Source organism: Oryctolagus cuniculus, chromosome 7 (assembly GCF_964237555.1).
Source record: "Oryctolagus cuniculus chromosome 7, mOryCun1.1, whole genome shotgun sequence".
NCBI lineage: Eukaryota > Metazoa > Chordata > Mammalia > Lagomorpha > Leporidae > Oryctolagus > Oryctolagus cuniculus.
The window spans coordinates 140,373,598-140,444,699 of NC_091438.1; the positions used below are offsets into that span (position 1 = coordinate 140,373,598).

The following is a 71,102-nucleotide window of genomic DNA, read 5'->3' on the forward strand; positions in this document are numbered from 1 at the left end:
GTGAGGACCACAGCCTCGTCAGTACTCAGGGAAGCATCCACCCAGCGTGCCGACCCCAGCTGCAGGTCTGCCGGAGAGGGCGAGGCGGCCTCGCTTCCCCAATCCCTTCACAGCGTATTTACAAAGCCTCCTTCCCTTCATCTCCTGCACTGAGTTCCTGCTGTTACCGATGTTAAGAGAAAGCCCAGAGACCCCAACAGTGGACCCAAGATCAAACAGGCCTGGGAGGAGCTCGGAGACCCCACGGGAGGGCAGGCAGGCAGAGCAACAGCCTTCAGGGCTGCAAGCACTGGCTCTTAGCCAGGCCGCACACCCAGCCTCGCAGGGCCCCAGCCTGCCAGTCCCACCTCCACACTCCCACCCCAGTCCCTGGAGAGCACATCGCCCTGGCAACAGCCAGAGAAAGGCCCAGCTTAAATATTTATGGCTCAAAACAGTCCAGAGGCTCCGGGAAGGCTGATGTCATCCCTTCTCAGCTTGCAGGGGAGGTGAGTGACAAGCAGGGCAGCTGAGTGGGTGGGCCAAGCCCATTAGGTCAGGGCTCTCAGAGGAAGAACGCTAGGGCCCTAAGTGGTAATGGGAGGAGGGCGGAGGCTACGTGTGACAGGTGGCAGCACTGGGTAAGACCCAAGCCTGGAAAAAAAGGGAGGAAACTTGAGTGTGGTGCTCCCAGTGCTGCGTCCAGAGTGCCAGGCACTTCAAGCACGCTCCCACTTAGCTGGTAGGGACTTCTTTTATGGAGCAAACAGGCCCTAAAAAATACCTAAGCAAGGAGCTGGGATTTGAATCCAGATCTGTTTGGCTTGAGCACTGTGGGTTTTCCTGTAAATTCTGTGGCTCCTGAGTGGATGTCCGGCACCCCCGCTCACCTGTGGCTCACTGCTGGGCCTCCATGCTACAGCCAGGATGCCCTCTGGGTCCCCAGCTCCCCCTGCAAACCCCTTCCTGTCCTGTGGACTGCAGCAGGGCCTCAAACGCCATATGGAGGGACTCTGGCCACCAAGTAAGGCCTAGGAGACCAAGTCGCCGAGGCAAGGGCCGCCTCAGTGGCCAGCCCCAGACGGAGCACTCAAGGCAAGCAGGGTGTGCTTGGGACGTGAACAGTTTTTTTTTTTTTTTTTTTTAAGTATTTATTTATTTGAAAGGCAGAGTGAGAGAAGCAGAGAGAGGTGTTCCATCCGCTACTGGCACCCATATGGAATGCCAGCACTGCAGGCGGCAGCTTTACCCGCTACACCACAGCGCCAGCCCCCGTCTTGTGCAATCTTTAACACTCTAAAGTTCCATGCTTCAGAAACTCTTGTGCATGGGGCCGGGGCTGTGGTGTAGCACGCTAAGCTGCCGCCTGCAGTGCTGGCATCCCACATGGGCGGGTGCCAGTTCGAGTCCCGGCTGCTCCACTTTCCATCCGTTCTCCCTACTGATGGCCTGGGAAGGCAGAAGATGCCAGGACCTTGGGCCCCTGCACCGGCTTGGGAGACCCAGAGAAAGATCCTGGCTTCGGATCAGCCCAGCTCTAGCCGTTGGGGCCGTTTGGGGAGTGAACCAGCGGATGGAAGACTTCTCTCTCTGCCTCTGCTTCTCTGTAACTCTGCCTTTTGAATAAGTCTTTAAAAAACAAAAACGAATTTCCTGCATAAACCCGGATGCCCTGTCAGCCTAGACAAGACATTTGCACCAACGTAAGTCTTCACTGTTTCACAGCACGGACTGAGTCCAGCTTCACCTTACCCTACCCTTGGGCAAGTTATTTCTCCTCGAGCCTCAGTTCTCAGCAATGGACTGGAGAATTACACAAAACCAAGCAGAGGAATGCCTGACCCGGTGCCTGGTTCACACCAATCAATCACGAAATTACTACCACTATTTCTAGTCACCAAGCACAAAGACAAGACCCCAAGGCATGCTGGGGGGTTAAACAGCTTGCACATTTTAAATCAAGTGATTCAGGCCCCTTTTCATTATGCCTGGGCTCCTGCTACGAGTGAATGCAAGCTCATTAGAACGCCCCGGGCACGGTTCAGATGCAGACAGGCTGTCTCCCGGCACTCAGCGCTCCCTTTGTTAGGATAAACCACCAGAAAGCACTGCAGCGGGGCCCGGTGGTGGAGGCCCCTGGGCTCCCACGAAGCTCAGGGCGCATCAGACACAGGGAAGCCGGCACGCCCGTCAAAGGCTGGTTTTCCAATCCTGGCACCACGTTCGATGCAGAGCTGGCCCAGGACAGCTGGAGGGAAAGCCGGGGCTGCATGGGGGCTCTGGCTCTTTCCCTAAGCTGATGGAAGCTACCAGAGTGGGATCGTGCATCACGTGACCGCATCTTTATTGAGCTGCTCAGGGGCAGAGACTTGTCGGGAAGAAATATAGTACAGATGGGAGGCAGGAAAAAAGCCCTACTCTTCAAGAGATTTTTGGACAAGGTAAGTAGTCAATGGCAAAGAGCAAAACAGGCTCAGAGACTAAGTTAACTTGCCCAGGGTAAATGCACTGTCTTACTATGGCTTTCCTTGGCCTCTCAGAAGGGGCTCCTAGGCTGACACGCACAACATAGGTGTGTCGGGGGAATACGAAGTGGTGACTGGGTGTCCCTACCAGTTCTGCAAGAGGCCAAGTAAGAGGGACCAGGCAGGCTGGGCACAGCAGCACCCCAGGAGAGCCCAGTTTATTTTGTTCTAGGCGCCCCTCGACTCTGCAAAGCCTGGAATAGGTGAAACTCACAGCATCCCAGTCCCCCGCCACCCGAGGATTCCACTCCGGGCCCACAGGCTCTCTGAGTGAATCAGATCAGAGGGGGTAGTACAAGGCTGCTGAGCCGCTCTCCTGGGCTTCTCTGGGCTCAGCACAGGCCCTCAGGCCAGCCTCCACAGCAGCCAGCCCTCCGGGGCTTCCGGTCCTCGAGGCTGCAAAGACACAAAGGAGAGTGAAGGTGAAGCTGCTTCTCCTCTGGCCAGGCTGCCTCCCTCCCTCTCTCCCCACCCTGCAGCACCGCCCTGCTCGCTTCATCCACTACCAGGGGTCTCTGGGTACACAGGTGGGCAGAAAACAGGCCCACAGCCTTGAGCTCTCTTCTGAAAAGGGAGCCTCACACCCCTCCCTCCCATTCTTGGCAGAGCCTGAGTGACCCAGGGAACAATCAACTAAACCCTTGGGGCCTCCACCACCCCAAGTGGAAAATGTCCTCTGACGTGTGGAAAAGATCGACATGGAGCCGTTTTAAAGCCTTTGGAAGAGGCACGGTGTTGTGGCTCAGTGGACTTATCTGCCACGTGGGACGCCTGCATCCCCTATCGGAGTGCGGGATGGAGTCTCAGCTCCTCCACTTCCAATCTGGCTTCCTGTAAATGCACCTGAGGGAGGGAGGGATGCCCCAAGGGCATGGGATGGGGTTCCAGCCTCCTGCTGTCTGCCTGGCCCAGCCCTGGCTGTTGCAGGCTTTTGGGGAGTGGTAGATGGTGACAAAGGCTCTCTGTGGGTCAATCGGACAGGCCGAGGTGGGGCTAACAAACCTGCTGGTCTCCTCTAAGCCAGGCATCTTCTCTCATTGTTCCTGTTGGCAACTTGCTTCTGTTCAGGGTCCACCCCTTTTGGTCTCATGAGTTTATCGGCCTCAAATACTCAGGGTCACCCAGAGAAGAGACACACCGGGCAGGGACCTGATCTCAGGTCAGACCTTGCAGCGGTGCCTTTCCCTCTTTTAAAATGGCACTACCACCCCACCCTCCCCAGCTTTCCCAGTCAGTAACCTGGAACCTTCATACAGCTGCTTCTCCTGCAGCTCATCACGAAATCAGGCTTATCCTACTTTCCATGTATTTTTAAAAATACACAGAAAAAAAAAAAAACTCAAGTTTTTTTTTTTTTTCCTCAAGATTTATTTATTTATTTGAAAGGCAGTTACACAGAGGGAAGGATCTTCTATCCGCTGGTTCACTCCCCAGATGGCCAAGGCTGGGACGGTCTGAAACCAGGAGCCAGGAGCTTTCTCTGGGTCTCCTGCATGGGTGTAGGGATCCAAGCACTTTGGCCATCCTCCACTTTTCTCATTACCTGGGTGCTGGATCAGAAGTAGAGCTGCCAGGACTTGAACCAGTGCCCATATATTCATAAGGGACTCTGGCATTGCGCTTTGCAGGCAGCGGCCATATCCACTGTGCCAGCCCCTCCTACTAGCCCTTGAACCCACTTATTTCTCTACATTATCACTACTAACCTATTTAGGGCTTTTCTCTTGCCTGGATGATCAAGGTTTTCTAACAGGTATCCATAACCATTCCTTACCCATTCATCAGCCAAGTTTTAAAATCAGAAATTCCATGTTGTTCTGTCATCCTTCAACTAACGGTCTTCAGGAATGTCCTCAGCTTAAGATCCAGATTCTGACCTCATTCGGAAGCTTCCTCAGTCCACCCTCGGCCCAGACGGTGTTCTATGTCCTCTCCCCAGCCCTCTGCCTAGCCAGGTGCCATTTTTTTCAGAGTTGTTACAGTGAGGGGGAGAGACAGAGAGAGAGAAATGGAGAGAGGGACAGAGAGAGAGAAAAATATTTTCCATCTGCTGGTTCACTCCTCAAATGGCCACAATAGCCGGGGCTTAGCCAGGCTGAAGCTGGGAGCTTCTTCCAGGTCTCCAATGTGGATGCAGGGGCCCAAGCACTTTGGGCCACCCTCCACTGCTTTCCTAGGCATATCAGCAGGGAGCTGGATCGGAAGTGGAATAGCCAGGACTCAAACCAGAGCCCACACAGGATGCCAGTGCTACAGGCCGGGGCTCTAACCCACTCCAACACTGTACCTGCCCCAAGACCTTAGTGTACTTTTTATTTTTTAATTTGACAGAGTTATAGACAGTGAGAGAGACAGAGAGAAAGGTCTTGCTTCCGTTGGTTCACTCCCCAAATGGCCACAATGATTGGAGCTGTACCAACCTGAAGCCAGGAGCCAGGTGCTTCTTCCTGGGCTCCCATGCGGGTGCAGGGCCATTCCCTACTACCCTCCCAGGCACAGCAGAGAGCTGGAGTGGAAGAGGAGCAACCGGGATTAGAACCCAGTGCCCATATGGGATGCCAGTGCCGCAGGCAGAGGATTAACCAAGTGAGTCACAGCGCCGGCCCCGAGTGCACTCCCTCTTTAACAGAACTTTTCAACTGAGTAATCTCCAGCGTTTATGATACTATCAGTTTGTCTATCTCCCCAAATGTTCTGTAAGGTCCAAGACAACCATTTTGTTTACTTGCTGCTCAATCTCCAGTGTCTATGAACATAGCAGGTGTTATAATTTATAATAGTAAATGTATAAAAGAGGAGACTGAATGGGATTATTCGTACTGGTTTCTGGAGAGCTTATGAAGAATCCCTTTGGAGCTCAAGGTATTTCTCTTGCAAAGGCAGATGCAAGGGTCTGCACTGTGGTCAGTGGGTTAGGCTGCCGCTTGTGCCATCAGCATACCACATCATAGCGCCAGTCTGAGTCCCTGCTGCTCCACTTCTGATCCAGCTCCCTGCTAACATCCTAGGAAAGCATTTGAAAATGGTAAGAGTGCTTGGGTCCTTGCTACCCACCTGGGAGACCCATACTGAATTTCTGCCTCCTGGCTTCAGCCTGGCCCATCACTGGCTGTTGTGGGCATCTGGGGAGTGAACCACCAATTGGGAAATATTTTATTCTCTCTTTCAAATCTTTAAAAAAGGGGGGGGGGGCAGATGTAGAACTTGTTTCCCACATTCCTGTGACGGGGGCACTCACCTTGTAACTAAGGCTGCCGAGCAGGAAGACACCAGGGCAGAATGAAGCCTGTGTCTGACACCCTGGACCCTGAGGCGGGCACCAAGGCAGGCTCTGGTCAGGTCAGGTATGCGAATGAATGCAGTACTGAGGTCTGAACCAGCCCCAGTCTCGAGCCCTGTCTTATGCAGCTGGTTAGTTCGGGGCTGACAGTCTGGCTGTGCCTCCCAGCTTGCTTAGAAACATCTCTGATGAGTGGACTTTTTTGAGTCCTATGACCTCCTCAAATTTGCTCTGGACGTGACAAGGCCTCCTGGAAGGAGGCTCCCTAGGCCAGGGTGGGAGGAAGCACCACAGCTCGGGTAGCTGTGTGAAAGTACCTATTGCCCCCTCCCTAAGAAGCAGCCGGAGGCCGAGCACAGGTGGGAATGAGTACACGCCCTGCCCAGAGGCTCAGCGGGTGCCCGTCCCTTCCAGCTATCTGTCTCCCTCACTGTGCAAGAGAGCTGCAGTTGGCAGAACACTCAGCAGGAACGCATGCTCGGCCCAGGGGTTAGGAAATTGATTGCAGATGTCAGTGAACCTCTCTCCACTTCCGTCATGAAGGGTTTAGCTTGTTCTTGAGCACAGCCGCTGCGGGGGCCCAGGGCAGCAGCAGTCAGGCCACAGTAGGACTGGGACGCAGTACCCCCCATAGGCCTTTGCTATTAAGGGGCTGAGAAGGGACAGACCTGTTTCTAGGCCAGGAAACAAAGGAATGGGTAGACAGTGCAATGTACTTCCTCCCTGCCCCCCAACAGCTGCTGCGTCAGACAGCTGTTTCCAGCCTGACTGTTCAACTTGATTAAATATTCATCAGATACTTGCTAGCTTGAAACATGCAATGACTATTAATCTGAAGAGCAGGAGGTACAAGTGGGTCTAGAGAGAAAGGAAAGGCTCATAAGGATCTAAGTCTTTTAACTCAGGAATCTGGAAGCCAAGCCAGGGTACCTGTCCTACCCGTCCAAAACAGAATTACCAGTGCAGAGGGTGGCACAGGCTGAATGGAGGCACCTGCCACCACGCCCCAGGACCAGTCAAGCCAGGCTCAGAAAGACTGCAAGGCCATTTACTGCTCAGACACTGCTGACCATGGCAAGAGGCAAGGGGCTGGGCTGGTGCTGCAAACCAACAGATAAGAGGCAGGGTAAGACCCCGCAGCCCATTACAGGGTGCAGCCAAGCAGCAGCAGACTTGGGCCTAAACTCCAGCAGTCAGACCCTGTGGTCCTCCTAACCTGTGCCTAAGGACTGGTCTCTCAGCACCTCACAGGGTGTGCGTGAATGACACAGGATGCTGTACTTGCTACTCCCGCAGTGAGCACAGGATTAGCAGTGTGAACTGGAGGGGCAGAGACTTTATCCATTCAGGACTTAAACAGCATGGTGAAACAGCCTCGCTTAGCAACCCCTCAGGAGCTAAGTTTCCATCACTGGAGACTCAGACTTTGGTCTCCATTCACAGGTGGGTAAAAGGGACAGGGCACAAGACTTCCTTTACTGAACGCAAATTCCTAGCATTTCACCCTCAAACAGCCCAATGTTTGACAGGAGAGACAAAAAGGTAAGGACTGGGGGGCTTCAGGAAAGAAGACGACTAGAGAAGTCCTTCATCCTCCCATGAAGACGGGGTGCCGCCTCACAGCACGCTCTCCTCTCGGCTTCCCTTCTTGTCCTCTCCTGCTAGCACAATGGCAACCATGGGTGTGGTTCAGGCCCCTCACATGCTACGGCCTTCATCAGCTCCCTGAACTCTGGGATAAGTCAACTCCTCGCCTAGTACTTAGCCTTTTCTTTCTTCCTTCCTTCATCCCTCCTTTCTTCTTTTCTTTTTCTCTTTTTTTTCTTTCTTCTCTTTCTCTTCCCCTCCCTTTTCTTTGAAAGTCAGTTACATAGAGAGGAGAGGCAGAGAGACAGAGAGGTCTTCCATCCGATGGTTCACTCCCCAGATTGCAATGACCGAAGCTGTGCCGATCCGAAGCCAGAAGCCAGGAGCTTCTTCCTGGTCTCCCACGCGGGCGCAGGGGCCCAAGGACTTGGCCATCTTCTGCTGCTTTCCCAGGCCATAGCAGAGAGCTGGATCAGAAGTGGAGCAGCCACATCTCGAACGGGCGCCCATATGGGGATGCCAGCGCTTCAGGCCAGGGCGTTAACCCATTGTGCTGCAGTGCCAGCCCCAAGTACTTAGCTTTTCGAAACCAGCACTAACCTACTTGTCCAGCCTCTATTTATACCTGATATTTACTGAGAGCTCACTGCACGCCATGGTGCATGTTTTACAGGCAACAGCTCAATCTTCACAGCGATGCCATGAGGTAAATGACATCTCCATTTCATAGATGAAGAAATTGAGAGTGAGAGAGGATAACTCACCTAAGATTTGAAAGTATCCTGTTTAAAGACATAAACAAAGTGTTATGTTAAGCTATTTGTCTGCCCAGCAGTTCTTGGGGCAGGTATGGTACCGCAGGTCACAGCCCATATCAGAGTGCTGGTTCAAGTCCTGTTGGGTGCTCCGGTTTTCGATCCAGTTTCCTGCTAATGCTTCCTTCAAGTGCTTGGGCCCCTGCCACCCACCTGAGACCTGGACTGTGTTTTGGCTGTGGGCTGGCCCAGCACCTGCCGTTGTAGGCATTTGAGAAGTGAACTAGCAGCTGGAAGATCTTTCTCTCTGTTGCTCTGCCTTTCAAGTAAATGAAAAATAAACCAACATTAACAACTGTCACCCCCTTCTCTGGCACTCTTGTAGCCTTTCTCAGACAGCTCCTCCAGGTTTGCTGGTATTTGGCTCAGATCACCACTACCCCATTTACGACTCACCCTCTCCCATCAGACTGAGTTTCCTGAGGGCAGAGGCTATACTGACACAGCTCTGTGACCTAGCACGGCCAGCGTAACAGCTTAAGTGGCCTTTGCAGGTTCACTATAATAAAAGCAGTGCAACAGTGGAAGGCAAGCAGCCTTCCATGACTGCACAGCCCCGCTCCCCCCAATGGTTTTGGCAGACAGGTTCAACTCCTGAATTCCAGTGTATAGCTGACACTGACACAGACTGAAATAGGAGAGCCTGAGCTTGGATTCCTAGCTCTGCTACTTAACAGCTATATGACCGTGGATAAGTTACTTCCATTATGTGTAAAAATGGGATAACTACATCTACTTCACACCGGTTGAGAAAACAGCACATGGCACTGAGTGAATGTCCAATAAATGTTACAATGGACAAAATGCAGTAGTAATAAAACCACATGGTTTTTAGGGTACCTCTTACAAGTGATGTGAAAAAGAACTGCTCTATTTAATTGCCAGTATTATGCTCTCTTTATAGTACTTAATGATATATCTTATAATAAATGGCCTCTTGGAGCTGATGACATATGGCATCATCCTATAGAAGCAGCATGCTGTCTGCACAGAGAAGACTCTAGTGTTCAACAATGCTGACAACGCACCCCTACCCCACTCCGGCTTGCCTCTCCTAGGATCAGCCGCCTCACTTATCAAAACAGGAGCACATAGTAGGCACCCAAATTGAGTTCTGTATTCCCTTAGCCAGGCAAATTGCCTATTACCCCATCTCATGTTCCCCTTCTTAAAAATGCTGTCAGTACCACAGAATTGGGTAGACTGAGAAGTAACATTAGGGAAGAAATTAAAACATCTACTTACAGTTAGCACTGTCAGCCAACAGCAGACACTGTAGGCTCACACAAAACATAACATACCAAGGTTAAAGGACAAGAGGCCATACTTAAAAACCCTGAGCCAGGGGCAGGCGCTGTGGCCTAGCGGGTAAAGCCACTGCCTGCAGTGCCAGCATCCGATATGGGCACCCATTCGAGTCCCAGCTGCTCCACTTCTGATCTAGCTCTTTGCTACGGCCTGGGAAAGCAGCAGAAGATGGCCCAAGTCCTTGGGCCCCTGCACCTGCGTGGGAGACCAGGAAGAAGCTCCTGGCTCCAAACAGGCTGAGCCAAGCTACCAGCAGACCCTCTACCCCTCTTTGCTCACTGGGTTCAGGAACACTGTGCACAGCTGTGGGCAAGAAGCCTTCTGGGTACCAAATCATGGTGTTGCTGTTCCTGAAACAAAAAAACCACCAGTTTCATCCTTGGTGGTGAGAAAACCCAAGCAGCTCTTGATGCATCTCTAACTTCATTTTCAGCCCGGGAACAAGTTGGCAGAGAACAGGAAAACGCTAAGGCTATCTGAGTAACTGCTGCATCTCTGGGTGAGTGTTCCCTTAGTAGTAACTGTCATTGACCAGAGTCACTCCCAGTCTTCACGGACACTGTGTGGAGAGGAAAGCGGGGACAGATGGACATACGGGCGATGATGATGGCTGGGCACAATGGAGCTCAGTCTGAGTTTCTGGAGAACTCCCTACGGTCAGGTGTAGCAGCCAGGGCCACCTCATGTGCATGCTTTGCCGTTGCCCCACCTGGAATCAAATCTCAGTTCCATCACTTAAAGCTCTGTGAAGCCAATAATCCGATCAGCTATATTTAGCACTGAGCAGCTCTGATATGCCTCGGGTGGCACTCACCACTAAGGAAAACCTACTTCAAAAGGCAGGTCCATATGAATCAACAGGTTTCTCACAGGGGTCAAGATCACACATTGGAGAAAGAAAAGTCTGACAAATGGTGCTGGACAAACAAATATTCACATGCAAAGAATGATCTGAGGGACCAGCATTGTGGCATAGTGGGTAAATCTGCCACCTCTAACACCGGCATCCCACAGTGGCACTGGTCTGTGTCTTGGCTGCTTTACTTTCAATCCAGCTCCCTGTTAATGGCCTGGGCAGAACAGTGGAAGATGGCCCAAGTGTCTGGGCTCCTGCCATCCACCTGGGAAACTTGGGAAACCTGGATAAGTTCCCGGCTCAGCTCTGGTATGGCCTAGCCTTGGCCATTGATGCCATCTGGGGAGTGAACCCATAGATGGAAGATCTATCTCTGACTCTTCTCCCTCTCTGTAACTCTGCCTTTCAAATAAGTAAATAAATAATTTTTCTTTTAAATAATGATCTGAATCCCTACCTCACGGATTCATAAATGTAATAAAAACTTGAGGCAGAGGTTGTGGCTCAGGGGTTAAGCTACCATCTGTGGTGCAGGCATCCTGTATGAGCAAGGGTTTGAGTCCTGACTGCTTTGCTTTTGATCTAGCTTCTTGTTAATATGCTTGGGAAAGCAGAAGATGGGCTGAGTACTTGGGCCCCTGCCACCTATGTGGAAGATCGAAATGGAGTTCCTGACTTCCGGCTTTGGCCTGGCCCACCACTGGCCATTGCAGCCACTTGAAGAGTGAACCAGCAGACAGAAGATGTCTCTCTATAAATCTGCCTTTCAAATAAATTTAAAAAAATAAATAAGGAAAAAAGTCTAAAACACTGTCCAATGGAGTGGACACTGTGGTACAGCAGGTTAAGCCACCCAGAACAGTTGCATTCCATATCAGAGTGCCAGTCTGAGTCCCAGCTACTCAATTTCCAAGCCAGCTTCCTGCTACTGCACACTCAGGAGGCAACAGATGATACCTCAAGTGTCTGGGCCATGTCAGAGACCATGTGGGAGACCCAGATGGAATTCTGGATTCCTGGCTTTGGTCTGGGCCAGTCCTGGCTGTTGTAGGTATTTGGGGAGTGAACCTGTGAGAAGATGGCTCTCTCTTTGTAAATCTGCCTTTCAAGTAGGTGAAAATAAATCAATATTAAAAAAAAAAAAAACCCTCTCGGAAGAGATTGGGGATGTAAATCTTCCTGACCTTGAATGAGACAAATGGTTTCTTGCATACACCATCAAAAGTACAAGAAACAAAAGAAACAACAGATAATTGGACCTCATCAAAATGAAAAACTTCTGTGCTTCAAAGTAAAATGACACTAAGTTGAATGGCAGAAAATATTTGCAAATCATATATCTGATCCAGAACCTATAATAAAAAGACAAAAAATTCAATTTGGGGGCTGGCACTGTGGCACAGGTTAATCCTCCCCCTGTGGTGGCGGCATCCCATATGGGCACCAGTTCCAGTCCCAGCTGCTCCTCTTCCAATCCAGCTCTCTGCTATGGCCTGAGAAAGCAGTGAAAGATGGCCAAGTCCTTGGGAGACCCAGAAAAAGCTCCTGGCTCCTGACTTCAGATCGGCTCAGTTCCAGCTGTTGCGGCCACCTGGGGAGTGAACCAGCAGATGAAGACCTTTCTCTTGGTCTCTCCCTCTCTCTATGACTGCCTCCCAAATAAATAAAATCTTTAAAAAAAAAAAAAAAAAAAGAAAGACAAAATTCAAAAGTGGTTAAGCATTTAAATAGCAATTTCTCCAAAGAAGATATGTAACTGTCCAACAAGCACACCAAAAAATGTTAAACAAGTCACTAGAGAAATGCAGATCAAACCCACACGGAGAAGAGACAGGGAGGCTTGTGTCTGACTAGTGGCTGATACCTGAGACCTCCTACTTCAGAGTGCCCAGGTTCAACAACAGGCTCTGCTCCCGACTCCAGCTCTCTGCTAATGCAGACCCTGGGAGGCAGCAGTGATGGCTCAAGTGATTGGGTTCCTGCCATCTGCCTGGGAGACCTGGATTGAGTTCCTGGCTCCTGGCTTTGGCTGGGGGTCATGGTAGGCATTTGGAGAGTGAACCAATAGATGGGAGTTCCAGCTCTCCAACTCTCAAATAAAAATATAAAAACTAGGAACTTGGCCAGCGCCGCGGCTCACTAGGCTAATCCTCTTCCTTGCGGCGCCAGCACACCGGGTTCTAGTCCCGGTCGGGGCACTGGATTCTGTCCTGGCTGCCCCTCTTCCAGGCCAGCTCTCTGCTGTGGCCAGGGAGTGCAGTGGAGGATGGCCCAAGTACTTGGGACCTGCACCCCATGGGAGACCAGGAGAAGCACCTGGCTCCTGCCTTCAGATCAGCGCAGTACGCTGGCTGCGGCGGCCATTGGAGGGTGAACCAATGGCAAAGGAGGACCTTTCTCTCTGTCTCTCTCTCTCACTGTCCACTCTGCCTGTCAAAAAACAAACAAACAAAAACCTAGGAACTTCACCTATACTAGGAAAGCTAGTAATAAAATAGAAAATAAGAAGTGTTGGTGAGGATACGGGAAAACTGTAACCCACACAGGCTGCTGGTGGGAATGCTACAGCCTCTGTGGATAACTGTCTGGCAGTTCCTCAAAAAGTTAAACACAGAGTTACCATATGATCCAGCACTGCCTTTCCTAGGCATGTAACCAAGAAATTGGAAACACATGTCCACACAAAATCTCATGTACAAATGTACTATTCATAACAACCAAAAAGCAGGAATGACCCAAATGTCCTTCAACAGATGAATGGATAAATAAAATGTGGTGTATGCATACAAAGAAGTAGCATTTGGCAGTGAAAGGAGCAAAGGGCTGGTGCTACACCACGGAGAACCCTTGAAAGCACTGTACTAAGCGAAAGAGCCATTCACAGAAGACTGTATTATGTATGACTCCATTGATATGAAATGCCCAGAACAAGCAAGTCTTCAGAAAGAAAGTGAATCAATGGCTGTCTAGCATTGGTGGGAATGAATGTCTGGGGAGGGACACAAAAATGGCACAGTTTGTTTTTGGAGTGATAAAGATGTTCTAAAATTGATTGCAGTTAGTGTTGACTGTACAACTTTATATATGAAAAAACATTGTGGGGCTGGCACCGTGGCACACTAGGTTAATCCTCTGCCTGCTGTGCCAGCATCCCATATGGGCGCTGGTTCTAGTCCCGGCTGCTCCTCTTCCAATCCAGCTCTCTGCTACGGCCCGGGAAAGCAGTGGAAGATGGCCCAGGTGCTTTGGCCCCTGCACCTGCATGGGAGACCAGGAAGAAGCACCTGGCTCCTGGCTTCGGATTGCAGCTCCGTCGTTGTGGCCATTTGGGGAAGGAAGACCTCTCTCTCTGTTGCTCCCTCTCATTGTCTTTAATTCTGTCAAATAAATAAATTAAAAAAAAATTATACATTTTAAATGGGTGACTAGTACAGTATATGAATTATATCTCAATGAAGTTGCTCCTAAAAATAAAATCCTCAAACTCCAGATTTGCCAAGACAGTTCAAGTCTGTTCAAAGAAACAGGATCTTAAAAACCCTACTCTGCCCTTCCCTTTGTGTTAACTGAAGGTGTCAGAGTCTGCTGCAACAGCAGGCTAAGGGCCACACTTGGCTTGAAGTAGGTATGTTTTATTGAAACAGTGTTTTTAAATAAGTAAGCATACACTGAAACAATTACATATAAGACTCAAACTTCTGGGGCTGGTGCTGCAGCATAGGAAGTTAAGCTATTCTACGTGTCCAGGCCAAAGTCAGGAGCCTAGAGCTCTATCCAGGTTTCCCAATGGGTGGCAGAGGCCCAAGTACTTGGGCTATCTTCTGATGCCTTTCTAGATGTTAGGAAGCTGGCTGGAAGCAGAGTAGCTGGGGCTTGAACCGGCACTCTGACACATGAAGTGGCCACTGCAAGCAGTGGTTTAACCCACTGCTCCACAAAGCTGGCCCCACGGGCTGATTCTGAAAGCAGCACATTACGAGTACCTGCTTGCAAAAGGATGAACTCTGAGAATATCATGCGAAGTGGAAAATGTCAATAATGAAAAGCACAATACATCGCTTACTTAGATGAAATGTCCAGAAGAGGCGAATCCATAGAAACAAAAAGGTAAGCGACTGCCAGGGGCTGCAAGTGGGAGAGCGACTACTAACAGGCACAGGCGTTCTCTCCGAGGTAGCAAAAATGTTGTGGAAGGGTTAAAAGTTTTCTGTTGTCTAAGGTGACAAAGGCCAAGGACAGGTACACAGTCTTGCCTGGCTCTAAAGCTTACAGAACTGTAATAAAAGCTTGCAGGTTGTGAGACCACTTCCAGCAGGCCTGGAGTCTGCCTTTCCAAACATACATCACAGTTCAAATTAAAGACAAACACACACACACAGTTTTCCTGGTGTGGGCTATTTAGCCTAGCAGCCCACATCCAAGTGCCTGTGTTCAATATGCAGCTTCCTGCTGCTGTGATCCCCAGGGCGAAAAAGTGAGTCAAGTGGTTAGCTTTCTACCACCCACACAAAAGACATGGATAGGGTTCTGGGCTCTTGGCTTTGGCCCCTACTGGTGGCCATTTGGTGGGTGAATCAGTGGCGGATGACAGCTTTCTCTCTCATATAATAAAGCAATACAATTAAAAAAAATTAAAAATTAAAAAAAAATACAATTAAAAAAATTTCCCCAAACTTTAATCCATTTCTGCTCTTAAGGCTACCCTGGGGAGGAGGAAACTGAAGACCCAGGCCAGAAGACACAAAGTCGCAGATATGCAGAATAAACAAGCCTAGTTATGTGATGTACCTGTTAAGTTACACTGTGAATGGTGCTCACATTCAATGAGTAACATCCCAACTTCCTTCTGAGGAATCCATTTTTTCTTACTGAATATTGGTAAAATAAGAGCATGTGATTCAAGCTAATCCAGTCTGATATTTCTCCCCCTAGAATTTGAATTTTAAAAATCATGTGAAAAGGGTTAGTGGGGAGAGGAGAAAGGGATGGAGGGAGGGAGAAAGATCTTACATTGGGTACACTCTCCAAATATCTGCAACAGCTGGCACCTGCTAGGTCAAAAAAGGGACCTAGGATCACAATCCGGGTCTCCCACAAGGGTGGCAGGGACCAAGTACTCAAGACATCACCTTCTGCCTCCCAGGGTATGCACTGGTAGAAAACTGGAATCAGATGCCGAGCTGGGACTACAACCTAGGCACTATGATATGGGATGCAGATGTCCCAAGTGGCATTTTAACCACTAAGCCAAACACCAGCAACTAAATATATGAATCTTAAGGGAGAAAGAAACCAAATACAGGTAGGGCTTACTTGTTCTAGCGACAGAGCCCAAGCAGTCAGTCCCCACTCCAAGACCATTACCATGGTCCACTCCTGCTGCCCCAGTTCTCCGCAGCCACTGTAGCTTTCTAGCCTTCACACTGAACCCATGAGCTCCGAACATCATCTTTCTAATGAATTCCTTTCTAATTACACCAGTCACTTTGTTGCCTGGAACTAATGAACTCCAAATGAAATACTGCCTCATCAGTTACTGACAGAATAAACACAGTGAGAGTCAACAGATGTTAAGCTGACACTATCTGATCTTATCAACCACTAGAAGTAAATTTAATATGCACTGTAAACCAGCATACAAGTCTGGTGATGTTCTAAACTGTGTACAAATGTCTGCAGGAAAAGATCAGCCCATGGACCACCCTCCAGTCCATGCCCCGGAGGGATGTTCATAGTCGTGAGAAAAGGCCTACCATCCTTGAAAGCTACCTTAACGTACCTGACAGCGGTCTTCATTACCCAGTCTACTCTGGGAAGTGCCTCAGGAGTTTTCAATCACCTGAAAATGGAGAAATGAAAGATCAGTCTTCTGAAGAGGAAGTTGTAAAGACATACAAAATAAAAGATAAAGAGATCCTGCATGCAGCTTACACATTACAGGAGAGAAACATGCAACTTTTGAGAAATTTTAAGTTAACATTTCATTGTGAATATCAATATGGGGACCTATAGGGGTTCATCTCCTTGTACATTTTAAAATAACTGAGCAGAAAGCTTTACTTTGGGGTGCAGCAGGAGGTCTAATCTACAGTCATTGAAATTTTACAACGTGTCATTTAAGATGTCAGACTCTGTGCCCAGGTTACATTACAGTTCACTTGTGATGGGCAGGATTATTAAGAGTTATGGCTAATTTATGCGGCAGCATATGTTTTTTCTTTTTACAGCTATTTTTATTAAACAAGTTTTGCAAAGTTTTAACATTAAAATTAACAGCTAAAGAATTGTTTATGCAAGTTGCTGTCACAGTTTATATAAAAGAGAAATATGTGCTATTAAAATCAGACATTTAGGTTACCTTTGGTTTTTTGCGATGCATGTTAGCTTTACACATCCTGATTCTCTTGCGATAATTTTCCTTTAAAAAGGGGGGTATAGAGTGATCTCTTTTCATCAAAACAAGACATAATGCCCTGAAAGCTGACTTCAAACCATGGTTGAAAATTCAGTTATTTACTTATCACATTCTACAAATACATTTTTTTGTTGGTGTGTTTTAAAAAGAAAAAAAATGTCCATCATGCACTGCTGCAGGCAGCTTGGCACTTCATACAAGAGGATTTTTCACCCCCGAGCAGTTTAGGTGGCTCTCTCAGGGAAGGCATGAGAACCCTGAAGATTAACATAGAGGAGTGGAAACGGGACCAACCAATTCCATCATTTCCTGTCTTGGTCTCACTGGAGCAAGGTCAGAGCCAGCCTAGCATGCCAGGTCCTGTCCAGCCCAGCCGAGCTACTAACAGCATTTCTGGGATTGGAAGGGAAACCCTTTTAAGGGCACCCATGGTTTGCTGAATTGTCAAATCTAAAAGCAGGTACTATCCCTTTTCAAGCTCACAGATTATTTGGTGTCACTCTTTAAGGCCACATAGGGGCTCTACAGAAGGTGCAAACTAGGGTGGCTGGCCCTTTAAATACTGAGACCTATATACGGAAACCAACCCAGGTTTTGGCTCAGTTGGGCTTTTCTTTCCAGAAATTAGAACTTTTGATAGGGCTGCATGAAACTGCTTTCAACAACTTCCAGGGGGTGAAAAAGCTTTGGTTATTTTTAAACTAAAACTTAACAACTCAATAAACTTTTTTTTGGTAAACTTAAAATAAAACCCCCCCCCACCACTTTTAAGAATGTCTCCAACTTTTAACAAGCCCATTAACTTTAGAGTTAATTTAAGTTTATTTGAAAGAGAAAACTATTTTATTGTCCACCCAAAAAAAATGACAATTCATCACATTTACTTTGATTAAAAAAGGACTAAACTTTATTGACAAACTGCTGCAGACATTTTGACAGAAGTTTAAGCTACCTATTTAGGCAGACTTACACATGTAGCATTTAATCTTCCAAGAACAAAATGGGAGGACGGTACAAATCCAATTAGGACTTTAACTTATGTACAAAGTGGATTTTGATTCCTTTTTCATTCAGCTGCAGTGTCCCTTTTTAAATCATGCTAGTGTTGAGACATACTTGATTAGCTACCTTGGGAACAGTCCAATATTGACAATCGTCAACTCAGGAAAACCACTGGTTTTTGGCCCCAGTGTCCAAGTGAGCTTTTCATGGAGTGCACAATCTCAGATGGACAAAACACTTTGTCTAAAATTTTTAAATACTGCAGTTTTAGTAACTGGTACTATGACTGTGGCTAAAAGCTCTGCATCACATTCAACCCAGGTGGCCAGCCCCTCTCCCCATCCACCTCTTCAGAACCTACTCCCGCTAAGTATCTCTCAACACTGTATGTCTGGGGCTAGATTTCAAAACCCACATAATGAAAAAGTCAATTTTACAGACCTAATTTTTTGTTGTTGTTTTTAATCAATTAACATTAAAAATTGCCATCAACTATTTAATTCATGAGGATCTTTCATATTAAAATTTAACTTTAAGGTTCAACCGCCATGTGCTTTTAAAGGAAACGTTTTTAGAGACGTCTGAGCTCACTTTTACATGGTGGCACCTACTGCCATTAACATTTGTGATTTTAAGACTTAAACAGCCCTGAATTTTGAAATGTAGCCTAGTTTGGGATTCTGCAACTACAACTTTACGGGATGCCTCAAATCAAAACTAAGAGAAAGTTAACAAGCCTTTACTTCAGAACCTTTAAGCAAGCAAAGTCACTTTTGAAACTAACAGGTTTGTGGTTTTTTTTTACTCAACTTCTTTTTTATTATAAAAGGTACACTTCTGTTTATATTTAAACAACAAAGAAAAAAAGCATCTGCACACTTAAAAAATTAATTCGATATTCCTAAATCTATTTTAACTCATTTTAAAATACTACATACAGAAGCCAGAATGCAGAGTTAAGAATGGAGTAAGGTGGGGAGAAGAAGGGGATCACGAAGAAAAACACTTAGACAATTACTTGTCTGTTGTGGGTAAAGCAACAGGAATCCTGGGAGATACAAGAAATCAGTAACAACTTTGCTCATAACTGCTATTTTCCCCTCCTGTTTGTTTTTAATAACGTCCATATGGATGTTCTCTGTATGCGCCCTTCACTGGCCTAGCTGGAGGGGCCTTCAGTGATGGCCTGGTCCCATTCCAGTCGTCTTGGCCTGTGAGGAAAGCAAAGAGAATTCATTAAACCATGTGCCAAAAGCATTTGGGGCTGAGCAGGGGTCAGTGAGCTGGTGAAGAGCACCCCAAACACTGCCTTTCTTCTGGCATCGTGGGACCTCCCTGGAGGCCCTTTCTCTCCTCTCTGGCCAGCCCTACTGAGTAGCTTGTCGTAAAGATAGAACCGGCTGGCACTGACTTGAGAACGCCCAGCAATGAGGCTGTCCACAGGCAACACGACTGACACTGCAGTTCCCCAAGCTAAATCAAAGTGACAAAACTTCTAAAAGTCTTTCAGATAGGGAGCAGGTAGTAAGGCAGGCTTTCCTGTAGAGAAGCTCCTTGGGCTCTCTGGGAGAAGCAAACAAGGGCCACATTTAACAAGGTCTTCCACCAGCAGAGCTGGGACTCACTGCTCCAGTGGAGAGAAATGCAATCACACGTTGCCTTCACAGAACTGTTCAGGAGAATTCTTTAAGCATCTTTCCTATGTCAATGGTCCAGAGAAGCCAGAAGGCATGGTTTACGCTCTCAAATGGTTTCCCTTTGCAACAGGGAGCAGCCTGAGTTGATCACGTACATTTGTAACTGACCCTTTAGGAAAATGAGTTATGTCGTCGCTCCTTCTTCCCACTGGTTCCTACACCTCCCCATGCACTCCCTTCCTGAGGTACTCCTCTTAGCTGTCTGCAATCACAAACACATGCTTCCATCACTCTAGGTCTTAAACTAAAACCTTAAGTCATTCAGAACCCTGTTTAGACTCTCAGTACAACATGTATGTCCAGCACTGTCCAGTGGCTTCTGGGTAACATGACAGCTATTTTCCTAATTCTGCTTGAAAGGACAGAGATCAGAATACATTAACCACGACAACATCATATAAGGAGCAGCCTGCCTCTTTCAGTTCAGTCCTTTCTTCAGCAAAACAGAAACGCAGTTTAGTCAAATACATACAGAGGTCTCATTGTACTGCCTCGCTGACGGAGGGAAACATGCTTGACAGGGGCACATAGGCACAGAAGTGCAGTGTTGCTGATGGCAGCCGTCCAGTACCACTGAGCTAGAACTGGAAACAACTGTTTCCTTGGGCAAGCAGCTGACTGGTTATTTCTTACCATGCTGAGGAGTTGCGTGCAGCCTGTCTGTGGGAGGGCCTAAGCAGTTCCTTTTTTTATAGCTGGGGGTAAGGGAAGACTGTAAACCAGTGTCTTCAGATGAACTGCTGACGCCTGAGGCTCTTGCCAAGAACTCTCTGGAAGTCCCTCAGGTATGTTGAAAATACCTCACATCTGAAAGATTGCTCTCTCTGCATCCAGTGCCACATGGCACTCCCTCCAGGGCCCACTAACATGGAGCCATAATTGGCTCTTGAGGACTCGCTTGAGCAGTTTCCAACTAAACCTCAGGAAGGCAGTTGGGTCCTGCTGCCATTCCAGCCTCTGTACCTCCCTTAGGATCAAGGCTGAGCACTGAAATGTCTTCAAAGCCAGCAAGTATCTCGGTGCTGGCACTGCCCTAAATGGGCAGCAGCCCCTACCCCTCTGATGAGATCTGAACAGGTATTATTCTCACCCCCTACCCTGCTCTGACTGGCTGCCTTCCATCCAGGTCCCTCTGTCATTTCTTCTACAATGAGATTCTTTCTGAAGCAATTTAACTTTTAAAAAATGTGGTGAAGCAAAGGACTATAGTTGGGTAAGATTTAAGTTCTTGGTATATACCAATGTGGCCTAGGTACCAGCAGCAAACGTGCAGAAATATAATCCAGGACTACTTGTCCCCTGAAAAAGCCCATAATGAGCTTAAAAGTCTGCTGCTCCAACCAGGCCAGGCTGGACCTGAGCCCTAACTTAAGACATACACTTAACCTGCCAAGGACCCCTCCCATCTCTTCAAGTGTGTCTGCTTGACTCCAAATAATCCAATCACTGGCATTCTAACAGGCACTTACTTGTAAGTTCTGCCCCACCACAGATGTACATACCATAAGCTTCATAAGAATCTTGAACCTCCCCATGTCCATAGTCATAATATTCTGAGTCCCTGAAAACCAAAGACAGAGTGTTACGAATCTCAGAGTAACTACATTTCTTTGTCGTTTTTCTGTGTACAACATAGGAACATCTTCATTCTGCCCAAACCCTATACCTCAAATATTTCTAAACACCGTGTATACCACGTACCTATTTACCACACTGCTCACTACAAGAGAATAAACAGCTATTCTGTCCCTGTACAATTTAATGTGGCTGTGATATTTCAAAATCACAAATACAATTATTTAAAAGTACTCCCCCCTTTTGTTTCCATGTAGCCACAGCTCAGGAATTTTTCATCTGCTTTTCCTAGACTCCAAATTATAACTTAAAATTCAGAGTTAGCCAAATTTGTAGATCCAAGTCTATGCCTGAGAGTCAAAAGCAGAGGATATCCCTTAAAAGGTGAGCCACGTTGCTCCTTAGGTTTGTGCAGCCAAATCTCTCAGGATGTCCAACTCTATCCATCCCTAGGATCCCAAAGAAGAGCCCTAGTGCCCGACTCACCCTTGGCTCTGACTGTAATAGCCTTCATAGCCTTCATAGCTCTGTTCTGCATATGTGTCATCATATCCCTAGAACACATAAAATGAATAGAAAGTCAGGATATCCCACAGATGTAAAACAGCTTTCTAGATTAACAGAACATGGACACTTCCTCCAGAATACCTACTGTAGAATAATCAAGAGAAAGGGTTACTAAAACAATAAATAAAATCTGAACAAATTGGCTACAGGATAGGCGTGGGCAGGAAATAAAATACAAAACTGAGCGGCAGCAGCAGCAGTGGCAGCCACAGCAGATCCCTTAGTAAAACAGTACACAACACAGCACAGCTTATATCTATCCAGTTTAACCCACAGACAGTAAATCACGCCAAAGCTGGAAAAATGTGCTCACATTCATCACTCACTCCAAGAGAAGAGGGGAAGATTCCAAATCTTACAGCCAGTCCCTAGCCTACATAAAGGGCCAAGAATTTGTCATTCAATCTTCCCTGGCAACCTTCTAGGTATTAGGAAATAGTACTTTGCTCAAAATATTCTTACATATTCTTCATATGTTTCTGGTGCAGGGGGTGGAGGCAAAGGTATCCTCTGGATGCCTGCTGTCCGTGCTCTTGGTGTTGGAGCACCCCTCACAGTAGGTGGGGGTGGCACTCCTCGAGTCACAGTGGCACCTCTGGTGATGGCTCCTCTCACTGGTGTACCACGCACCAGAGCCCCCCGAGGTGGTCCAACTCCACGGCCCCTAGAAAAACAGAGTTCACTTTAAATTATAAATAGGCCAATCATGTTCAGGTTAATCTGTAAACTATATAGCTAGAGAGATTTTTATAAAATTTATTTATTTGAAAGAGAGAGAGAAAGAGAGATTTTTCTATCTGCTGTTTCAGTCCCCAAATGGCTGCAACAGCCAGGTCTGGGCCAGCCTGAAGGGAGCACCCAGGGACTCCAGCCTGGTCGCCCATATGGGTGGAAAACCCATGTACTTGGACCATCCCGTCTTCTGCTGCCTCACCAGGTGCATTACCAGGACGCTGGAACTTGAACTGGCACTCTTATGGGATTCCAGCCCCTAGACAGATTTTATGATGCCTAAGTAGACCACCACTAAAGCATATATAGGCATGTGAAGTGGGAAAGGGACCTATACTGGAAGACTCTTCAGGTCCCACAGAAGACCAATCCATCAGTACACTGCCTCGGGCAGATCTAGAAGGCTGAGTACTTCATAAAGGTTAATCACAAAAGGTAAAACCCCAAAGGCAGGCCATTTAAAAAATGCTAAGACGGGGCCGGAATTGTGGCACAGTGGGCAAATCTGCAGCCTGCAATGCTGGCATCCTGTGTGATCATTGGTTCAAGTCCTGGCTACTCCAGCTCTGATCTAGTTACCTGTTAATGGCCTGGGAAAAGCAGTGGAAGATGGTCCAAGTGCTTGGGCTCCTGCCACCCATGTCGGGGACCTGGAAGAAGCTCCTGGCTTTGGCCTGGCCTAGCATCAGCCACTGTGGCCACTGGGGAGTGAACAAATGGATGAAAGATTTCTCTCTCTTTAAAATAAAAATAAACCAATCTTTAAAAGAAAAAAACAAAGTAAGACTGTCCAAAATTAACACTTAAAATTTTAGCAGGACTGTAGCACCTGACTATGGTTAAAGTGCCAAAGATCTACAATTCCATTCTTAATGCAACACAGGAATCCCAAGACCCTTCTAAAGCTAGAAATAAGAACAATGCTCTTACAATTATGTTACTACTAGTGGTCATTTATATCCTATTTCTGGCTATTTCCATTATTTTTACCTTGGAACAGGTGGAGGGGGAGGTGCAGCTCCCCGGCCCCTCACTGGCACCCCTCGTCCACGAGAGGGCTCAGGTACTCCATTCAAGTAGGACAGCTCTAGAAATTGCTCCTGGCAGATATCATCCATCATATCCTGGGAATGAAAGATAACAAAGGGTACTGTACAACACTGTCACTTTTTACCGTGAAGTCATCTGGCCCACGTGAGTCTTGGATGCTAGGAACAGCTTGGAAAGGCCAGATAAAGGCTCAGATCACTGACTCTCTGAAGCTGAAGAGCACCCTGCCTGTCACTTCTTTGAAGAAAGCCTTGGTGTTAGACCCGCCATTATTCAGGTGGGGCTCTTCAGGACGTGGTCCCTACCATCCGCTCTCCTCTCAAGCCACACTCAACATTTTGTAGGTCAGAACCTGGCACCCACTCTCATACATCCATCCTTGGCAAATAATTTCCTTTCCCTGGAATAATAAAAGCCACTACCATTAATGGAGCTCTATGAACAAGGCACTACATAATAAGCTTTATATAGATTTTTCAGTTTAATTTTCAAAATGACCCTGAAGTAAGCAAGCAGATCTCTATTTTTACAGTTGGGAAAATAGATTCAAGGAGTATACATCAACCGGACCAAGGGAATGGAGCTTAAAGTGGCAGATTCCAAATGTGAATTCGGTATTAGCTTTCTCCAAAATTTAGACTTTGAATCAACAGACTATACCCCCCCCTTTTTTTTAATATCTACCTGAGGGACTCTTAACTCTTACAAGAGTTCCTAAAATAGTAAAACAGTACTACTATTGACAAACTTTCTCTTGATACCAACTCCATATCTGCTCTTTCCTAAAACACCACATAATTCTTTCTACCTAATAAGCACTTACCACATCATTTTATACCATGTTTATCTTCTCTTACTAGACTGTGAGCTCTTCCAGGAGCCACTTTTGTAACGTCGGAGGCAGCACAGTATTAGGCATCTACCAGATATTTAACAAGTGTTTGGGACAAACAGGAACCTGAGGCTCAGAAAAATGAAAAGATAACTTGTTTCAGACAGAGCTCCCAGCCCAGTGCTCCTCCTAAGGTACACAAAGCCTCATGGCAGAATTAATGGCTCTAAAACGAAAGTGGATATTCCGGCAGGGATGCAAATACAGGCACACTGTTTTTCCTTTACTAGAGGAAGAACAGTCAAATGCCAGACCTTTCCTATTAAGAGCTATTCTGTCTTAATACGTCATGCATTTCTAAGTATCTTAGGTGATTATGGCTTTAGAAGAGTCCAGTCATTAGAAAGATGCTTCCCTCAACTTTTCACTTACTCCTGCTCACTTACTCCTCATTATTGCTTGAAACTCCCATTGGAGAACAAAATAACCAATGCTAGCCCATCGTTCAGATTTCATACTGGAATCCTTGGAGTTCAGCATTATGGGTAAATACCGCTCTACCAATTCTCCTCTCCTCTGACACATTTAGTTCCAACTCCTTCATTTTACAGTCAAGAAAACCAAGGCCTGTACCTCATTTCCTGCTAGTTTTAGTATGAAAAACATGACATTTATTCAACTGTAGCTGAATATTATTCCAAGTCTTTACTAAGTTCCAGATTAATCTTTGATATTAAAATGTGTAACAATCGTATGGTGGTAACTCTAACAACCACTAGGCCTTGCTAAAAGGCAAACATAGTAGCACTTCCCACTTAGAAGTGATAACAAGCAAGACAGATGCCTAGCCTGTTCTAACTCTTCCTAGGCCGCAGCGACAGCCTGAAAGGACCTGTGCATCAATCTATTTAATGTTACAGTCAACGGAGTAACAATCACGCCTCTTCCAAATTAAACTCTAAACGCAACTCCCTGAGACACTCATGAGGACAGTCAAGTCAACTGAATCCATTACTATCAAATACTATACATTTCTGCTGTCACAGCCTCCAGACTCTAATCTACAACATAACTTTGGAGGTAGTCACCTTAGTCAATTTCCTAGTACAACCTCCAGGCTCCACGCTGGTACCAGAGTATTTAGCTTATGAAGACTGTTAACCAGACTGTAGAATGCAGAAACACTGTGGACTCAGAATACCGACAACGGATACTGTACACAATAAGAACCACATTACATAAGAGGAACAGACTAGCCTTGGGGGACAGTGCTTTGAGAACAAGGTATGAGTAATGGACCCTACACGCATATGCAGAATGTGGCACACAACTTCAGCAATGCTCTGCAATCCTAGTTAAAAACTTCTGCCTTTACAACAGCTGAGAGCCCACTTCTCCCTTGCTCAGAAGATACAGGCTATAGATTTCCTTACTGGTACTAGAAACTTCTTGACTTCCTCCATGGCATGGGCCATGAGAGCATAAGCCTCACATGGAGGTCCAAAGACTTCAATGAAGACATGCAGATCCATGTTCAAGTGGGCATATTTAGGGTCTCCACCTTTGCGCAGCTCTTCCTCCTGTGGATAAATGCACAGAAACATCACATCATGTGGACTAGGCCAAAGGGCCAATAAGAAATGAGGGCACTGTACATGGAAGTAGCTTAACCTGCTGTGCCACAATGCCAGCCCCAAAGAGCGAGTTTTTCAACTGTCGCGGGTACGTTGCATCTGAAAAGTTGACCACAGAAGGCTAAGACTATTTTGTTCTGATGGGAAGTTTCCTGGCACTTACAAAGAACACACAGTGTCTGGGCTACGGCATGTAAAAACGACCAGAAGCCTTACTTCTGGGTTACTCAGGATTTCTTGGGAATACCTTTTTTAGTGGGTCTCACATTCCAGGTGGCTATAAAACAAAACAACCGATCTTCAAACTCATCCCCATGCATAACACTACTCTCATTTTTCACATTACTGAAAAAGGAGTATTCATTCACACGTTACTCTCTTTAGCCAGGCTAAGTTTAATACACCTAAAGTTGCCCGGCTCCCCTTTCAAGTTTTCACAGGTAAGTTTACTAAAGCCAAAGATGCTATTGTTTCCATTATTACACAATAAAACGGGGAAAAAAATCAAACACAGGCTCTTCCAGGACTGTCAATCAAGTCAGTTAATTTAGTCTGTTATCTCTTGCATCCAATGAAAACAGAGTCACATATATACAGTCACTGTATATACACGAATTGCTTGCTTCTGTAAGGCATTCCACACTTAACCCTGAGCAAGTAGAACACACTAGGGCATCCTCTTGCCTCACTAATGTGAGCTTACCTTGGCTTTGTCTCTCATTGAACCCTTTCCCAACACAGAGATCTTTGCACCAGTCTCTTCCTGCAGCCTTTTTATTGTATTTCCTTGTGGTCCAAGAATCTTTCCAACAAAATTGAACTGACAGAAATAAAAGAGATTTCTAAATACATATGCTCCTATAAAAATTTCCACATATATTTGTGCTCTGCATTGATTTTCAACAACCCTGTAAAATAGGTAGAGTATTACCACTCCCAGTTTACTGAAGGATACCAAGATTGTGCTGATAAAGTGATTAGTCTAAGGTTACACATCAGAAAGTGGCAGTTCCTACACTTGGAAGTTGGGTTTCCTGATGGAAGCTGGTGCTCTGTCCATCACACACTCCAATTTGCAGTATTTTAGTATAAACATTTTAACATATAGCACATAACATTTTTAAGACAGTGACCTTACAACAGAACAGACATGTGACACTGTTTGGTACTATGTTTAGCTAACTAAATATAAATAATGTTGCTTTCCTTAAAAAGGAGAAAGAGGAGGAGAAGAAAGCAATGACTTAAACTTTGAGCAAGAAAATAAACTTCATTCAGTCAAGGATTTGTTTAACTATTTCATTTTATTTAGATTTCAGGTCAATCTTTTTGATGGTGAGAACTGCAGGGTTCAATTTTTTCCTTGGACCTGGAGCCTGCATGAACATTAAACACACACACACACACACACACACAACTCATTGATAATAACGAGATGATTTCATTTCCTTCCTGGCTTTAGCTATGCTATTAGTTATAGATGCAGATGTTCCAACCACCACAAACAGGTAGCGCAAGTAGGGAACAGCAGTTCCTCAGGCTCAAGTTTCTGACGTATCACCATCTTCAGAAATCCTTACTACAGCTAATGACGCCCATACCATAAAGAGATTTAAAGAGCGCACATTTTTCTCCTACCTTGGGATACTGCTTGACAGGAATCAGTACCCGCTCTTTCAGCTTCATGTTCTTATGAGAAAATAAATCCAAGTAATTCTCCTCATCATCCTTTTTTGAATCCCCTTTCTGAATCTTCTCAATTTCTGAATAGGAAAAACAGATTTTATTTTTGGTCTGGTAAATGAAGGCAAATTCCCAAATCTGCTAAAGCAATAACATGGAGTACCACGTAATGAAACCGAGGACTTCAGATGACCAATGTGCTAATTTCAGATAGACTGGCTCCAAGTGTCAAAGCTATATGAGGATGGCTAGGAAACCCAACGCCTGCTTCTACCAGCAGTTTCCTTTCCATCCTGATCTGAAGCCTCTGCACCAAAAACATACAAAATGTCCTGATTTAAGAGTAAGTAGAGGGACCAGTGCTGTGGCGTAGCAGGTAAAGCCGCTGCCTGTAGTGCCAGCATCCTATATGGGCGCTGGTTCTAGTCCCGGCTGCTCCACTTCCGATCCAGCTCTCTGCTATGGTCTGGGAAAGCAGCAGAAGATGGCCCAAGTCCCTGGGCCCCTGTACCTGTGTGGGAGACCCGGAGGAAGTTCTTGGCTACAGATCGGCACAGCTCTGGCCACTGCGGCCAATTGGGGAGTGAACCAGTGGATGGAAGACCTCTCTCTCTCTGCCTCTCCTTCTCTCTGTGAAACTCTCAAATAAATAAATCTTAAAAAAAAAAAAAAAAAAAAAGTAAATAATTTAACAAGACTAATGAGATGAGATAAGGACTAGGGGCATAAAGGAACTAAAAAATAAAAATCTTCACCAAGAAAAAATACGAAGTTGCACCCTGCTGAAGAAAGGAAACAGCAAGTTAAGCCCCCGCCCGCAGCGCTGGGCATTCCATATGGGCACTGGTTCTTATAGAAGCTGCTCAGCTTCTGTTTCAGCTCCCTGCCCATGGCCTGGGAAAAGCAGCAGAAGATGACCCAAGTCCTGAGGCTCTTGCCACCCATGTGGGAGAGCTACAAGAAGCTCCTGACTTCAGCCTAGCCCAGTCCTGGCTGTTGCTGCCACCTGGGGAGCGAACCAGCAGGAGGAAGATCTGTCTTTTAAATGAATAAATAAATCTTGGAGTGGGGGAAGCCAGTAATTTAAATATATATTTAACATTCCATTAAAATTCCATTATGACAGTAGTGATTTTGGATACTTGTCCTTAAAAGTTTGAAAGACCTGGTTCTTACTCTGCCACTCACTAGTTGTGTGAACTTAGATGTTATTTGACTGGCTGGCGCCACGGCTCACTAGGCTAATCCTCCGCCTAGCGGCACTGGCACACCAGGTTCTAGTCCCGGTCAGGGCGCCGGATTCTGTCCCAGTTGCCCCTCTTTCAGGCCAGCTCTCTGCTGTGGCCCGGGAGTGCAATGGAGGATGGCCCAAGTGCTTGGGCCCTGCACCCCATGGGAGACCAGGAGAAGCACCTGGCTCCTGCCATCGGATCAGCGCGGTACACCGGCCGCGGCGGCCAATGGAGGGTGAACCAACGGCAAAAGGAAGACCTTTCTCTCTGTTTCTCTCTCACTGTCCACTCTGCCTGTGTAAAAAAAAAAAAAAAGAAAAAGAAAAAAAGATGTTATTTGACTGCTTTGAATCTTGATTTCTGCATTTGTAAAACAGAGGCCATATCTACCTTATGAGGACAGATAAAGGCAGAGGAAAGTAACATATACAAATGCCTAATTAGTCTATTTCTTAGAAAGTGTTTAATATATAGTCACCTTCACCTAGTTCAAATTCAATGTCCTAAAAAAAAAAAAAAGCACCAAAGCACTTCTTTTTATCCACTTTACTGAGTTATAAATGACATACAAAGAACATTTAACACACACCATCCCATAAAAGCATCAGTTCCTGTTCTGGCTGCTCTACTTCTGATCCAGCTATCTGGTAATGGCCTAGGAAAATTAATGGCGGATGGCCTAAGTGTCTGGGCCCCTGCCACCTACATGGGTGACCCAAATAAAGCTCCTGGCTTGCGGCCATCTGGGAAGTAAACCAGCAGATGGAAGGTCTCTCTCTCTCTCTGTAACTCTTTCAAATAAATAAATAAATCTTTTTTTTTTTTTTTTTTTTTTTTTTGACAGGCAGAGTGGACAGTGAGAGAGAGAGAGAGAGAGAAAGGTCTTCCTTTTGCCGTTGGTTCACCCTCCAATGGCCGCCGCTGCAGCCGGCGCACCGCGCTGATCCGATGGCAGGAGCCAGGAGCCAGGTGCTTTTCCTGGTCTCCCATGGGGTGCAGGGCCCAAGCACCTGGGCCATCCTCCACTGCACTCCCTGGCCACAGCAGAGGGCTGGCCTGGAAGAGGGGCAACCGGGACAGAATCCGGCGCCCCAACCGGGACTAGAACCCGGTGTGCCGGCGCCGCAAGGTGGAGGATTAGCCTATTGAGCCACAGTGCCGGCCTAATAAATAAATCTTAAAAGAACAAAAAAACCTTAAGCACCCAGAAAATTTATCATGTTAAAGCTTTTTAAAAATTTATTTATTCTGAAAGGCAAAAATCAGAGAGAGGTCTTCCAGTCACTGGTTCACTTCACAGATGGCTGCACCTGCTGGGGCTGAGCCAGGAGTCTGGAACTCCATCCCAGTCTCCCACATGTGTGGCAGGGGCCCAAGGACTTTCTCCACTGCTTTCCCAGGTACATTAGCAGGAACTGGAACAGAAGTGGACCACCAGGATCTTGAACTATGCTCATATGGAATGACCACTATGTTGGCCTGTAAGTGCTTCCCTTGAAGAGGCAGATTAAAGGAGAGATACAGCATGATCATTTTATTTTTTTAAATTTTTATTTTTGACAGGCAGAGTGGACATTGAGAGAGAGAGAGACAGAAAGGTCTTCCTTTTCCATTGGTTCACCCGCCAATGGCCGCTGTGCCTGGCGCACCACACTGATCCGAAGGCAGGAGCCAGGTGCTTCTCCTGGTCTCCCATGCGGGTGCAGGGCCCAAGGACCTGGGCCATCCTCCACTGCACTCCCGGGCCACAACAGAGAGCTGGACTGGAAGAGGAGCAACCGGGACAGAATCCGGCACCCCAACTGGGACTAGAACCCGGGGTGTCGGCACCGCAGACGGAGGATTAGCCTAGTGAGCCGTGGCGCCGGCCACAAGCAGGATCATTAACCCCTACTGGTGACTAAGAGCCAGGCATCTACACTGTAAGCATAGGAAATACAAAGAGCAAGTGAGATTAGATCCCCATCTTAACCTGTTTAAATCCTATAGTTCCCAGTCTATGAAAGTGGCAATGAAGTATAATGGGTGCTATGATAGGGGTTCCAACAGAGATGGGGGAGCTGGCGCTGTGGCACAGGGGGTTAACATGCTAGGGGGCCTGAAGCGCCAGCATCCCATATGGGTGCCAGTTCAAGACCCGGCTGCTCCACTTCTGATCCAGCTCTCTGCTACGGCCTGGGAAAGTAGTAGAGGGTGGCCCAAGTCCTTGGAACCCTGCACCTGTGTGGGAGACCCTGAAGAGGCTCCTGGCTTCAGATTGGCACAGCTCCGGCTGTTGCAGCCAACTGGGGACTGAACCACTGGTTGGAAGACTTCTCTCTCTCTCTGTGTGTAACTCTTTCAAATAAATAAATAAATTTAAAAACAAAACAAAACAGAGATGGTGGCATAGTGCCCAAAGAATGAGCAGTAATTGAAAGCTTTTTTGGCCCAATGAGAACAGTCAAAACCCAAGAAATTCACACTCCTTAAAATCATGAATATTCCAAATAACAAAGTATTCTCCTTATATAATATCCCCATACTGTGGTGTGTGTGTTTTTTTTTTTTTTTTTAGTTACAGGGAGAGGTAGAGCCAGAGAGAGAGGGAGGTCTTCCATCTGCTGGTTCACTCCCCAAATGACCTCAACAGCTAGAGCTGAGCTGATCCAAAGCCTGGAGCCAGGAGCTTCTTCTGGGTCTCCCATGTGGGTGCAGGGGCCCAAGCACTTGGGCCATCTTCTACTGCTTTCCCAGACCATAGCACAGAGCTAGATTGGAAGGAGAGCAGCTGGGACTAGAACCAGCACCCATCTGGGATGCCAGCACTGCAGGCCAGGGCTTTTACCTGCTGCGCCACAGTGCCAGCCTGTCTCTCTCTCTCTTTTTTTTTTTTTAATAGGCAGAGTGGATAGTGAGAGAGAGAGAGAGAAAGGTCTTCCTTTTTGCCGTTGGTTCACCCTCCAATGGCCACCGCGGCCAGCGTGCTGTGGCCGGTGCATCGCGCTGATCTGAAGGCAGGAGCCAGGTGCTTTTCCTGGTCTCCCATGCAGGTGCAGGGCCCAAAGACTTGGGCCATCCTCCATTGCACTCCAGGGCCATAGCAGAGAGCTGGCCTGGAAGAGGGGCGACCGGGACAGAATCCGGCGCCCCGACCGGGACTAGAACCCGGTGTGCTGGCGCCGCTAGATTAGCCTATTGAGCCACGGCGCCGGCTACTGTCTCTTTTTTTAATGAATTGAAAGGCAGAGTTAGAGAGAAACAGATAGGGAGAAAAGGAGAAAGAGATTTTCACTCCCCGAATAGTGGCAACAACTGGGGCTCAGACAGACTGAAGCCAGGAGCTTCTTTTGGGTCTCCCATACGGATCCAAGGGCCCAAGACTTGGACCATTTCCACTGCTTTCCCCGGCACGTTAGCAGTGAGCTGGATTGGAAGTGGAGCAGCTGGAACTCAAAGCAGCACCACATGGGACACCTGCATTGCAGGCAGTGGGTTTACCTGCTACGCCTCAACACCTGTCCCATCCATATTTATTTATTTGAAAAGTGTCAGAGAAAAATAGCATGTGCTTGAGAGCTCCTCCTCACTGATTCACTCCCCAAATGGCTTTAAGAGGCAAGGGCAAGGGTGGGTCAGGCTGAAGCCAGGAGCCAGAAATTCCATCCAGATCTCCCACACAGACGGGGCCCAAGCATTTGGGTCATCATCCCCTGTCTTCCCAGGTGCATTAACAAGAAACTAGATGCGAAGCAGAGCTGCCAAGATTCCAACCGGCACTCTACGGGACGCCAGTGTCGCAAGCAGTGGCTTACCCTGCTGTGGCACAACCCTGGGCCCTATTTCTGTCTTCTATAAGTTTAAGGCAGGAGCTCTCAGATTTCAGAATAAGTCAGATTCATAACAAATCTGAGGGCTTTTAAGCTAGATTTCCGGATCCCAACTCCAGTCTGAGATTTGTGTTGGGAGTCTGCAGTTCTAGCATGTTACCAGGTGATGCTGACATCGCTAACAACCGGTATAAAGATATCCTACCTCAAACCTACTCTGCAAACTATGCTCTTAACTGTTTAAAATAACTACTTAGACTATGTGTAGCTGTCAAGTACACAGATGAAGGAAACTTACTATGTATCTGACAGACTTCAAAGTTCAGAGTTTTAAACTAAAAGTTTCTGTCTATTAAAATCCTAATTTCAGCTATTATCCTGAGCATAAACTCTAGCTTTCTACCTCTTTCTCTGCCTCTGCCTTTCTGTAACTCTTTCAAGTAAAATAAATAAATCTTTAAAAACAAAAACAAACCAAAAAACCCCCTCTGGCTTCCTGACAATTAAAGTTGCTAATCAAGGGGCAGTATTATGATATAGTGGGTAAAGGTGCCACCGGTAACTCCAGCATCCTATATGGGCACTGGGTTCATGTCCCGGCTGCTCCACTTCGATCCAGCTCCCTGCTAATGGCCTTGGAAAAGCAGTGGAAGATAGCACAAGTGTTTGGGCCCCTGCCACCCATGTGGCAGACCCAGATGCAGCTCCTGGTTTCAAGCTGGCTGTTGCGGCCATCTGGGGAATGAGCCAGCAGATGAAAGATCTCTAACTCTGTCAAATAAATAAATACATAATCCTTTTTTAAGGCTGCTCATCAACTGTAAACATGTTTTTCATACAACCTAGAGTTTTTTACTGCCTTCCTAGGCCATAGCACAGAGCTGGATCAGAAAGGGAGCAGCTGGGACTTGAACTGGTACCCATATGGGATGCCAGCATTGCAGGTGGTAGCTTTACCCACTATGCCAGAGCACCAGCCAAGGCTTTTTTTTTTTTCCTTCCAAATTATTTAATGGCTGGTGTTGTGGCATGGTGGGTTATGCTGCAGCTTGTAAGGCTAGCATCAAGTATCGGTTGTTCTGTTTCTGATCCAGCTTCCTGCCAATGTGCCTGGGAAGACTGTGGATGATGGCCTCTGCCACATATGTGGCAGACTAGGATGGAGTTCCTGGCTGCTGGTTTTGGCCTGGCCTAGACCTGGATGTTGTACCTATTTGGGGAGTGAATTGGAGGAGGGAAGACCTCCCTCCACCCCACACCTTCTCTCTGATGCTTTTGCCTTTCAAATAAATAAATACAACTTTATAAAATGTATTTATTTTGAGAGACAGAGACAAGGAGCTAGTGCTACCATCTGCTGGCTCACTTTCCAAATGCCTGCAACAGTTGGCAATGGGCAGGGCAGAAGCCAGGAATTCAACCCAGGTCTCCTATGTGGGTGGCAGGGACCCAACTACTTGAGCCATCATTGCTGCCCCAAACTCTGGGGGTCCGCAGAAGCAGGAGCCATGCACTCCAGATGTGAGACATAAGCAACCTAACCTGTGTTTTAACCACTAAGCCAAAGACTGGTGCCAAATAGTAAATATATATTTTTATGAAGATTTATTTATTTATTTGAAAGACAGAGTTAACAGAAAGAGAGGGAAAGAGAAAGAGATCTTCCATCTACTGATTCACTCTCCAAATAGCTACAATAGCCAGATCTGGGTCAGGCTGAAGCCAGGACCCAGGAACTCCATCTGGGTCTTCCACGTGGATGGCAGGAGCCCAAACACTTGGGTCATCTGCTGCCTTCCCAGGCACATTAGCACAGAGCTGGATGGAGAGCGAGGAAGCTAGGACTTAAACTGCTGCACCAAAATGCTGGACCCTAAATATAAGGTTTTTTTTAAGGTTTACTTATTTTAAAGGCAGAGTTAGAGAGGCAGAGGCAGAGGGAGAAGGGGAGAGGGAGAAAGGGGAGGAGAAAAGCAGAGGGGGAGAAAGGGAGAAAGAGAGGGAGAGAGGGAGAGGTATCTTGCATCCGCTGGCTCACTCCCCAAAGGGCCACAATGGCCAGAGCCGGGCCGATTCAAAGCCAGGAACCAGGAGCCTCTTCCAGGTCTCCCACGTGGGTGAAGGGGCCCAAGGACTTGGACCACCTTCCACTGCTTCCCCATGTGCATCAGCAGGGATCTGGAGAGGAAGCAAAGCAGCCAGAACTTGAACCAGTGCCCATATGGGATGGTGGCACTGCAAGCAGCGGCCTTACCTGCTATGCCAGAGCGCTGGCCCCAACTATAAATATATATATATATTTTTTTTTTGCAGGCAGAGTGGACAGTGACAGAGAGAGACAGAGAGAAAGGTCTTCCTTTGCCGTTGGCTCACCCCACAATGGCTGCTGCGGCTGGTGCACCACGCTGATCCAATGCCAGGAGCCGGGTGCTTCTCCTGGTCTCCCATGGGGTGCAGGGCCCAATCACTTGGGCCATCCTCCACTGCACTCCCTGGCCACAGCAGAGAGCTGGACTAGAAGAGGAGCAACCGGGACAGAATCCAGCACCCCGACCAGTATTAGAACCCGGGGTGCTGGCGCTGCAGGCGGATGATTAGCCTAGTGAGCCGTGGTGCCGGTTTATAAACATTCTTAACTACAGTGTTCCTCATACTCCTATGTTTTACTGCTTGGAACAAATTTGACCATACAACTAACAGGCTAAATGCTTTATTCACCTCCTTATTTGTTTACTGTTTTACTGGTGGTAGATTTTGATTTCCACACCTTCCCACCTACTGCTAATATTAATTTTTCCTAGTTACTCTTTTTGAGTCTACCATATCTGACTCTACAGCTTTGTGGACTTTTATTTATTTATTTTTTATTTTTGACAGGCAGAGTGGACAGTGAGAGATAGAGACAGAGAGAAAGGTCTTCCTTTGCCGTTGGTTCACCCTCCAATGGCTGCCATGGCTGGTGCGCTGTGGCCAGCGCATCGCGCTGATCCAAAGCCAGGAGCCAGGTGCTTCTCCTGGTCTCCCATGGGGTGCAGGGCCCAAGCACTTGGGCCATCCTCCACTGCACTCCCGGGCCACAGCAGAGAGCTGGCCTGGAAGAGGGGCAACCAGGACAGAATCCAGCGCCCCGACTGGGACTAGAACCTGGTGTGCCGGCACCACAAGGCGGAGGATTAGCCTATTGAGCCACAGCGTCGGCCTTTGTGAATTCTTAAGACTAAAAGACTAGGTACTCAATCCTTAAGAATGTCCTATAGGAACACAGACACCACAATGCTGATCTGAAAACATCACTAAGGAGCTTGTGAGAATGTGGGACAAATTATCTACTGTGTCCCATTTAAGCCCTTCTCTGCTTTCTAATTTTCATCCAGTTAGGCCCTTCAGTTGTATTTTATACTACTTTCCAGGAATCTTACTTGATCAGTGCAATAAGTCTGTTAATGAACTGTACTCCTATTGGAAGCAAGGCTGCAAAATTGAACATAGTTCAATTATATGAAATGTAATGTACCCTATGAACTTAAGGCCTTAGTATAACATGGATCCATCCACTGTAACTTGAACTAGTCATACTTCATTATAATCCCTTTGCTGGGGCCAGGTTGTGATGTAGAGGGTTAAGCCACAGCTTGTGATACTGTCATCCAACATGTATCAGAGTAACAGTTCAAGTTGTAGCAGCTCTGCTTCTGATCCACCTTCTCACTAACGCATCTAGGAAAGCAGTAGAAGGTCCCTACCACCCATGTGGGAAACCAGGATGGAATTCTAGGCTCCTTGGCTTCCATCTGGTTATTGTAGTCACTTGAAGAGTAAAACAAAGATGGAAGATCTCTCTAATCTTTTATTTTATTCTTATTTTTAAAAAGATTTATTTAGGGGCAAGTACTGTGGCATAGCAGGTAAAGTCACCACCTGCAGTGCCGGCATCCCATATGGGCACCAGTTCAAGTCCCAGCTGCTTCACTTCCAATCCAGCTCTCTGCTGTGGCCTGGGAAAGGAGAAGATGGTCCAATCCCTTGGGCCCCTGCACCCATGTGGGAGACCTGGAGGAAGCTCCTGGTGCCAGATCGGCACAGTTCAGGCTGTTGTGGTCAATTGGGGAATGAACCAGCAGATGGAGGATCTCTCTCTCTCTCTCTGCCTCTCCTTTTCTCTCTGTAAATCTTTCAAATAAAATAAATAAATCTTTTTAAAAAATAAGACTTATTTATTTGAAAGGCAGTGTTAGAGAGAGAGAGAGACAGACAGACACAGGAAGAGATACAGAGATCTTCCCTATGCTGGTTCATTCCCCAAATGTCTGCAACAGCCTGGGCTAGGCCAGGCCAAAACCAGGGGCTCAAGCATGTGGGCCATCTTCCACTTCTTTCCCAGAAACATTAGCAGGGAGCTGATCAGAAGTGGAGCAGCTGGGACTTGAACTGGTGCCCGTATGGGATGCCAGCATCACAGGCGGTGGCTTAACCTGTTACACCACAACGCAGGCCCCTCTCTCTAATCTTTAAAAACACACAGGAGAATCCCTTTGCCAATTATTTCCCAATCTTAAAAAGAATACAAAGGCATTTTCTAGAAAGATTTAGTTAAAGGGCAAAATGACAGATTATCTTTCATCTGCTGGTTTACTCTATTCCCCAAATAGCCTCAACAGTTGGGGCTGGCCCAAGCTGAAGCCAGGAGCTTGGAATATCATCCTGGTCTCCCAGGTGGGTGGCAGGGGTTGAAACACTTGTGTCATGATCTGCTGCTTTCCCAGGAGCATTAGCAGGGAGGTGGATAGGAAGCGGAGCAATGGGACTCGAACCAGGGCTCCAATGTTAAGATGCCAGTGTCACAAGCAATGGTTTAACCTGCTGTGCCACAACACAGTCCCCAAAACCATTTTTAGAAAATTCAAAGAATGATTATTGTAACAAAACATAATTTAAAGAGAAAAAAAAAAAAAAAGAAATCAGAGGGGTTTAGCCTAGAAAGCAAAAGACTAAGTAATTCAATCCTTCGAGAAGGGTTATATTCCACACTTGGAGGTGGAGCAACCAGTTACTATTCAATGCCTACTATAATAATAGTAATAATACTGCAAAAATATTACCTCATTTATCCCCCCAAAAAACTCAGTGAAGTAGCTGGTCCTATCCTCATTTTAAAACTGAGGAAACCAGCGCCGGCGCTGCGGCTCACTAGGCTAATCCTTCGCCAGCGGCGCCGGCACACCAGGTTCTAGTCCCAGTCGGGGTGCCGGATTCTTTCCTGGCTGCCCCTCTTCCAGGCCAGCTCTCTGCTGTGGCCAGGGAGTGCAGTGGAGGATGGCCCAAGTGCTTGGGCCCTGCACCCCATGGGAGACCAGGAGAAGCACCTGGCTCCTGCCTTTGGATCAGCGTGGTGCGCCGGCCGCGGCGGCCATTGGAGGGTGAACCAACGGCAAAGGAAGACCTTTCTCTCTGTCTCTATCTCTCACTGTCCACTCTGCCTGTCAAAAAAAAAAACAAAAAAAACAAAAAAACAAACTGAGGAAACTGAAATTCAGAGAGGTTGGATAAGTAACGGTTTGTAGGTCACAAAGCTGAAGTACCAGAATGAAGATTAACACCCAGCTTCCTCCAGCCACCTGCTCAATCACGTGAGGGAAACTTTAAGCAGAGTTTATAAAATCTGGGTAAGTACAATGCATACCGTCAGACACTGTCAAGTAACCTAAAGACAACAAAGGTGCTTTATGGGGGCCTCAGAGGTTGGGCTGTCTGATGATCTTTCTTTCCTCCTAGACCTCACTTCCCTTAGCTACAGCTGGCTGTAATAGCAAGAAAAAAAAATTTTTTTAATTTCCTAAAAATGTCTTACCCTCAGGCAAAAGTACTTTCTAGACAATGTTTTTGAAACCAACTCCTTTAAGTGATCTTTGTCTGGGTCTCTGGAGACCCTGGATGTCCCAAAGGCCAAAGAAAAGCTGAGGTGTAAACAAGAGAGATGACCGATTTGTTTCCTGGCTGGACTTACAGTAACCATCTTGTCCAGTGCCTTCTCTGTCAAGAGTTTTGCATTTATCTCATTTCATCTTTATAATTAGTATTATCCTCATTTAACAGGTGAAATCTGTGCTCAGGAAAGTTACATAACTTATGCAAGATCACAAAATTAACTATTGATGGAGCAGACACTTAAATGCAAGTCACTCCTTACATCAGCCAGAGTTAACTCCAATTAACCATGTGGTACTTCTTTCACTTTCACTATAACTTAAATCATTCTCTCCCACCCCCCAGAGGTGTTGTCACAACCAGAATACAATCTCCCAAAGGACTGTTTCTTAATATATCTCAGACGAAAGAACACGAGGTTTGAAGCTAGACAAAACGGCTTTGATTTCCAGCTCTGCTACATGCTTTGTGTGAGCTTGCATTTTAAAAGGAAAACAATAAAAACTGGGGGGAGGGGGGAGTGGGGATGTTGACAGATTTAATGTACACAAAAATGTTAACACTAGAAGTTGAAAAAAATTATATATAAACTTCATCAAATGGACTGGCTTAACTAAAATTGATTACTACCAGTATTTCATTTACAGGATATTTGGTAAAGGCTGCATAAAGAACAAGATAATGAATTTTTTGACTAAGGCATCCAGAGATGGTATTGCTAGGGCAAGATTCACAGCACATGTGTTCCAAAAGATCAGGGGTCATACCTCTTCTATATTTCCAACGAATCCGCTAAACAAGTATCTGCAATACTTGGTACGATGCCCAATACACACAAGAATCTACAAATGGTTGCTGAATCAGTGTGCAGCATTAACACTGCCAACGTCCCTTAACAACTCTTAGGAATACATCACTCTAATTGAAAATTCTCTACCTTACAATTTTTCTGTTGGTACGATCTTTTGGAATCACAAGTCCAGTAAATTTGCTATCTTTGTGCAAGGAAAAAAAATATTTGTCAAGTTACTTACTATTTCAAGAAAGACTACTAAAGGGGCCGGCACTGTGGTATAGTGGGTAAGGCCGCCGCCTGCAGTGCCAGCACCCCATATGAGCACTGGTTCAAGTCCTGGCTGCTCCACTTCTGATCCTGCTCTCTGCTATGGCCTGGGAAAGCAGTAGAAGATGGCCCAAGTCCTTGGGTCCCTGCACCCACGTGGGAGACCTGGAAGAAGCTCCTGGCTTTGGATCGGAGCAGCTCCGGCCATTGCAGTCAATTGGGGAGTGAACCAGCAGATGAAAGACCTCTCCCTCTCCCTCTCCCTCTCCCTCTCCCACCCACCTCTCCTCTCTCCAGGTAACTCTTTCAAATAAATAAATCTTAAAACAAACAAACAAACTAAAGCAACGAAATTTTTTTTTTTGACAGGCAGAGTGGACAACGAGAGAGAGACACAAAGGTCTTCCTTTTCCGTTGGTTCACCCCCTAATGGCTGCTGCGGCTGGCGCACGGAAGCCAAGAGCCAGGTGCTTCTCCTGGTCTCCCATGCGGGTGCAGGGGCCAAGGACTTGGGCCATCCTCCACTGCACTCCTGGGCCACAGCAGAGAGCTAGACTGGAAGAGGAGCAACCAGGACAAAATCCGGCGCCCCGACTGGGACTAGAACCCGGTGTGCCAGCGCTGCAGGCAGAGGATTAGCCTAGTGAGCAGCAGCGCCTGCCAAGCAATGAATTTTTAATAATTTTGGGGGTCATGGGCCACTCTGAAAATCTGCTAAGACAGACACAATACGTCACACACAATTATGGCGAAGCATGTGGGGGAAAGAGTGGGTATGATATATATATATATATATATATATCTATCTATCTATATATATATATATATAAACCCTCCCTTAGGGGCCAGCACTGTGGCATAGCAGGTTAAGCTTGTAGCGCTGACGTGGGTGCCGGTTTAAGTCCTGGCTGTTCCACTTCCGATCAAGGTCAAATGCTTGGGCCCTTGCACCCACGTGGGGGGCCCTTGCACCCACGTGGGGGGCCTTGCACCCACGTGGGAGACCCAGGAGAAGCTCCTGGCTCTGGATCAGCCCAGCTCTGACCATTGCAGCCATTTGGGGAGTTTACTAGCGGATTGAAGATCTCTCTGTAATTCTGCCTCTCAAATAAATCTTAAAAACAGAACAAAACACAATGTTCCCAAAAGCCTGAGTTATGGCCCTTTCATAGATGCTCAATTCTCATCTTTCAGGAGAGTATGGTATACTGGTCATGGCCTCTCAAATTCTTTTTTTTTTGACAGGCAGAGGGGACAGTGAGAGAGTGAGAGAGAGAGAGAGAGAGAGAGAGAGAGAGAAAGGTCTTCCTTTTTGCCGTTTGATCCAAAACCAGGAGCCAGGTGCTTCTCCTGGTCTCCCATGGGGTGCAGGGCCCAAGCACTTGGGCCATCCTCCACTGCACTCCCTGGCCACAGCAGAGAGCTGGCCTGGAAGAGGGGCAACCGGGACAGAACCCGGCACCCCGACCAGGACTAGAACCCGGTGTGCCGGTGCCACTAGGTGGAGGATTAGCCTAGTGAGCCGCGGCGCCGGCCTCAAATTCTTTCTTTAAAGCATTAATTTAGAGGTTGGGGTTTTCTCTTTTTTAAATATTTATTTATTTGAAAGAGTTACACAGAGCGAGAAGGAGAGGCAGAGAGGTCTTCTCATCTGCTGTTTCACTCCCCAGTTGGCCACAATGGCTGGAGCTGCACTGATCTGGAGCCAGGAGCTTCTTCCAGGTCTCCCACACGGGTGCAGGGGCCCAAGGACTTGGGCCATCTTTTACTGCTTTCCCAGGCCATAGCTGAGAGCAGACTTCAACTGGTGCCCATATGGGATGCTGGCACTGCAGGTGGCAGCTTTACCTGTTAAGCCATAGCACTGGCCCAGGGGCTCTCTTCCTGGCGTTGTGGAACAGCTGGTTAAGCTGACGCTTGTGTTGCCCCCATCCCATCTGGGGACTGATTCAAGACCCTGCTACTATACTTGCAATCCAGTTCCTTGCTAATGCACCTGGGAAAGCAGAAGATGGCCCAAGCGTTTGGGCCCCTGCCACCCATGTGGGAGACCTGGAAGAAGCTCCTAGCTCCTGGCTTTGGCCTGGCACAGCCCTAGCTATTGTGGCTATTTGAGGAGTAAGTCAGTGGATGGAAGATCTCTCTCTTTCTGTAACTCTGTCAAATAAATAAATCTTTAAAAAAATAAAATAAAATAATTGCAGGGCCAGCGCCATGGCTCACTTGGTTAATCCTCTGCCTACAGCGCCGGCATCCCATATGGGCGCTGGGTTCTAGTCCTGGTTGCTCCTCTTCCAGTCCAGCTCTCTGCTGTGGCCCGGGAAGGCAGTGGAGGATGGCCCAAATGCGTGGGCGCCTGCACCCATGTGGGAGACCAGGAGGAAGAACCTGGCTCCTGGCTTTGGATCAGTGCAGCACGCTGGCCGTAGAAGCCATTTGAGGGGTGAACCAACGGAAGGAAGACTTTTCTCTGTCTCTAACTCTGCCCGTCAAAATAAATAAATAAATAACATTTTCTAAATTTCAAATATGCTGTTATAAGAAACAGGCTGGCATTGCAGTGCAGTGGTTTAAGATGCTGCCTGTGACACCTGCATTCCACACAAGCGCTGGCTTGAGTCCTGGCTGCTATACTTCTAATCCAGTTCCCTGCTCATGTGCCTGGGAAAGTAATGGAAGACAGTCCAAGTGCTTGGGTACCTGCACCCATGTGGAAGACCTGGATGGAGTTCCAGGCTCCTGTCTTTCATCTGATCCAGTCCCAGCTGTTGTGGCCCTTTGGGGAGTGAACCAGCAGACAAAACCTCACTCATTCGTTTGCTAACTCTGCCTTGCAATAACTAAATCTTTTTTTTTTTTTTTTTTTTTTTTTTGACAGGCAGAGTGGACAGTGAGAGAGAGAGACAGAGAGAAAGGTCTTCCTTTGCCGTTGGTTCACCCTCCAATGGCCACCGCGGCCGGCGCGCTGCGGCCGGCGCACCGCGCTGATCCGATGGCAGGAGCCAGGAGCCAGGTGCTTTTCCTGGTCTCCCATGGGGTGCAGGGCCCAAGCACCTGGGCCATCCTCCACTGCACTTCCTGGCCACAGCAGAGAGCTGGCCTGGAAGAGGGGCAACCGGGACAGAATCCGGTGCCCCGACCGGGACTAGAACCCGGTGTGCCGGCGCCGCTAGGCGGAGGATTAGCCTAGTGAGCCACGGCACCGGCCAATAACTAAATCTTAAAAACAAAACAAAAAATCAGAGTGATCATATGCATCTTTCACCTAGTCTATAAGACTATTTTGCAGATCTATAATACAATATCGTAAACCAGAAATTAACAGTAATAGAACCCACTGACTTTATTCAGATTTCACCAGTTCTACATGCACTCATTCGCTTAGCTCTCCATAATTTAATCAGTCAGGTGCCTGCTGCCTCTTCCTCACCACTTAATATGTTCTCCATCACCATTATTTTGTTTTCTCAAGTATGCTTTACTAATGGGATTACACAGTCAGAACATTTTTAATTTTTCTAAAAATTTATCCAAAAGGCAGAAAAAGAGAGAGACACAAGAAGAGATCGTCCATCCACGCTCCAAGTGCCCATGGCAGCTGGGGCCCCAAGACACGCAACAGCTGGAGTTGGGGCTGGGCCAGGCAAAACTCAGGAGGTAAAAAAAAATCCAAGTGTCCTACTAGGGTAGCAGGAATCCAAGGACTAAGCCATTACCTCCACATCACAGGGTGCGAACTGGCAGGAAGCAGACATCAGAAACAGAGATGGGACGCGAACGCAAGCACTTTGATGATGCAGAATTCCTGGCGGCATCTTAATCACTGTGCCAAACCGCTGCCCCCATAACCTTTTGTGTTTTGTTGTTGTTGTTGTTGTTATTGTTGACAGGCAGAGTTAGACAGTGAGATTGAGAGAAAGGTCTTCCTTCCATTGATTCACGCCCCAATGACCGACACACTGCGCTGATCCGAAGCCAGGAGCCAGGTGCTTCTCCTGGTCTCCCATGCAGGTGGGCCATCCTCCACCTCACTCCTGGGCCACAGCAGAGAGCGGGACTGGAAGAGGAGCAACCGGGACTAGAACCCGGTATGCGGCCCAACAGGCGGAGGATTAGCCTATTGAGCTGTGGCGCCAGCCTGTATTTTTTTTTCACTCAATGAAATTTGCTTTGAGATCTAAGTCATTGCAGTCACTGAGAGTCCACTTCTTTTTATTGCTAAGTAGTATTTCTTAATATGAATGAACTACAGTTTATTCATCTACTGGAGGTATTTGGTTTCACTTGGTTTCCAATTTGAGCTAACATGAGTAAAACTGCTGTCAACGTCCACAAACACTACAGGTTTTATGTGAACTCAAGTTTTCATTTCTTGAAACAATCACCCAAGGGTGCAATTGCTGACTGTATGGTGAACACATTGAGTTTTGCCTAAAAAACTGCTTTATCACAGATACAAGTATGCTTAATAATATTTTGTTTAATCTTGATAGTGTTGTTTTATAAAAATAGTATCATATTGTAGCCGGCGCAGCAGCTCACTAGGCTAATCCTCCGCCTTGCGGCGGATCAGCGTGTTGCGCCGGCCACAGCGCGCTGGCTGCAGCGGCCATTGGAGGGTGAACCAACGGCAAAGGAAGACCTTTCTCTCTGTCTCTCTCACTGTCCACTCTGCCTGTCAAAAAAAATAAAAAATAAAAAAAATAAAAGAAAGAAAGAAAGGCAGGCAGGCAGTTAGTTAGAGATTTCTTCCATCTACCAGTTCGCTCCCTAAATGGCCACAAAGGTCCGGGCTGGGCCAAGCTGAAGCCGATCTCCTACATGGGTGCAGGGACCCAAGTACTTGGGTTGTCTTCTGCTGTTTTTGTTGGAGCTGGATAGGAAGTGGAGCAGACGGGATTCAACCTGCCGTGCCACAATGCCGGCCCCTGGACACTTTTTCACACATTAGATTGCCAAGATTTTGTCATGTTGTCACATGCAATTATAGTTCATCCGCTTCTGTTGTTGTATAAATATTTTACTTTGTAAATCTACCATATTATTTGGTATGATTGCATTGTTTTGTGAACAAGGTGCTTCACTTTTTGAATGAGCAGATGACATGCATAAGTTTCTTTGGGCACATTCCTAGGAACACTGCTGTTGAGTTTTAAGGAAACTCAGTGTTCAGCTTTCAGATAAATGCCAAACTATTATTATCTAAGTGGCTGTTACTAATTCACACATGTATCAGCAATGCTTAAGAATTATTCGTTTTGGCCGGCACCCTGGATTCTGTCCCGGTTGCTCCTCTTCCAGTCCAGCTCTCTGCTGTGGCCCGGGAGGGCAGTGGAGGATGGCACAAGTGCTTGGGTCCTGTGCCCGCGTGGGAGACCAGGAGAAGCGCCTGGCTCCCGGCTTCGGATCAGCGCGGTGCACCAGCTGCAGCAGCCACTGGAGGGTGAACCATCGGCAAAAGACCTTTCTTTGTCTCTCTCTCTGTCCAAAAAAAAAAAAAAAAAAAAATCCTTCTAATTCACATTCTCTCAAGCCCTACATCTTTTCTGACTTAATTTCTGTCAGCATACCGTGTCTGCATTATTTTTCTGTCTAAAAAAAACAAAGTTATGAATTTATCTTCATTTACTCTTTTAGCTATTTTATATTCTACTAAGTTGAAAAAATAAATCCAATTGCAATTAAGTTGGAAAATGCAAAAATACCCAACAGGTCACCTAAGGAGTACCGTCCTCTTTAACTCTCAGCCAACATCCACCCGACCCACCCACCCAGGACATGGCATATTTCTTTTTTTTAATTTTTTTTTTTTTTTTTTGACAGGCAGAGTGGACAGTGAGAGAGAGACAGAGAGAAAGGTCTTCCTTTGCCGTTGGTTCACCCTCCAATGGCCGCCGTGGCCGGCACGCTGCAGCCGGCACACCGCGCTGATCCGATGGCAGGAGCCAGGAGCCAGGTGCTTTTCCTGGTCTCCCCTGGGGTGCAGGGCCCAAGCACCTGGGCCATCCTCCACTGCACTCCCTGGTCTTTCTATTCAGATCTTCCCCTATCACCTTTGGTTAAAATTTTATGTTGGGGGGCCGGCACTGTGGCACAGCAGGTAAAGCAGCTTCCTGCAATGCCAGCATCCCATGAGTGCTGGTTCATGTCCCAGCGGCTCCAATTCCAATCCAGCTCCCTGCTAATGGCCTTGGAAAAGCAGAAGATGGTCCAAGTGCTTGGGCCCCTGCTATCCATGCGGGAGATCTGGAAGATGATCCTGGCTCCTGGCTTTGGCTTGGTCCAACCCTTGCCGTTGTGGCCATCTGGGGAGTGGACTAGTAGATAGATCTCTCACTTTCTCTCCAACTTTCAAATAAATAAAATCTTTAAAAAATTTTTAAAAAATTTCATATTAGTTGACAAGTGATCACATATTCCTCATTTCTAACAGTGATAAAAATTCTTTCTACTCTTTAGAATGGCCAAAGGAATGAAGATAATGATACAAAGTGAGTAGCACATGCTCTACAAAGTTTTTTCTTTTTGCTTATGTTTACTCACACATATTTTGAATTGATTTTGATTTCTTATCTCCAGCTATTTTATATTATTCTAAAAATGAGACCATTTGCCAATTTGTTTCCAACTGGCTATTGCTTTTACATCACAAATTTAATTATTTATACAACCTCACCTTGTAATCAGCTACAGCACTAACTGCTTTCCTAGGTAAACAGCCCTGCGATTGTGGCAAATAGAGATAAATGTTGCCTCTTTCTTCCCTAATAGTTGTATTAGTTGGCCTAAAAATTCCTTTTCGATTCCACCTTCCAGTCAGTTTTAATCACAGCTTTTGCCTGTCCTGTAGAATGAACCGTGACGGTCTTGATATAGTTCTATAAAATATCATAAATCAAGGAATTAACTATCTGTAAGTTTCAACAGACTGCATGATGTTCTCCACTGTAAGCTTCTCTGAAGGACAGTTTTGGAGTAGCCCATCAAGATGTTCTAGGCACTGTTTATTCCTGAGTCATTTACACTTTTATTTTCCTAATGGTAGAAAGCAGAAAATGAACGTTGACATACATATCAGCATTTTACATTTATTATATAAATGCTAACATAAATAGTAAGGTAATTTATATTTCTTTCAGAAAATAAGCATGGGTGGTTGGTTGAGTTCTTGCATGTCTGCAAATACATTTAATTGTCATCACAGCTGAATACCGATCTGGCTAGGACAGAAGTCAATATTCAAAATCTACATTCCTCAAAATGTGTCAATATTTTTTCACCACACAAGGTGAATATTCATTATTCATTCGGGAAACATTAATAAGAGGCCACTCTGGGCAGCACTCTTCAAGGTACAGGAGGTGAGAGTGGTGAAAGCAGCTCACAGAACATGCCTGCCCTGGCGGAGCTGACCTTCCAGCCACGGAGGAGCCAGGTGAAGGTGATCAGCAGACCACAAAGCAATTAATTAAACATATGGTGCACCAGATGCTGTTAAGTACAAAATAAAGTAAACCTAGGAGAGGGACGGGGGAGCTGTGAGTGGTGCAAATGAGTGGTCTGATTGGCAGGGCACCTTTTCAGGAATGGGCAGAGGTGCCTGGACTATCACAGTTCCAAATGCTAGGCTCTGTGCTAGGTTTTCTTCTGTATTTGGCCTCAATTGTCACTGTCTTGTCAGCACTCTGATACTTTCCATAAGATTTTTATTTTCTCCAATGAAAGCTTACAACTTTTAGCAGGCATTATAGTGTGGAGGAGGGGAAAAGGATTAGGTGCATGGTTTCATACTCAGACTTACTTTAAATCCTGGTTATGTGGCTTATTAATTGTTACCTTAAGCAAATTATATTCTGTATGGCTTTCTTTCCTTATCTGTAAAAGTGAGTACAACTTCTGGGGCTGGTGCCGTGGCGCACTAGGTTAATCCTCTGCCTGCGGCGCCAGCATCCCATATGGGCATTGGGTTCTAGTCCCGGTTGCCCCTCTTCCAGCCCAGCTCTCTGCTGTGGCCTGGGAAGGCAGTGGAGGATGGCCCAAGTGCTTGGGCTCCTGCACCCCCATGGGAGACCAGGAGGAGACTCCTGGCTCCTGATTGGCGTAGCTCTAGCCGTTTCAGCCATTTGGAGAGTGAACCAATGGAAGGAAGACTTTTCTCTCTGTCTCTCTCACTGTCTGTAAACTCTACATGTCAAATAAATTAAAAAAAAAAAAAAAAGAATAACTTCTAGTGTTGTCATGAATATGTAAAGTGCTCTAATCCAGGGCCTGACACAACGTTAGCTGTTTTTCTAATATATGTTCTCAGGGATTAAACACTATTCTTTCTTCTCAGTCTCATTTCCTTATGATTGGTTGACTTCACTGTAATCTCTTCTCTAGAAATACCTTAAGAACCATATCCAACAAACATTAAGACTTTTCTATGCTAAGAAGTATCCACACAACCCAATTTTGTTCTCAATATTTCCATCCTCTTTAGGTTAAAAAAAAAAGGCATTAAAAAAGCCCAAGTTTGAAAAAAAATAAGGAGCAGTGAGAGAATGAAAAATATAAATAATCTTTAAGGATCAATGATTTTTAATGGTTATCCTAAGAAACTATCTTAAAAGATGAACATCACGCTGGGCAATGGAGATAGTCAGAAGGGCAAAATATATCTTAAGTTCTCATACCTTGTTCATTACCATGGATTCACAACCAGAAAAAAATTGTGGTGACAGCTTCTTCTAGCTAATGATACAGATCAAAAGAAACTGCTGGTGATTTTACAGATCATTTAATCTTCCAAACTTACCATCCACTTTACAAATGAGGTTACTGAGGTTCAGAAAGCTTCCCCAGAGCCGGTAACTAATTAAGGGCCAGCGCTGAGAACCAAGTCAACACCTTTAGGCTCTAAAGTGTACTTTATTCTCCTGCGTTTAATGCAATGCGTACTGCCTGAAGATTTGAGAAAATTAAAAATCCGACTGCTAAACCAAACTTTACCAATTAGTCTGACATTCCTGAGTTTGCATGTGTACATTTTCAAACACCTGGAGTTTGCTATGTCCAGCACAGTACCAAAAAACATGTTTAAATATAAAAAGCAATTCTTGCTCTCAAAGAGCCTGTCAGAAGAAAACAGGAAAAGTAGAATGTGGTTATATAGGACAGCACAGAACTGAGTTAAAGATCTTAAGCAATTTATCGAAATTTTCTAATTGTTTATTGCGTTAAAAAAAAAAAAAAACCCTTACCAGTGTTGGGAGAGAGAACAAAGGGAAGGAAATGAGATTTTCATAATGAACTGTCAATGAACTGTCCCTTGTATCAATCTTGTCAATGGCTCCGACTTCTCATTCAGCGTCGAAGGCCATGAACTGTTACTCTACCATTTAGGTATAATAAATATTTCTTTGAAAAACATTTCTAACTATAAGAAAAGGTCAAAAAGAGGCTGCAGTGAGAAATCAGAGCGATTAGGGAGGGGGTCAGGGCTGCCGAGGGAAGAAGCTCCCGTCCGCGGAGAACAAAGACTACCATTCCCATCTATCTCGCCACGGAAGCAAGAATGAACACAAAAGGCCAAGTCTTCCAGGTGCAGGCACCGAGCAACTTCTCTCCACGGTCCGTCCCTCGCGGTGGGGCCCGTCCTGGGAGCTCCCCTGCAGCCCTTACCGCCTCCCGTCATCTCATTTCACTGTCCCCAGGGCTGCTTCCCCGCTTCTTGAATGACGGTTGAAAGCACGTTGTAAAATAAAACGGCGACAACCTTCCGGCTCTGCACAATCCTCATTTCACCTGCCCGATTCGGACATCTGATTCGGAAAACCTCAAGCTCCGACTCCCACGAGTCGCTGTGCCTCGGCGCAACTCCAGCTCCCGTGACGGCCAAGTGCGGCCGGGCCCGCGAGACGCCCGCGCGCCGGCCAGGGCCCTCCGGCCTCCCACGATCCCCGCCGGCTCGGGCTGCCTGCAGCGCCGACACCCACGGCCGAGGCGCTCCCCGCCACCCAAGAGCCTTCCCCTCGGGGGGGACGCGGGAGATACGGGCTCATTTCTGGAAGAATCTGAGCACTCGGAGCGCGGGGCAGCTGCGAGAGGAGGGAGGGGGAGGGTCGGGAAGGGGGCGGGGAGCTCGGCGCTCGGAGATCTCCCAGTCGCTTTCGGGCGCCCGCAGCAACCCTGCGCCGGGGTGGGAAGGCGGGCTTCAGGCCCCCGAAGACGAGGGCCAGAGGGGGAGCTCCCGACCGCCACGGTCCCGAGGGACTGGGATGCCAGAGGAACAAAGCCGCTGCCAACCTCCTCCCGCACCCCTCCCGCCCCGGTGGTCCAGCGACCCCGAGGGACCCCGAGGCCCGCTCACCTGCAGTCAGCAGCTGCATGGCATGAGTGAAGGACGGGTCGAGCGAGTCCTTCTCGGCCATGAGTTCGGGCAGGTACTTGTTCTCAGGCTCCATCTTGACCGAGGCCGTGGCTGATGGGGGCAGCAGCGGGGTCGGCGCCGGACCACCCACCGTCGCGTCGGGACCCGTGGCCGAGGGCGGCAGCAGTGGCGGCGGCTGCGTGGCGGGCGAGGCCCGGGCGCCCCCCCGGGGCCCTCCTCCGCCTCCCCGGGACCGGTGAGGCAGCGGCGGTTGCCGAGACGGCGTCTGACGCACCGAGGGGTGGGCACCCGAGGGGTCCATGGAGCCACTGCGGCCCGAGGACCGGGTCATGCGCGCGGCGGGGTCGTCCCGGCGCTGCATCGCGGAGGATGTGCGATCGAGCGATCGAGGGGACCGACGCGGCCGAGGCCCGGGCGGCGGTTGGCGGCGGCGGTGGTAGAGCGGGAGCAACAGCGACCGAAGCCGACCCGAGCGACCCAGCCAGAGAGAGCACCGGAAATGAGGCAGCGCGCGTGCGCACCAAATCCCGGCACCGCCCTTGGGTTTCTCCGCGAAGAACAAAGTCCCCAGTCGGGCCACGGCGCCTGCGCACTGCCGTGGTGCCCGAACCGGAGGCCTCCCCCCTCCTCTTTTCCCTCGGAGCCCGCCAGGCCGGAGCTTGGCGCGCGTGCGCGGACGGCCGCGGGCTCCGTTCGTTTTTTCTCCCACGTGACTCGGCGCTAGCGGGACACGTGTCTCCTCCCCCTTCGGACCGGGTGCGCGGAGGGGGCGGGGGCTGTGGAATGTCTTTGTCTGAGCGCGGGCCGGCGGCGAGCGTGGGGCGGAGGTGGGGGGGAGACCTGTTACTCGTGGGCCACGCCCCCTCCAACGGCCGAGCCGCGGAGCCGGGCGGGGGGTGTGGGCCGGCCACCGGCGTGAAGACGTGCTGGCTGCGTGGGGCACGCGGGGAGGGAGGCGCAGGGAGAGGCTGACGCCGGGATGCGTGGTGGCGCTGGGGACGGCCGGCTGACTGGGAGACTTGAACTGAGAGGGCGGAGACCTGAAGCGTAGCAGGGAGCCCCGTGCTGTCCCGAGGTTTCCCGCACACTAGGTTCTGACACGCTAGCCGTGGTTAGTCGGGGAAGTCCGTCCGTGTCGCAGCCTGCTTCCCGCTTGAAGCGGTTATTTCGCGGAGTGAGCAGAGGCCGGGTCTCAGGCGGCCGTGCTGAGGCGAGGGCCTTGGGCAGCGGATCTCTCGCCCGAGGCCGGCTCGGGTCTGGGAGCTGCGTGCGGGGGAGCCCGGGTCTCTACTATCAGTCATCGAACGCCTGGCGCGTCTCTAACTTTCCCTTCCGGCCGCAGGTTTTTTTTTTTTTTTTTTTTCTTCACCCATTCAGAGTACTCCTTCCATCCCTTTTCCTTCCGGATCTGTTTCCTAAATGAGCTCGCGACTTTCAAAAGCGTCTCTGGAAACTGCCTGCTGGGTGCTTGGAAACGTGATTTCTGGATTTGAAGCTCAGACCCCTTTAATGAGGGAACATAAAGGCTTGGCTACGTTTTTTTACTAAAATGAGAACAAAACGCTAATATCCATAAATTATACGTATAAAGTACAAAATACATAAAAAATTTTGTACAGATTATGGGTTATATAAATAAAAATACATGAGGGTATGTCAAAAAGTTCATGGGAACAAATCTGGTGCAAAACAATTTCGAGATCCTTGTAATGTTGCATTTTTAAAGACTTTTTGCATAGATTTCGAAATTTTTTGTACCTACCCAAATATATTTTACTTCCATTTTTCCTTCAACTTTTTAAACTACCGTGGTGGTGATGGTGGTGGGGCATGTGTGTTGTGTGTCTGGTATAGTAGTTTAAGGTCACATAAATGACCCTTGTCCTTGAATACTCAGGTAGTTTAAAGTCAAGTAGGAAGAAATTTTTTTTTTTTTTGACAGGCAGAGTGGACAGTGAGAGAGAGAGACAGAGAGAAAGGTCTTCCTTTGCCGTTGGTTCACCCTCCAATGGCCGCCGCTGCAGCCGGCGCACCGCGCTGATCCGATGGCAGGAGCCAGGAGCCAGGTGCTTTTCCTGGTCTCCCATGGGGTGCAGGGCCCAAGCACCTGGGCCATCCTCCACTGCACTCGCTGGCCATAGCAGAGAGCTGGCCTGGAAGAGGGGCAACCGGGACAGAATCCGGCGCCCCGACCGGGACTAGAATCCGGTGTGCCGGCCCCGCAAGGTGGAGGATTAGCCTATTGAGCCACGGTGCCGGCTGGAAGAAAATATTGTGTTGCTATTGCTGTGGCATACAGCACTTTAACAAAATCAGCATAATTGCAGCATAACATTTCTAAGAATTTCATACAATTTTTGGAACACATATCAATAACATCTGATAAATATAAGTTAAAGAAGGCTTCACATCAATATTTGGCCATTCTTCCCATGTAATTTAACATATCCCGTAAACCTAAATTCTCTTTTAGAATGTGAGACATGTCCTTTGAAGTTTTCCAGGAGCCCAACTAGAAAATTCACAAGTTAAGGGGAGGTCACAAAGGCTTAATTTAGAATTTGTTGTGGGGAAGTTTACAAAAAAGAAAGGGGGGGCAAGGCAAGCATTCAGTGCAGCGGTTAAAACCCGACTTTGGGATGGCTGCATCTCATGTCAGAGTGCCTGGCTTTGAATACAGGTGTATCCTGCATTGGTGTATCCCTGAAGGCGCCAGGTGATGGCTCAAGTAATTGAATCCCTGCTACCGCCACCTACCTGGGAGACCAGGATTGAGTTCCTGGTTCCTGGCTTTGGCCTGGCCCAGCCCTGGCTGTTGTGGACATTTAGGGAGTGAACCAGCACATGGAATATATGTCTTTCTCTGTCTCTGCCTTTCAAATAAAATTAATTTTTAAAAATCAAAGGTTTAAAATATTTCATCAAGATGGAATCACAGGACACAAAAGACTTCAAAAAGCAAATGCAGAAGACTACATAGGTGTCAACAAAAACTTGGCTTTTTAATATTAAGAAGATTTATTTTTGTTAAGTAATAAAGGACCCATAAAGCAGAAAGCACAAGAAATGATCTTGATAAAACATAAACTCAGGGGAGAGGGTTTGACCAAATGGTTAACACCGCTTGGGGTGCCCCCAGCCCATGCTGTGCTACCTCAATCCAGCTTCCTGCTGATGGGCATCCTGGGAAACAACAGGTGATGGCTTGGCAGTTGAGTCTACTGGTCTACATGGGGAACCTGGACGGAGTTTCCTGGGTCCTGGCTTCAGCTTGGCCCAGCCCCTGCTATTTTGATCACTTGGGGAGTGTACCAGTGGATGGGAGATTCTCTCTCCTTCTCTCTCCTTCTCTCTCTCTCCCTCTCCCATTCTGCCTTTCAAATAAAATTTTAAAATGCACACACACACAATAATTTTTTCCCAAGTTAATTACATAAAAGGTAAAACTTTTATTTCCTACTAAGAACAAATTGGCACTCCATTGTAAACCTTGGTGCCTTACAGAGAAACCAAATTCTAGTTTTGCATCAGTGTACTTTTGATATGAAAAACCCAGTTTTTAGAAAGACTTAGAATTCCCTTCTAATTTTAGCCAGCCTGATCACACATAAAATTCACAAGATTCTACAAACATTCCACAACTTCTTATCCATTCAGGTTTTGTCCTATATTTTTCCTTTTTCTCGTTTTGGAACCAGCCATTCTACTTCAGAACAAAAATTACTCCTTTTTTTCCCTGAAAAAAAAAAAAAAAGAAAAAGAAAAACCTTCCATACCTTATAACAAAAGCATGTCTTACTTTTTCAAATAAGGAGTTGCTTGTTTTTTTTTTTTTTTTTTTTTTTTAAGATTTATTTATTTACTTGAAAGAATTACACACAGAGAGAAGGAGAGGCAAAGAGAGAGGTCTTCCATCCATTGGTTTACTCCCCACATGGCCAGATCACTGTTCCGAAGCCAGAAACCAGGAGCTTCTTCCAGGTCTCCCACGAGGGTGCAGGGGCCCAAGGACTTGGGCCATCTTCTACTGCTTTTCCAAGCCATAGCAGAAAACTGGATTGGAAGTGGAGCAGCCAAGACTCGAACCGGTGCTCATATGTGATGCCAGCACTGCAGGCGATGGCTTTACCTGCTACGCCACTGTGCCAGCCCCGCTTATTGTTTTCTATTTTAATTACCATGTAGTTACTAGATTTTTAATTTTTACTAACCTTCACTTCTGGTGCAACCTAGGATGTAAACACTTTCGGACTGTCTTATATCAGCACTTTGTAGATGAGTACTACTTTATAATTTTCAGAAACATGTTTCCTCATGAGAACTTTTTTAGATATATTCAGCTTCTCTATGACATGTAAAAACAAGATGACAAATACTTAAAGCTTGTATTCAGCAATTAATGTTTCAGTATTTTAATTTATATAGATATGACTCAGACATTTCATAAATGTATACAACTTAATGTAACATAACTTCAGGATTTCAAGTTACTGATGCTATGAGAAGCCCACTTACTGTTTTATCCCTATATGCACCTAAATTACTCATTCCTAATCATTTTGCTTGAATTGTTCACTAAGCAAAGCTAACCCCAAAAATATGTTGCCTTGGTATGTTGATTACGAGTAGGTAAGCATGGCAAGGCTTCCTGAATCCCTCTAATCTGTCCAAAGACAGAATCTTCAAAAGGAATGCAATTGTTATCATTCCTCTCCCCAGGGAGTTCCAGCAACCAAGCCAGATCAGCTTTGTCACCAGCCCAGGAGACTTCACCACACCTAGACACACTCTATTACATGATAAACTCTCATTTCTTCTTTAAAAAAAATATATATATAGGCCGGCGCCGTGGCTCACTAGGCTAATCCTCCGCCTAGCGGCGCCGGCACACCGGGTTCTAGTCCCGGTCGGGGCACCGGATTCTGTCCCGGTTGCCCCTCTTCCAGGCCAGCTCTCTGCTGTGGCCAGGGAGTGCAGTGGAGGATGGCCCAAGTGCTTGGGCCCTGCACCCCATGGGAGACCAGGATAAGCACCTGGCTCCTGGCTCCTGCCATCGGATCAGCGCGGTACGCCGGCCGCAGCATGCCGGCCACGGTGGCCATTGGAGGGTGAACCAACGGCAAAGGAAGACCTTTCTCTCTGTCTCTCTCTCTCTCACTATCCACTCTGCCTGTCCAAAAAAAAAATATATATATATATATATATATATATATATATTTGAAACGTAGAATTACACAGAGAGGGAGAGACAGAGATCTTCCTTTTGTTGGTTCACTCTCCGAATGGGCGCAATGGCTAGGTCTGGGCCAGGCCAAAGTCAGGAGCCATGTACTCCGTCTGGGTCTTCCACATGCATGGCATGGGCCCAAGCACTTGGGCTATTTTCTGCTACCTTCCCAGGTGCAATAGCAGGGAACTGGATCGGAAGCAGAGCAGCTGGGACTGGAACTGACACTCTGCTGTGGGATACCAGCGCTGCAACTGGTGGCCTAGCCCGCTGCATCACGATGCCAGTCCCTGCTCATTGAGTTGGTTACTAGTGGCATGCTCTCTAGTAGTTTCGCAGTGCCCAGCACATGCCAACCAGCGCAGTTGTTGTGGCCCCGCACTGAGGTCTCCTTGATCGATGCAGCCAGTGCTTTCCCCTGAGTACACAAGGAAATGAAATGAATAGAACATAAATCCACATGAACTTCCAAAGCCAAGCTCACATTCCCTGTAGTAGTTGTCATTTACTGCCAGTTTCTGTCTGGTCCGGTCAGACACGGTAAAGGCCTTCCCACTGAACCCAGTCCTGCTTTTGTTGCAACCATAAACCCCAAAAGATCCTATGCTCTGTCACAGCACACACTGACCCCGGATTTGAAAGGCAAAAAGGCTGGGGGTTAATGTGAAAGGAGTGCAGTCTGGCCTCAGTTGAACAGAAATGTAGACACTCTGGGATTCCAGGGGGAAGAGAGGGGACTGCCAAAGGGGTTGGGGCGCCTCTCCTGTGCTCCTCAGGGGCTCTTGGGAGCAACGACTATCCTCGGGACCCCTTGTTGGTCGCCAGAACTGTAGAAAGACAGAATTAGAACAAATTTAAAGATCTCAATTGACTATTTTTTTTTTTGACAGGCAGAGTGGACAGTGAGAGAGAGAGACAGAGAGAAAGGTCTTCCTTTGCCGTTGGTTCACCCTCCAATGGCCACCGTGGCCGGCATGCTGCGGCCGGCGTACCGCGCTGATCCGATGGCAGGAGCCAGGAGCCAGGTGCTTATCCTGGTCTCCCATGGGGTGCAGGGCCCAAGCACCTGGGCCATCCTCCACTGCACTCCCTGGCCACAGCAGAGAGCTGGCCTGGAAGAGGGGCAACCGGGACAGAATCTGGCGCCCCGACCGGGACTAGAACCCGGTGTGCTGGCGCCGCTAGGCGGAGGATTAGCCTAGTGAGCCGCGGCGCCGGCCTCAATTGACTATTTTTTTAAAAAGATTTTATTTGTTTACTTGAAGGAGTTACAGAGAGGCAGATTCAAAGGCAGAGAGAGAGAGAGAGGAGGTCTTCTATATGCTGGTTCACTCCACAGATGGCTGCCATGGCCAGAGCTGGGCCGATCCAAAGCCAGGAGCCAGGAGCCAGGGATTAGACCGGGTCTCCTGCACGAGTGCAGAGGCCCAAGGACTTGGGACATCTTCTACTGCTTCCCCAGGCCATAGCAGAGAGCTGGATTGGAAGTGGAGCAGCTGGGACTCGAACCACTACTCGTATGGGATGTGGGCACTGCAGGTGGTGGCTTTACCTGCTACACCACCGTGCTGGCCTGCAATTGACTTTTATTTGTGATTCTAGAACCAAGCAACACCTCACTTCATAAGCAGAATGAGTTTTTCCCCAAAAGAATTTTTTTTTATTTGACAGAGTCATAGACAGTAAAAGAGAGAGAGACAGATAGAAAAAGATCTTCCTTCCGTTGGTTCACTCCCCAAATGGCCGCCAATCCGAAGCCAGGAGCCAGGTGCTTCCTCTTGGTCTCCCATGCAGGTGCAGGGGCCCAAGCGCTTGGGCCATCCTCCACTGCCCTCCCGGGCCACAGCAGAGAGCTGGACTGGAAGCGGAAGAGGAGCAACTAGGACTAGAATCCGGTGCCCACATGGGATGCCAGCGGTGCGGGCGGAGGATTAACCAAGTGAGCCACGGCGCTGGCCCAAAAGAATGTTTTTTAATCATTGTGATCAAGAATGGGGTATGACAGTTGCCAAAAGAGAAGTGAAATTAAATGCTACTAGAGTTCAAAGCAGAGGACAGACTTTGGCTGAGAGAGTGCAAGTTCCTGGCTAAGGGAAGTGTGAATAAGTGGGCAGAGGCAAGAATGTGAGAGATGTGTCTGGAAATGTCAGAAATGCAGTTTGGGCCCGTGCAGGACTAGGTAGGGGTTGAGAGAACAGCTGCCTGAGGAAGCGAAGGGTCCGGGAAGATTTACGGCTCCCTTGCAGCTCATTTCTGCTGCCGTCCTGACAGCTTGGCTTGGATGGCGCTGTTACAAATGGCTGAAGTGTCCTTGCTTGGTAATGAGATGCCCAGACAGAGGTACCTTGAGTGGAGGCGAATAAAACTTTGATAAAGACGTGTCCCAGAAGGAGATGGTAGTGGTATCTGTGGGTTTTCTAGACGAGAATCAATAGTCATTTCAGTGATGTATCAACACATCATGCCGTATATCTTACAAACATACCATTTTTAGAGGCTTGTGTTTTGGTGCAGTGGGTTAAGCTGCCCCTTGTGACACCCGCATCCTATGTCAGAGCATGAGTTCTGGTCCTGGCTGCTCTGTTTCCAACCCAGTTCCCTGCTAACATGCTGGGAAAGAAACAGAAGATGGCCCAAGTGCTTGGGCCCCTGAGATCCACCTGGGAGATCGGGATGGAGTTCCAGGCTTCTGTCGTCAACCTGGTCCAGGCCTGGCTGTTATGGCCATTTGGGAAATGAACCAGTGGATGGAAGGTTGATCTCTCTCCTTTCTCTCCTTGTCCCTCTCCCTCTTTCTCTGTCACCCTGCCTTTCAAATAAATAACAATATATTTTTATATAGGTACACAATATTTTTTTTAAAAAACCCACTAAAAGATTCTTTCCAGGTGGCTGTCAGCCCTTTATTTGTTTCCTCTGAGACAGGGGTTGGAGGAGGGGAGTATGAGCTTTTCTTGGTGAGAACCCAAGAGTTGCTGAGGCTGCCAAGTACCCACCACATAAGTTGCACAGCTGCCTTCCACTCAGAGACCCTCGCTGGAGGCAGGGCAGAGTAACTTCTGCCCTGCAAGCTCAGAGGTCTGGAGCTCCTTTTGTGTTGACCACCGTAGGGTGCCCCAGGTTCGCCTGATGGTTAAACAGCCTCGTGGAAAGGCATTCGAACTCAGCAGTACCTTATCCTCACTGTGTGTCATTGGGAAAACCACAGCCTCTCGGAACCTTGTGTCCTCTTCTGTATGGTGGGGATGATGATAGCTACCTTGCAGGCTTGTCAGGGACATCACTAAATACCAGTGTAAGCCTCCTAACAATAGAGCCTATAAAGCAGAAGTGATCATTACTATTCTTAAAAGTTTTTTTGCCGGCGCCGTGGCTCAATAGGCTAATCCTCCACCTTGCGGCGCCGGCACACCGGGTTCTAGGCCCGGTCGGGGCGCCGGATTCTGTCCCGGTTGCCCCTCTTCCAGGCCAGCTCTCTGCTGTGGCCAGGGAGTGCAGTGGAGGATGGCCCAGGTGCTTGGGCCCTGCACCCCATGGGAGACCAGGAAAAGCACCTGGCTCCTGGCTCCTGCCAGGATCAGCGCGGTGCGCCGGCTGCAGCGGCGGCCATTGGAGGGTGAACCAACGGCAAAGGAAGACCTTTCTCTCTCTGTCTCTCTCTCTCTCACTATCCACTCTGCCTGTCAAAAAAAAAAAAGTTTTTTTGTTTATTATTTATTTGAGAGGTAGAGTTACAGACAGAGGGGTCTTCCATCCTCTGGTTCACTCCCCAAATGGCTGCAACAGCTGGAGCTGAGCTGATCTGAAGCCAGGAGCCAGGAGCTTCTTCCAGGTCTCCCACGTGGGTGCAGAGGCCCAAACCCTTGGGCCATCTTCTTCTGCTCTCCTAGGCCTTACTCAGAGAGCTGGATTGGAAGAGGAGCAGCCGGGACATGAGCCAGTGCCCATATGGGATGCCAGTGCTGCAGGTGGAGGCTTAGCCCACTGCACTGCAGCGCCAGTGCCGTGATCTTTACTATTATGTCCTGTAGTATTTAATGAAGATTTTTGGGTGCTTTATTTTGGCTGTGAGTCTGAAAGACCTGCTCCCTGATATGTATCTATCTATCCAGCTATAGCTAGACTTTGTTTTGGATGGGGAAAGTTCCAAAAAGATAATTTCTTCTACCCCATTTCCTTCCTTATTCCAGTTTCTGTGGTGTGGAATTAAGGAAGGAAACAGGGTAGCAACAAGAGAAAGCAGAATCATTCCGATGGGGTCAGTCCCGGCCTCTTACCTGCTGGATGATTGAGCACATTACTTAATCTAGCTCCTAGATAAAGTGGTGGTAGTAACTATAGCTACCTCAGGGCTGTCGGAGTTAAGAGATACTGGGGTGGGCAATTAGTAGGTACTTGACAAGTCACCAGTGTTATTACCACACACAGTTCTTGGGTACCTTACTGCAGACTTTCACTTTCATGTGAGGCCCTAACAGGAGAAGCTGGGAGAACTGAAGTTTGCCTGCAGCTGCCTGACCAAGGTGAGCTCCATGGGACAGGGGATCCATAGCCTCTGTCCACCCCTGTTGATCGAAGCTGTTTCCCAGGAGGGAAAGGGGCCCAGCCCTGGGAATGGGAGTTTCTCTTCCAAGGGTGTAGTTAGTTCATCTATTCAACCTGAAATATGTATCTGATGCCAAATGCAAGAACACTTAAAGGTTCTTGGAAAATGGAATTAAAAGATAAATTAATTTTGGTGTAAAAATTTTTTAAATCCATGCAGTTTTTTTATAATATGCATTTCTTTCTTTTTTTAAGATTTATTTATTTGAGAGGTTACAGTCAGAGAGGGAGAGCAAAGAGAGAGAGGTTTTCCACCTGATAGTTCACTCCCCAAATGGCCATAATAGCCAGAGCTGGGCTGATCTGAAGCCAGGAGCCAGGAGCTTCTTCCAGGTCTTCCACATGGATGCAGGGACCCAAGCACTTGGGCCATCTTCCACTGCTTTCCCAGGCCATTGGCAGAAAGCTGGATTGGAAGAGGAGCAGCCAGCACCCATATGGGATGCTGGCACCACAGGAGGAGGCTTAACCCACTATACAGCAGTGCTGGCCCTCATAAAATGCATTTTCTATCAAATTTTTTAGCCAAGTGAGCTGCAGTGCTGGCCGCTTATCAAATTTTTTAAAGATTTATTTATTTGAGAGTCATAGCTGCACAGAGAGGGGGTTGGGAAAAGAGAGAGACAGAGAGAGAGACAGAGAGAGAGAGAGACAGAGAGAGAGAGAGAGAGAGATCTTCCATCTGATGGCTCACCCCCAAATGGCCACAACAACCAGGGCTGGGCCAGGCTGAAGCTAGGAGCCAGGGACTTCTGGATCTGCCACGTGGGTTCAGGGGCCTAAGGACTTGGGCCATCTTCCACTGCTTTCCCAGGCACATTAACAGGGAACTGGATCAGAAGAGGAGCAGCTGGGACTCCAACCTGCACCCATATGGGATGGTGGCATTGCAGACTGTGGCTTAACCCACTATGCCACAGTGCGGGCCCTTCTATCAACTCTTTGAAGACCCTTTCTGAGTGTTGTTAGGAGGAAGGGAACACTGAATAAGAGAGTCTCTACTCTCAAGGAGCTCACTGTTAACTGAAGGAGCCAAATATGTAAAGCAAGTCACCACATGGTGTAAAAAAAGTGTGGAGACAGAGGACTGTACAAAGAGCATGGAAATGCACAGGAAGGAATGACTGACCCACTGCCAAGAGGAGTTCTGGAAGCTGCCAGGTGGAGTGGGGGCAGGGCACCTACACAGGAAGAGTTCAGCAGGGCCTGGTCCCATGCCTCTGCTCCCTCCCCCACATTCAGAGCTCTCGAATTTAAATATCCAACTCTAACATTTGAGTTCCAAATTCAGCCAGACAACTGCACCCTTGAGATCCTCACTTGGATGTCTCCGAGGCTGCTCTCGCCCACGTGTTCCCACCACCAGCACAGCAGCTGCAGGCCCCACCTGACTTCACCACGCTGTTTCACGGAGCTGGAGCATCGGCACCAGCCCCACTTTCTGAGGACCCACTGCTTCTCTAATGCTGGCGCTGCCCTTGGCATCCCCGCAGAAGGTACCTTTGCAGTGGGCGGTGGGTGTGGGCAGAAGAATCAGAGTGGGGCTGATATGCCCCATCCCTGTGGCCCCTTAGCTTTGACTGACAGCCGCTTGCCAAAAGTCCCTTGAAACATGCCAGAAATAGTTGAAGGGGCAAGAACAGGAACTGGGGGTGATGAGTGTCCCTGTGACCTTCGTCGAGCCCACAGGCCATCCAGTCGCATGACATTCGCGTTGTCATCGTTTCCCGCTGTTGTGTGGAGAGAGGCGGGAACCAGGGCGGGCCTTCACAAATGGGTGTTGTCTTGCCTGCACACTTGCAGAACAGTAAAACTCCCACTCCCCCCGCGGCCTGTTCCACTGACTGGCTCCTTGTCAGGGTCTCCTCTGTAGGGCACAGCACCCTCAGCTCACTGCACAAGCTGACAATCTGACACGTGTCCTAACTTCTGTCATCCTCACGGCTCTGCACCTGCCGTACTCGAAGTTGCCAAGTCCTATTGGTTACCTCACAGATGCTCCAAATCCCAGCCGCATGGTTCTGTCTCCACTGCCCCTGCCGCCATCTCCCTCCCCCGTCTCACCCTTGTTTAACTTCTCAGCGGCTTCCCTTTGCCCTTAGGCTGGAGACAGACCCCTTCTCACGCCTGACCTGTGCTTGTCTGTACGCAGCCCCTCCTGCCCTTCTTCCTTCATCTTAGGCCATCCTCCTCGGCAGTTTCCTTGCTGAGCAACCCTGGCCTTTTCCAGTTCCTCAAATAAGCCAGACGCCTGCCTCCCCCAGACCACGTACACTCTGATTCCTTAGCCTAGAGCTCGCATCCCTGCTTGCTTCCCCCACGGCCTGCCTCTCCTTGCTGTGTTCTTCAGCTGCTATGATTCCTGCGGATCCCTCAGCTGTATGCACGTCACTGAAGACTTCACAGACCCTCCAGGGCCGCTCAGCTTAGCTCCTGTTGTGTGTTTTCATGGCTTCTTACCTTTTTTAAAAAATGATTTATTTGTTTATTTCAAAGGCAGAGTGACAGATATAAATATATATATATATATATATATATGGAAAGAGTGAGAGAGACAGAGAATCTCCCATCTGCTGGTTCACTCCCTAGTTGTCCAAAATAACCAGGGTCGGGCCAGGCTGAGACCAGGAGCCAGGAACTCCATACAGGTGCCCATGAGGGTGGCAGCACTTGGGCCGTCATCTGCTGCCTCTGAGGACTTGAAGAACCAGCTCTCTGATGATTTAGGACACTGGTGTTCCAAGTGCCAGCCCTGTCACGGCTCCTTCTCAACACATCACATTTTACATTTACTTCTTTGTGGTGGTTAATTCAGTAACCTCCATCTCCGCAACTTGAATGTCAGCTCTGTGAGGGCAGGAACTTTTCCTCTGGTGTTTAACACTTTTTTTTAAAGATTTTATTTATTTATTTGAGACATAGAGTTACATACAGAGAGAGGGAGAGACAAGAGAGAAAGGTCTGGCCGGCGCCGTGGCTCACTAGGCTAATCCTCCACCTAGCGGCGCCGGCCCACCGGGTTCTAGTTCTGGTCCGGGCGCCAGATTCTGTCCCGGTTGCCCCTCTTCCAGGCCAGCTCTCTGCTGTGGCCCGGGAAGGCAGTGGAGGATGGCCCAAGTGCTTGGGTCTTGCACCCCATGGGAGACCAGGAGAAGCACCTGGCTCCTGCCTTCTGATCAGCGCAGTGCGCTGGCCGCAGCGCGCCAGCCGTGGCGGCCATTGGAGGGTGAACCAACGGCAAAAAGGAAGACCTTTCTCTCTGTCTCTCTCTCTCACTATCCACTCTGTCAAAAAAAAAAAAAAAAAAAAAAAAAAGAGAGAGAGAGAGAGAGAGAGAGAAAGGTCTTATATCTGCTGTGCTGGATCACTCGCTAAATGGCCGCAACAGCCAGAGCTGAGCTGATCCAAAGCCAGGAGCCAGGATCCTCTTCCAGGTCTCCCACAAGGTTGCGGGGCCCAAGCACTTGGGCCATCATCTATTGCCTTCCCAGGCCATAGCAGAGAGATGGATCAGGAGTGAAACAGCTGGGACTAGAACCGGTGCTCATATGGGATACCAGTGGCACAGGCTGAGGCTTAGCCTACTACCAGAGCTGACCCCTGGTGTTTAACGTTCTGTGCCCAGCACCCATTTGTTGGCTCAATGGCTATGACCTGGAAGAGTCTGTGTGGAGACATTGAAACATTACCAGACTTAGCAGGGGTGCTGTAAGAGACAAGTTGTGGGATATGAACCAGACAGGGGTGAGGGTGGGAATGGTGCATGGAAAATCGCAGGAGATGAGGCCAAAAGGTAGTCTGGGCCTTGACACTCGGACAGGGAAATCCAGTGCCAGTGGGGAACAGTGAGATGACACAGCTGTGACGTAGAGCAGAGAAGGAAACCAGTGGCTCCTGGGACATAACTGGCCAGTGTATGTTACTTTTTTTTTTTTTTTTTCTGACAGGCAGAGTTAGACAGTGTGAGAGAGAGACAGAGAGAAAGGTCTTCCTTCTGTTGGTTCACCCCTCACATGGCCGCTACAGCTGGAGTTACGATGATCCGAAGCCAGGAGCCAGCTACTTCCTCCTGGTCTCCCATGCAGGTGTAGGGGCCCAAGCACCTGGGCCATCCTCCACTGCCCTCCCAGGCCACAGCAGAGAGCTGGACTGGAAGAGGAGCAGCCGGGACAGAATCTGGTGCCCTGACTGGGACTAGAACCTGGGGTGCCGGCGCTGCAGGCAGAGGATTAGCCTAGTGAGCTGCAGCGCCGGCCCTCTATTTGTCTTAAGCCTGTTTGTGTGCTCTCTGTGAGGACCATGACCTCACTCCTCTTTACTCTCTCTGAGGCATGAACAGGGCAGGAATGGGCCTGGGCCCCGACAGTAGCATTCATTTTGTTAAAAGTCCACATTAAAAATAAAAATCCACATATGCTCTCAGGTCGGTCAGCATCCCAGGCGATTTCCTGTTTTGCTTTTGTCGTCTTCCTGAGCCCACACAAAACTTCTGCTGGTAGAAGAGGGGCCCTAGGCTCTGAAGATTATCCCCCTCCCCAACCCCAAGCCTGGGCCTAACGAAAGGAGTCCAGATGTAATGTCCCTTGGGTCCAGATGTCTCCACCTTGAATGTGAACTTGCCTCTTTCCCTGGGTTCCTCTGGCTGCCTGTAAAAAAAAAAGACAAATAGAGAATAAAATAAAAGCATGCAAAACAATGGGGTAGGGACACAGTCATTCAGCAAGCACATGTGAGCACCTTCTGAGTGCCAGACTCTGCTAGGTCCCGGGCACACAGGCAGGAAGAGGAGAGATGTGCCCCTGCCTTCACAGGACTTAAACCTGAGTGGTTTGGGAGAGCAGAAGACGACGGGGATCCCAGCTGAAGGAGGTTTGCAGGACCGGGGAGCTCTGGAAGGCAAATGCTGGCGCTGGGCCTGGAAGGAGAATGAATGTTGCTGGGGATTCAGACAGAGAACAAGAGGAGGGGATGCACCTGTGTGGTGCTGGAGGCACGGCAAAGCATTTGGGGTGCAGTGCGTTTGTTAATTTTTAAAAAAATTTATCAACTTGAAAGGTAGTGTGGAGAGGAGAGAGAAAGACAGAGAGAGAGAGAGAGAGAGAGATCATCCATCTGCTTGTTCACTCCCCAAATGTCCACAGCAGCTAGTGCTGGGCCAGGCCAAAGCCAGGAGCCAGGAACTCTATTCCCATTTCCTATGTGGGTGGCAGTGCCACCCCCACCCCAAGCACTTGAGCCATCATGTGCTGCCTCCCAGAATGCACCAGCAGGAAACTGGATCAGAAGCAGAGTAACTGGAACTCAAGCCAGCGTTCAGATTATGGGATGTGGGTGTAGCAAGCCGTGGCTCAATTCACTGTACCACAACACCTGTCCCTGGAGTGATTTAAAAAAAAAAAAAGATTTACCTATTTATTTGAAAGGCTGAATTACAGTGAGAGAAAGAGGAAGGGAGGGAGAGAGAGAGTGTGAAAAAAATCTTCCATCTGCTGGTTCACTCCCCAAGTGGCTGCATCAGCCAGGCTTCGGCCAGGATCCAGGATCCAAAGCCAGGATCTAGGAGTTTTGTCCAGGTCTTCCACGTGGGTGCAGGGGCCCAAGGACTGGGACCATCTTCTACTGCTTTCCCAGGTGCGTTAGCAGGGAGCTGGATGGGAAGTGCAGCAGCCACGACCTGAGCTGGTGCCCATGAGGGATGATGCTGGCCTGCAGCCGTGGTTTCATCCACTGCTCCACAGTGCCGCCCCTCTGGAGTGATTTTTAAAGAAGAGAAGAAAATAAAATATTTAGACCCTGAGTTGCTTTTTAATCTAAGTATCATTAGAATTTTTTCTAGCAATTGGATTCTCTAACATGAAACTATTTCAAAAACAACTACAATGAAAAACCAATCCAAAGGTGGAATCACTGCTGTCCCTGTGTATAAAGGTTCCACTGTAAAATAAGGTACTTTTAAAATCAACATAATTCTCCAGAACTTACAGATCAGAAGAGGAATGTTTTAATTCCTCTTTTCAAATTCCTTTTGTAGATCCAAGTCCGATCCTGCAGACTACTATCACAGGTGGCACACTTTTATCCTTGAAATTGAACTTAATTTTGAGAAATAAATCATTCAGAGCCAAAGCTAATAGAAATAGAATCAAGTAAGGGAGAAAGATTTTGACTAAAAAAATAGGCATGACTGTGGAGCAGAGTCTGATTTTCTTGCATAATTTTTTTTTGAGAGGCAGAGAAGGAGGAAGAAATGGGTAGGAGAAGAAACACACATACACCCCACACAGACGTATGAGAGGTTCTATAATCTGGTTCACTCCTCAAATGCCGGCAACAGCTACAGCTGTCCAAGCTGCCTGAACTGGGCCAAGCTGAACCTGGGAGTCAGGAACTCAATTCAGGCCTCCCACTTGGGGAGAAGATATCTCAGCCATCATGTGCTGCCTTCCAGGGTGCACATTAGCGAGAAGCTGGAGGGGGTATCAGGCATTCTGATACAGGTCATGGGCAAAAATGTTCATTCACTGCGTATATGGGATATGGAATGCAAATGTCCAAAGCTGTGATAGCATTTTTTTTTTTTTTTTTTGGACAGGCAGAGTGGACAGTGAGAGAGAGACAGAGAGAAAGATCTTCCTTTTACCGTTGGTTCACCCTCCAATGGCTGCCGCTACCGGCGCACTGTCACCGCGCTGATCCAATGGCAGGAGCCAGGTGCTTCTCCTGGTCTCCCACGGGGTGCAGGGCCCAAGCACCTGGGCCATCCTCCACTGCCTTCTCGGGCCACAGCAGAGAGCTGGCCTGGAAGAGGGGCAACCGGGACAGAATCCGGCGCCCCGACCGGGACTAGAACCTGGTGTGCCGGCGCCACAAGGCCGAGGATTAGCCTAGTGAGCCGCGGCGCCGGCCAGCATCTTTTTTTAATGAGTTATTTGTTTATTTGAAAGGCAGAATTACACTGAGGCAGAGAGAGAGAGAGAGAGAGAGAGAGAGAGAGAGAGAGAGAGAAACACTTCCATCTACTGGTTCACTCTCCAAATGGCTGCAATATCCAGCACTGGGACAATTTGAAGCTTCTTGCTGGTCTCCCACATGGGTGCAGGGGCTCAAGGACTTGGATCATCTTCCATCACTTTCCCAGGCGCATTAGGAGGGAACTGGATCAGAAGTGGAGCAGCCGGGCTCAAACTGTTGCCCATTTGGGATGCCAGCGCCGCAGATGGCCATTTTATCAGATATGCCACAGTGCTGGCCACTGTGATAGTGTCTTAATCACTATGCCAAACACCCTCCCCTCTTGCATGACTTTTTTTTTTTTTTTTAAGATTTATGTATTTATTTGAGAGAGAGAGAGAGAATCTTCCATCCACTGTTTCACTCCCCAGATGGCCACAATAGCTGGGGTGGGGCCAGGCCAAAGCCAGGAGCCAGGAGATTCTGGGTCTCTCATGTGGGTCAGGGGCCCAAGCACCTGGGACACCTTCCACTGCTTTCTCAGGAACATTAGCAGGGCTGGATGGAAGTGGAACAACTGGGACTCGAACTGGCTCCCATATGGGGTGCGGTACCACAGGTGGTGGCTTAACCTGGTATGATCCAATGCCAGCCCCGCTTGCATGACTTTTAAAATGATCCTGAAGTCAGTTCTGAACGATGAAGTCCCCAAATACTTTTGAGCAACGGTTGCACTGATGTGCCCTCTCAAGGCAACTACTTCAAGGCAGCGCTTGTTCCATTCACACGTGCACGCATTCGTTCATTCAACAGATATTAGACACCTACCTCACAGATGCCAGGCATTGTACTCGGTGTAGAGGAAAATGGTGAGCAAGGAGGGCAGGGCTCCTGCTTCTTGTTCTGCCTTGTCTGTAGGGGAGACAGATAAAAACCAAGTGAACAGGGGCCCCTACTGTGGTGCAGTGGGTTAAGCTGCCACTTGGTTGCCTGTATCCCATATTGGAGTGCCTGGTTCGAGTCCTGACTACTCCACTTCTGAACCAGCTTCCTGCTAAAGCACCTGGGAAGCAGCAGATGATGGCGCAAGTTCTTGAGTCCCTGCCACTCACTTGAGAGAACTGGTATGGAGCTCCTGACTCCTGGCTTTGGCCTGGCCCAGCCCTGGCTCTTATAGGTAGAGGGTGAACCGCAGTGAAGATCCTCTCTCTCTTTCTGTGTTTTTTTTTTTTTTGCCTTTCTTGTTTTTTTTTTTTTTTTTTTTTTTTTTTTTTTTTTTTTTTTTGACAGGCAGAGTGGACAGTGAGAGAGAGAGAGACAGAGAGAAAGGTCTTCCTTTGCCGTTGGTTCACCCTCCAATGGCCGCCGCGGCCGGCGCGCTGCGGCCGGCGCACCGCGCTGATCCGATGGCAGGAGCCAGGAGCCAGGTGCTTTTCCTGGTCTCCCATGGGGTGCAGGGCCCAAGCACCTGGGCCATCCTCCACTGCACTCCCTGGCCACAGCAGAGGGCTGGCCTGGAAGAGGGGCAACCGGGACAGAATCCGGCGCCCCGACCGGGACTAGAACCCGGTGTGCCGGCGCCGCTAGGCGGAGGATTAGCCTATTGAGCCGCGGCGCCGGCCTTTTTTGCCTTTCAAATATGTAATTTTTTTTTTTACTGTGGTAGACAAGATACAGCGACTGAGAAGGCTTGGGTAGATGGTCCAGGATGATCTCTCTGAGGGAGCCCTAACTGGGGAGAAGCAAGCCATGGCAAATACTTGAGGAAGAATATTCTGGAAAAAAGGAACAGCATATGCAGCAGCCCTGAGGCAAAAGCTGGTGGAGTGAATTCCAGGGAAAGAAGAAGGACCATATGGCTGGAGAACACAGTGAGTACAAGGGAGCAGTGATCGAAGGAAGGTGAGTGAGGTAGGTAGAGTCCTACTTTAGGGCCATGTAGACTGCTAAGGAGTTTTCGCTGGCTGCTGTGTAGAAATTGGGTGAACAGAAGCATGAAGACTAATTAGGGGACAATCAGAGTTAATATTAAGCAGCATTTAGTGAGCAGTTACTATGTTCCAGGAACTGTGCTAGATGCTAGGGATGCAGTGGTGAATAAGGTGTGGGTTCCAGGGAGGGCGATAGTTAAGAGACTGCTTGGAATGCCCACGTCCCATATCAGAGTGCCAGGGTTGAGTCCTGGCTCCACTCTCAATTCTAGCTACCTGCTGATGTGCACCCTTGGAGGCGACAGAGGGTGGACCTAGGGCCCGGGTCCCTGCCACCTATGTGGGAGACCCAGATTGAGTTACTGGCTCTGGCTTCAGCCAGGCCCAGCACTGGTTGTTGCAGGCATTTGGGGAGTGAACCGGTGGATCAAAGTTCTCTCTCTGTCTCTCTGCCTTCCAACTGAATAAAAATATAAAAAATAAAATAAAATACCTTTTTAAAAGAGATGTGGGTTCCTGTTCTCAGGTTGCTGACAACAGTAAACTGACAAGTGCAGATTCAATAGAGCAGGTGCTAGAAGAGGAGTAAGTACAGTTATGGGATGTAGGGGAGGGTCTGGGAGGTGGTGGCATCTAAGCTGAACTTGTGGACCTCAGGCACTAGCAAGGTGGAGGCTGGAAGGCATCCAGGTGCCTGAGAGAGCTGAGAGGGGAGATAGAGCTTGGTGAGTTTGACAACCCATAAGTAGTTCAGAATGGCTGGGTCCAAGAGGTGTATATCTTGCTAAAAAGAAATCAGTTTAAATTCATTTTATTTTATTTTTATAGGCCTCTTGAGCTTGCATAGGAAAGATGTTCAAAGGGTTTTCAACAGCAGAATGATGTGGTTCAGGGACCGGCCCAATTCTCAACCACTTTGCTCCCTAATCCCCACCAGTCAGTCCTAATAATCATCTGTTCAACTGAGACTTTCAACCTGATCCCATCGGCGGCGTGGAAAAAACCAGCGCGCTGGTTGAACACCTCTGTTCTCCCCTAACTTAGATGAGGAGGAAGACGGAGGGGAAAATCAAGATGTTATTACTCCGAGTAGCAGAAGAGCCCTGCCCGAGACGCTGCCTGGGATTCCTTAGACCCCGCCATCCATGAGACCGCAGCCCGGGTCTCAGTTTGACACAGGCTTGGGGCCTGTTTTAAGCTTTTTTAAATGCACTTTTGGAAAAAGTTTATCAAAGGATGGAATCAGTCCATTGATTCTATGCCCCAATAAACTGATTCTGGGTTTGTTCAAATTAATAACCTTATCGGTATGTTTGATCCACATTTCTTGGGATGATGTTTCATTACCAGTGCCATTTATTTATGTTTTTAAAATTTTACTTTTTTTTTTTTTTGTATTTGAAAAGCAGAGAAATGAGAGATAGCATGTGTGCACATGAGAGACATTCTGTAATTTACTGTTTTACTACCCAAATGCCTACAACAGCCAGGCCTGGGCCAAGCCAAAGCCAGGAGCCCAGAACTAACCCACGTCTCTCGGATGGACAGCAGAGATGCAAGTATTTGAGAGATTGCCTGCTGCACCCCAGGGTGCACATTAGCAGGAGGCTGGTTTGGAAACACAGCTGGCACTCAAACCCAGGAACTCTGATATGGGATGCTGGCGTTCTAAGCAGTGACTTAACTATGTCAGCAACTGCCCCTACCTGCACAATGTAGATTTTCTCTGTAAAAGAGCTCAGTAGGGGGGCCCGCACCGTGGCAAAGTAGGTTAATCTTCTACCTGTGGCGCCAACATCTCATATGGGCAGTGGTTCTAGTTCTGGCTGCTCCTCTTCTAATCCAGCTCTCTGCTGTGGCCTGGGAAAGCAGTAGAAGATAGCCCAAGTGCTTGGGCCCCTGCACCCATGTGGGAGACTGGGAAGAAGCTCCTGGCTCCTACCTTTGGATAGTTGCAGCTCTGTCGTTGTGGCCATTTGGGAAGTGAACCAGTAGATGGAAGACCTCTCTCTCTGTATCTCCTTCTGTCTACCTCTCAAATAAATAGATAAATAAAATCTTAAAAAAAAAAAAAAAAAAAAAAAAAGAGGGGCCAGTGCTGTGGTGCTGTGGGTTAAAGCCCTGGCCTGAAGCGCTGGCATCCCATATGGGCACTGGTTCGAGACCCGGCTGCTCCACTTCCAACCCAGCTCTCTGCTATGGCCTGGGAATGCAGTAGAAGATGGCCCAAGGCCTTGGGCCCCTGTACCCATGTGGGAGACCTGGAAGAAGCTCCTGGGTCCCGTTGTTGCGGCCAACTGGGGAGTGACTTCTCTCTCTCTCTGCCTCTCCTCTCTCTGTGTAACTCTTACTTTCAAATAAATAAATAAATCTTTAAAAAAAAAAAAAAAGCTCAGTAGGATACTTGTAGCAGGACAGGCTATTCCTAGTATCCACAATCCACTCCTTGC

General features: G+C 47.9%; 1 protein-coding gene across 5 annotated transcripts; it reads right to left on the reverse strand.

The window, feature by feature from the left end:
- Positions 1 to 2,299: 2,299 nt before the first annotated feature.
- On the reverse strand, positions 2,300 to 50,520 carry KHDRBS1 (KH RNA binding domain containing, signal transduction associated 1). 5 transcript variants are annotated; one of them, XR_007913861.2, is made up of 12 exons: positions 49,918 to 50,520; positions 27,493 to 27,617; positions 26,558 to 26,674; positions 25,654 to 25,800; positions 23,329 to 23,462; positions 22,069 to 22,270; positions 21,526 to 21,593; positions 20,967 to 21,025; positions 18,786 to 18,978; positions 16,130 to 16,189; positions 13,609 to 13,727; positions 2,300 to 2,900 (listed from the first exon to the last, which is right to left on the reverse strand). XR_007913861.2 is itself a non-coding variant. In XM_002720635.5 (9 exons), the coding sequence occupies exons 1-9, from the start codon at positions 50,297 to 50,299 to the stop codon at positions 18,881 to 18,883; spliced, it is 1,332 nt and encodes a 443-aa protein (XP_002720681.1). In that variant the 5' UTR covers positions 50,300 to 50,520; the 3' UTR covers positions 17,650 to 18,880. The 5 variants fall into 5 exon arrangements, 1 of the variants encoding a protein (XP_002720681.1); XR_519654.4 differs by lacking the exon at positions 13,609 to 13,727 and adding an exon at positions 9,774 to 9,844 and having other exon boundaries at positions 2,771 to 2,900; XR_519655.4 differs by lacking the exon at positions 13,609 to 13,727.
- Positions 50,521 to 71,102: the final 20,582 nt, after the last annotated feature.

Excerpts from the sequence above, each read along its gene's own strand:
- KHDRBS1 (XM_002720635.5), bottom strand. The coding sequence starts at position 50,299 with ATGCAGCGCCGGGACGACCCCGCCGCGCGCATGACCCGGTCCTCGGGC. Across the intron at positions 27,618-49,917 it reads CATGCAGCTGCTGACTGCAG|AAATTGAGAAGATTCAGAAA; the intron begins GTGAGCGGGCCT and ends TTTCCTATTCAG. Across the intron at positions 23,463-25,653 it reads TCAAGAAGTTTCTAGTACCA|GATATGATGGATGATATCTG; the intron begins GTAAGGAAATCT and ends TTTCATTCCCAG.